General features: G+C 38.3%; 3 protein-coding genes across 3 annotated transcripts in view; 2 read left to right on the top strand and 1 right to left on the bottom strand.

Moving 5' to 3' along the window:
- Positions 1-14354, top strand: part of LOC104572038 (small ribosomal subunit protein mS35) — an 18914-nt gene extending 4560 nt beyond the window's left edge. Inside the window, exons 5-8 of the mRNA XM_010219176.2 lie at positions 401-540; positions 1974-2083; positions 3662-3731; positions 14040-14354. Of these exons, the coding sequence (XP_010217478.2) occupies positions 401-540; positions 1974-2083; positions 3662-3731; positions 14040-14312 (593 nt within the window). The 3' untranslated portion in view covers positions 14313-14354. The remainder of the gene's footprint in view (positions 1-400; positions 541-1973; positions 2084-3661; positions 3732-14039) is intronic.
- A 10165-nt stretch (positions 14355-24519) lies between these two features.
- LOC104572032 (MANSC domain-containing protein 4) lies at positions 24520-29348 on the bottom strand. The gene is made up of 3 exons (XM_010219169.2): positions 29083-29348; positions 25504-25638; positions 24520-25199 (listed from the first exon to the last, which is right to left on the bottom strand). The coding sequence occupies exons 1-3, from the start codon at positions 29309-29311 to the stop codon at positions 24520-24522; spliced, it is 1044 nt and encodes a 347-aa protein (XP_010217471.2). The 5' UTR covers positions 29312-29348.
- Positions 29349-40426: 11078 nt separating this feature from the next.
- Positions 40427-52922, top strand: LOC148594546 (kelch-like protein 42). Its single transcript, XM_088525667.1, has 3 exons — positions 40427-41313; positions 48301-48494; positions 52451-52922. The coding sequence occupies exons 1-3, from the start codon at positions 40427-40429 to the stop codon at positions 52891-52893; spliced, it is 1524 nt and encodes a 507-aa protein (XP_088381793.1). The 3' UTR covers positions 52894-52922.
- Positions 52923-72089: the final 19167 nt, after the last annotated feature.

The following is a 72089-nucleotide window of genomic DNA, read 5'->3' as shown; positions in this document are numbered from 1 at the left end:
AGGTTATGAAGCAAGTCTTCCTGGAAGCCATTGTCAAGTACAGGAAAGCCTGCTTTATTCGCAAGATGGGTGATTGTACAGAGCACACACTCATCAGCTTCACAGAAAATACCATTAACAAGGGAGCAGCATCATGGAACAGGGCTGCCAGGAAGAGGGACCTCAGCAGGCTAGAGAAATGGGCTTATGAGATTAAACAAAGGCAACTGCAAGTCCTGTATCTAGGATGGAATAACCCATGCAGGGTTTATTCTGCCCCAGTATAGGCTGGGGACCAGTAGTGGCACTGCCATTATCTAAATGAGTAAAGGTTTTATTAAAAAAAATGACTTTTAAAAGGATATATTGCAGTAGATTAGTGAAAACATGTTACTTGAATTGTTTTCTTTTTATTCTTCAGATTTCTGCACTGAGTGGCCAAGTGCTTTGGACAGTGACCAGAAATGTGAGCAGCATTTTCCTATTGAAATTGAAACAGTAGATTACATTAGTGCAGGGACATCTATTCGTAATCCCAAAGCAAGAGTTGTGACTTTAAAAGTAAGTAGTGTTTTTTTGTTTGTTTTTTCGTAAGCAACACACATTTGTTTTAAGACCACAAATGCTCGCTTGCTTGTTTGTTTAATTTTTGGAATATTTACAAGTATACTAGGTTTTAAAGCGTGGTTCACCAAAAGCCCAAATGAAAAATTAGACTTCCTAAAATATATAGCAGTGTCTCAGAACTTATAAATGAAGACCAATCTCTATTGGAAACAAAATAGTGTGTTTTCTGACAAATCAAATTGTTTGTAAAGCTGGCACAGGTACACCTCTAGGTTATCAACTGTGCAGTATGAGCCTGTGTTCTTCCTTTTACTAGAAATATCACAGATTTTAGTTTTCTTAATTACTGGTTGATTATAAATAGAGTTTTTTTCCTTGTTCTGATGTATTTCTAACTGTCACATTCCTAGATGCAGATCTTTATTAACTCGTAATGTTGTTCGTAGCATGTAAAAAATATATCAAAACCTAGGTTTTGTTAAGGTATGGCTAAAAAAGCTTTAAAAAATCTGAGAAACGGTGTTAAAAGAATTCTTAACTGTGACCATACATGGTGGTTTTCTTCTCTTTTTCATGACCCAGACTTGCATTAAGAAATAGTGCTTTATTATCTTAATTTCAATAGTAATTTCTTTTTCTTTGCAGCTACTACTTTTTTTTTTTTAATTAGGGCTTTATATTTCTTCTAGATTTTCACCTTTTTGTAGTTTTCCTGAAACTTAACAGCTAAAACTAGCTTTCGTTACTTTTCACACTTGCTATATAGACAGAAATCTGCTTCAGACTTACTTTTTAGGGTTTCTTTCTACATAAGTGATAGTTGTTTGCTATATGTTTTATTGTTTAAAGTTTTTTTTAATATTAGAACAAAAGAGAAACCATCAATATTCACACTACTACGTCACCGGTTATGTGAGATTAGATGGATACATTCTTTTCATATCTGTATTCAGCTCTATTCTATCACAAATCTCTCAGTAATCGTGTTGAGAAGTTTTGAATACCTTGTGGTCCTTCCTGCTCTTTTCAATGCATGTAGAAAATATCTTGGAAACATCTTAATGGCAACATTACTGGTATGCATTTGAAAAAAAAAAAAATCACTATTTTTTTCAGCATGAGGTAGTTCAGATATGAAATACATCTGCAAACTACAATGATAGCTACTTTTTTCTCCTCTGAAGAAAGATTGAGTAAAAATGTCTCCTTCTCAAACCTCTTTGATACTTTTATGAAATTTACTCTTTGAAGGCTCGAATTATACTTGCTGTGTCTTAAAACTCTTGACAATTAAAAGAAAGCCTATAAATGCATACTTTGTAGGTATCCTGCTAAAAGATTTTCCTAACCATACATTAAAATATTTTTCAGGGTACAGAAATTGGGTTTTCCAAATAATTTTCAGATTTATTTGTTTTCTCTTGAAGGTTAAACTTTCTAACCTGAATTTGGATGACCATGCAAAGAAGAAGATCATTAAACTTGTAGGAGAACGGTACTGCAAGGATACAGATATGCTCACAATTACCACAGACAGGTATAGTCACAGGAGGAAAGACTTAACTGTAGCAATTGTCAAAATAGAAAGCTTGTGTTTGTTTTCCTGCTGACATTGTCTTAGTTATTATCTTAGTAAAGTAGTATTATTTTGTGGGATAAACCTGACTTAGGGCAAACATACCAGTACTTCTGTTTGTGTTAGTTTTATGGACAAATCACATAAGTTCCTACATAGTAATTGTTAAATATTGCCAGATATTGATGCTCTGTATTTAGAAGTTTCAGCCATTATTTTAAAGCATTTATTATGTTTGACGAATGGGTTATGTTGGTTTTAACAATGATCAGAAGAGTTCCAGGCAAGAGAAAACAAGGCATTAGTGAGCAGACATTTCTCAATGCTTTTATATTCTGGATTTAAATGAAGCACTGTATTTACAATTTCATTCAATAGGCTGCATTGGAAAAGCATATTTGCTGCGTTAACTTCTGAAGAATTAGGAGGCCAATGTACATATGAATGAATTTAGAAATTCACAGCTAAATGCAGTTCAAGGAAAAAACTCAAAGTTTTTAGATTTCTCTGCCTTATTTATATTGTGTTAGAATCTATTTTCCTTATCCTTAATTTTCCATCTTCTTATTGGAGACACAGTTTAATTTCAAAGTAAAATAAATGCAAAATGTTTGTTTTTCTCTTTTGCCACCAGCCTTGGAAATGTGGTTGGTTCTTTGGGACCTATTTTGGTACCAACAGTGATTTTTTTTTTTTTCTTCTCTCCTCTCTCTCTCTAACAAAACTCTCTTTGCAGCCGAAGTATTTGGATGACTGAAAAGAATGTACTCTCTAGGGCATCTATGTATGGTTTTATCCTTCATTCTGGAAGGAAATCTTAATATGCCAATCAATGTTTTGCTTTATTTTTAGTAAATTTTCAAGAATCCAGCTCTGAGCATTGTCTTTATTTAATGTAGTTTCTTCCAGACTGTTGCTTAAATTATTTGTAAATTGAAATTCTTTCAAATGGAAAACATATGAGGAAAACAAACTTTTAGGGTTTATTTGCTAGATTTGTCATATTCCGTAGCTAGTCAGATAAATGTTTAATTTCATGCAATTTCGACATGATATTTTTCTTTTTTCTGTATTGGTTTCCAGCTTAAATTATAGATCAAAAACATACAGTGGCAGCTTATAGGGTAGATCTTCCATAGCAAGTTTTGTAGCAGGCAACCAGTATTACAAATTTCAGAAAATAACTTTCAGAAATTTACGTTATAGTAATTGTTAACTGAAAAAAAGTTGCGGACAATTCCTCTTGACTATCTGGAAATGATGTGCCTTTGGAAAAATAACAGCTTCATTTTGTCAGTTTTAAATCTCAGAACTGGTTTAATGTCTCTTTCAAGTGACAGGTCATTTTGCATAAATTCTAAAGACAAACTGTGGTCACAGAAAAGTACATAGTACAAGTTTTTAATCTCTGCTTAGTTTGTGAGTAACTTAGTAATGTTTCTTAATATCCTGCTGCCTTATCCTGCTTAATATTTTGTTCAAAAGTCAATGATAGTAACTTGAATTCAGAAAGACTGGCTTTGTTTTTGAATTCTTTAGGTGTCCGTTAAGGAGACAGAACTATGATTATGGAATACACCTCCTCACAGTTTTGTACCATGAATCTTGGGTAAGAATATGCATTTCTCTCTGTATGTACATGTAGATACATTTACATCCATCTGCATAAACTAAACGTCACTTGTAATTTATAAAAGGTTCCATTAATGCACAGTTAAATTACCTTAGTTTTTGTTTCCCTCATCCTGCGGAGTTTTCTTCAAATTCAACAAAGGTTAAATGGCTTATGTTTAAATCTTATTTCCATAGCAAATTTGCATTTAATTTCTTTAGCTTTCTAAGAGCTCTTCTCTTGTTTGTATATGTTGTAACTGTGTGTAATGTATTACATCAGAAGGTTAGTAATTTTTAGAAGTAAACTTATCTTTACAGTCACTAATTTTGTGTTTATTTGAATTAATGAAGTAGAGAATGAGGAAAAAAATGGCACTTCAGAGAAGTCTCAATAGAAGAAGAATTTAGATTTATATAACTACTGGGGGAAAAAAGTATGTAGTAGAGACAGAGTTGGGTAGAGAAGGGTGACAATTATCAGGTTTGTATATGTATATGATACTTCCTTATAGGGAATATTATAGGATGATAAGAAGATAGTGAAATATCTAGAATTTACTGGATATATTCTAATCGTGAAAGGTAGAAAAATGATGTGGTTGAGAAGGAAAGCAAAGCCTTGCAAGCCAAATACAATACCTGATCTTATGTCTGCATATTTAAATCATTATGGCCTAGAAGAGGTTGATTTCCAGGAAGAAAACAAGATTGAAGTTGTATTGTGTGTGATCTATCCTGATTACCACCTTGTGTTTCTACATTTTTAATAATAACCAAGTGTAAAGATGAGAACAGTTCCATTCCAACAGAGCAAAGAGGCATGTTATCAGCTCAAAAGTTGTGAAAACGAACATACAGTACAGTTTCCTGCTTTTTGCCTGTTTCCAAAACTCTTTCTACCTGTTACTTACAGTCTGAAGGTTTCCTTTGGCTGTGGTAACTATGGCTATAGTTTAGGAACATTCCAATCCTTAAATGCTATCTGACAAAGCTGACCTCAAGTTGGAAGAGAATGAGGATTTAGGTTGCTTTTCTGAACTCCCTATCACTCAAAAGGTCTTATTCCAATGACTGATGTTTTATTACATTGCTTAAGTAATCCATTCAAAGATATAAGACATTTTTCAAACACAAGCTCAATCTTCTACCATGAATCCGTCACACTTCTCTGTTTGATTTTGTGCTTAGTGATGTTGGTTAAACTATTATCTTTGACTCTTTAACAAACAACTTTTAGCAGAAACAAAGCTAGAAGTCCAAAATGAAATTATTGTTGAAAACCTGTAGTTGTATTCTGGACAGCTTAGCTGTCTTTTTTTTTCAAAATTATGTGTGTTAGTCATTTTGAATATGAAGGCTTTTACTGTCTCTCAAATGTTTTCATAGATGCATTTTTAAATTATGTAGTAGAATAGCTACCAAAATTCACACTTCCTGTGTCCATTGTACTTTGCTATTGAGATGAAGTCCCTATATTTAGCATTTTTAGGAATTTCAGTGTTCTTGATGTCATTGCAATGATCACCTAAAACCATAACGAGGTACAGTTTTATCTGCCTTTCACTAGAAGTTGGCTTGAGGGATGGGGTTTATAACTGTAGAGTGCATTCAGTTAAACTCTCCTTATATATCTATATTTTAACATATTTGTACTTTAGATTAAAGGTACTTTATAGAACACATGGATATTTTCCTCCTGAACAGCATTGCTTTGCATTACAAATTTGAAATTGATGACAGATCAATTTACGGTATTAAGCAATGACAAGAGAGCTAGACAGTAGTTGCTTTATTAATTCCAGACAGACACCACATCTCTCCTTGGCTCTAGCATTACTTAGTGATGGAAGACAGGGCCATACGATACTGCTTTGTGAGTATTCAGTGTGTGTTGAATACGCACAAGTCTCTTGCCCTTTTATTACCTTTCAGCTTCCATGTTAATATTTGATGAGTTCATCAATCAGTTGTAATTGTCTTTGATTTCCTTGAAAAATTGATGGTCTGCTGTGACTTTTTTTTTCCCCCTCCATAATCAGTGATAATCCCTTTTAATAATCCTTTTTAATAGACTTGCTGAAAGGTAGTTTGGATATGTTTTGTAAACCATAAGCAAAGCAAGTTTTATTTTAATCTGCGTGAACTTTAAATATTGGGGTAGTGGTAGAAATTAGTCCTCCATGCAGATAGTAACATTAAACCACTTTGTAGAACTAGTCTTGGTTTGGTGACTTTCTGAGCAGAGTAGTGCCACACAGCATTTGCATTAGTGGAGTTTCTGGAATTCAGTAAAAAGATGAGGGCAACATTTTCCCCTCTTAATAAAAGCAAAGCTGGCTGCATATAATTTTTGCCTTGACTACTAAGAACTTTACACGCTATCATTTTGGAACGTGGTGTAACTTCCTAATCTATGTAAGTAATGGAATCACTGAATTTATGAACGAATAAGTGTGTGAATTCATAGAAGGAAAAACTCTGCTGTGTCTGTCTACGTCTGGAAGTATAATTTCAAGTATAATGATGCATCACTTGCAATTAAAAATAATATTTTTATTACAGTTGTGAAATAGAACATGAAAGAAATTAGGAATCTGAAACTTTAAGGGTATGATAGCTCCTTGCGGTTTTGTTGGTTATGTAGTCCAGGATGTGCTGGGCAACTGCATCACATTTCTAACATTTATTCTGCAGTAGTGAGTATGATGAGTTGAATTCTGGCTTATTTTATGTATGCTTAGAAGACGAAAGCAGTTTATCTCAACAGCAGCTTCTCTAGCACAAATTTTCTTATTTATCTTCTTAATCATGGCTTCAAACCAAAACCCAGAGTATCCACAGCTCCTCAATACTGTTACTTTATATATTAGATGACTCGGAATTAGCCTTGGTAGCATAGGCTACTGGGTTTTTTTTTTTCCCTCCTGTAGCCTGCTAGCAATCAACAGATGAAAGAAGACAACAGGCTAGTCAAATTCTGAAAGATTTCAAAAACACGCAAGGGGATCAAGCCTGGTTTCATGAACCTTGCAGAGCAATTTAGGAATATTGTTTTGTTATATATAAGACTTAGTTCACTTTTTTTGCATGCATGGGGAATTAAGAAAAAGGGAAGGAACCAGAAGGAAGAAGCAATTTTTTTTTTTTTTTACTGGAAGTAAGTGAATGTCTTACGTTGCATTTGTGAGTACTAGAAGAGGCAGAGTTTGGATGCTGGGGGAGAGAAGGACGGAAGGAGAAAAGAGTGGTCAGACTGCGGATGGATAGTCGGAATGCAGTGTTAAGATGAAGAAGCTGACAAAGGTGGCAGGAATAAAAAGATACATTCTGGAGCTAGGAATAAAGAGCATAGATGAAACTTTCGGATTACCTGTAGGAAAAGCAGGATGCTACTGTATAGACCTGAAGTCCCTACAGATTGGTAGCTAGTAGTAGTATTGCATTTTAAACTGCCCTCTCTTCTGTCATCTTGCCAGCAATGGACTTCACCATGCAAAATCCTGTGAAACTGGATTCATGGGATTGCTTTAACTGGACAAGTGACTATTCTCCGATGCTTGATCCATCCTCTGATGGATCTACCTTTTGACTCCTTGCAGATTACTCCCAAGGCTTGTGCCATGAGTGATTGCACCACATGAAAGCTATTTTAGATCAAGTAGCTCTGAGCGGAATGCTCAAGTTTCTGTATTCGTCAATAAGGGGGTTTCTCCACAGTTTGGCTGAAGAGCAGGAAAAAGGGAGGGGAGACTGAGTGGAGCCATGAGCCAAGTGGGACAAAAAGAGCCATCTGCAAGGAGATGGGGGCCTTTACAAAGGAGGGAAATAGGGGAATTCCCCCACATTCTTCAGCAAGGGGGACAAAGGAGTTGGTGAGCTCAGGTGAGAACAGATGGCGGGAGGCCGGAGTTTGGTGTAGGCGGGCCAGGAAGGCTGTAACTTCTGAGTACCTTGGCCAATGGGGAAAAGGAGAGGGTGTCCCTCGGTCGGGAAATTAGGATAAAAGGGGGGCTGCGTCCCCCAGCAATTTGAGAGACCCCACAGGGATATGCCCGGTGGACTCTCCCTTTATTCGAATAAAGTTTTAAGACTCCTTTGTCTCCTTGTTGGACATTCAGTTCTTGACAGCGAGATTTTCTGCACAGCTCAATCAGTTGTGTTTCTGCTGCTTATATAATGGTACTGCATGAATACTGTTACAGCTGCTGCAAAAACACTTTTTTTTTTTTTTAGTGTAGTAGTTTGCTGCCCTCAAGTGGTTAGAAACATCATAACGTGATCTCCCTCAGCCACTCTCACTCACTAGGAACTAAAGTTCCCTTTTGAGTTAAAAGCAGGAAGAGAAATAAGTGAAAGAAAAAGGTTACTATCAAGGAAAGACATTAGTGGTTGTAAAGTGAGGGATCTGGAAAAAATGGAGAGGGAAAAGAAAATAGTTTTGTTTTGGGGTTTTTTTTGCAGTCAGTGTTTTTAATAGTCACTTACAGAAGTACAGACATTTTCCCTAGGTTCTGTTGCACATGAGTTTCAACATACACAAATGCAAGGTAATGCAGAATAGAGGAAATTATTCCATGTTACACAGCTGATATTTTGAAAGATGATTAATGAAAAGTTGCTCTGTGATTCTGTGTTTGGAATGCAATCAAAAGACCAAAGCCTTAAAAGGAGTCCTAAAGAAAAATGAGTAGAAGCGTGGGAAATCGGAAGTAGCTGCTGATTAGAATATGTATGATAATAACCAAAGGGTCCTTTGGTACCCTTTTCTTTGCCTTGTGCTTGTGTTGCAGAAGATAGCAGTATTTGATGAAATGAAAGGCAGTGAAGTTGAAGGAGAGAGGTGAGCCAAGGAGAAAAATGCAGTGTGGACCTGCAGCATGGCATCAGAAGCCTTACTAAAATTTACTTGAGAACCAAAATCTATGTCCAATTTGAAATGAATCTGAGGAAAATGTTTCATCTTGCTTTCATCTTCTGTTTTTTGTAAGGCATTTAATAGCAGGGTACTTACGGGGTGGGGTGCGTTCGTGTATGTATATGTGTTTTTTATATATATATATATATATATATATATATGTGCCTGTGTGTGTATGCACAAATATATACAAACACACCTGAAAGAATGCTTTTATGCAACCACTATTGATAATCTTTAGTCTCATTGTACCATTTTTTTCTAAAGACTTCAGTTAGCACTTATTCTTTTTTTCTATTTTTTTCCAATTATGATGATTTAAAATTCCTACAAGTAACTATTTTTGCCACTTTGTTGTGTCAATTGCAGTTTTTCCATAGTAGAAATTTGCCCTATCATTTATCTTAAATTATGTGAAAGCATCCGAGTCCGCTTTAGGAACGTAAAAACTGTTGATCTTTCTCTCTGCCTGTTTGTGTACTTCATGTCCTGAACAGTCACTCAGGAAGTACAACATGTGGGCTGTAGTGTTAGAATGGGACTTGGTGGGAGAGATGATCTTTTTAGTCTTGCTGAAGCTGCTTTTCCTGGAAGAAAAAATTCATTAAACAGAAAAGAGAGACCATAGTCCAGTAATAAGAACATATGGGCAGGGGGGCCTTGGGCTCTCATCTCTGCTTAGCATATTTGGAAAGGGTTTAATATAAGTCTTTTCTGACTTCGAGATCTTAAAACGTGATATAAAAGTGTGATATATAAAGTGTGATATAATTGTGCCCTTCCTACAATAATATTATTGCTCAGTAGGTCTTTGGATATTATATAAACGACAAAAATTAGAGCTGAAATAAGAGCGGTCTCCAAATATACTACTTTGAAGTGTGTATTGCATTTCATTGTGGGCATGCTAATGCTCAAAATCGAGCAACTTGCATAATCTATATCGTTAATGTAAGTCAGAAAAGATACTGCTGAGTGGCATGAGTGGATATCAAGTCTAATAAACTTTCTCTAACTCTCTGAGTTCAAACATACAAAATACAGAATTTTGCTGACAGGAAATTTCGTGTTTCTTGCTTGGAAGCACTGGGGAGGAATATTTATTTATTTATTTATTTATGAAGCTGAAATGAAGTTAAGTGGCTTAAGTGATTGAATTAAAAATTCTGTACACATTTTTGAATTATAGTAGTTTTTGGCAATACCTTGTGCTTAAGTTTTATGTTCTTAGGTATTGGAGAAAGAAGGCTTCTGCTGAATGTATACATACAGTTTTTACAACTGTTTTACAGCTGTTTGATCTTCAGTCTACAAGTTAGAAGTGAAGTCTTGTAGGGCATAGGTATTGACAAAATCAACAGAAAATCATGCTTTCATAACCCTTAGAAACACTACTCTTCTTGATGAGATCAGTATCTTATGTACTGTGCATTCAGAAAACAACTTTATTTAGATAAAATCCTTTCAAATTGTTTTCAATAACATAGTTTCTGGAAAAGACATGCAATTAGTTCAGCCTGGAGAGGTTAGTTTTTGAAAGATATGAGTTAGATGGTGATGGTGACTCTGAAGGCCTCAAAGCAAGTCCGTACCAGAAACGGACATCAAACCTAGAAGTATTAACATGTGCACGACCATCTCTCACATTACTTTCATATTATTTTTTGAGGCAAAGTACTCGTCTATTCTACTCTTCTCTGCCTGCTTGTATTTCCACACCCCTTTTGGTTTTGTGTTTGCCCCTTACCAGAATGTTTGGTTCTCACAGTCTGAAAAGAAATTATTTTGTCTGCTCTATAAGTCTGTTAAGTTAAACTTACCCCCTATAAAGAGTCAGAAAAAGAATGCTCAGTGGAACTGGTGCACAATCAGTATGATATTTTTAAATTCTCATATTGATTATTTTAAACTTTTCTGTCTAACTCAGATATTGTAATTTTCTCTAACCAATCACATCAAGTATGTTTTGCCTATTTAGGAATCTTAACATTCATACTGCTTTTTAAGCTGCTCGTGAAGTAGTACATTTCAAAGCTATTTTATTACCTGAAAATCTATAGTAATTGTACTACACAATATATTTTACTTTGCTACAGTACTACGAAGTGAGTGAACTATTCTAGGCTATACCAGGGTCGAAATTTCACTTGTAAGTTTGTGCTGAAGAATTCCTCTTTCTCCCTCTACAATAAATAAATAAATAAACAAAATCCACCCAAAACACTGAACAGCATTAATTCCTAATTGTTCAGACATTTGACAAGAAAATTGGCTGACTTGAGTTCCTAAGTATTTTTAATCCCCTTGAAGATTTCTGTGGCACTTGCAGTTTTTAATTAAAACTTGTTGCCAAAAGGAAGCACTGGAAAACAGAAAATTCGAATCCTCTATATGTCTGCAATGGATACATATAAAGGTTAAACTGGCAGAAAAGCCAAAAAAATTGTAAGTGAAATTTCTGCTTAAGTGAGTTCAGTTTTTTTCCTTTATTTCTGTACATAAATCTTAAGTATATATTAATATTTTGGTATATATTAATATTTTTGTTAATATTTTGTATGTTAAAAAGCAATTTTATTGGCCAGAAGACTATTTCAGCATTTATGCTGCTTCAGCAGTTCAGTTGAAGCCCACATTTAGAGAGGTTTGCAAGTCTGTACAGTGCTTAAACTAGTTGTATCTAACTTTTGCTTAGAAACATATTAATGCTTCTTATGGCATTAAAAAAAATCTGTAAATATTTGCATTAGAAGCTGTAAGAAAAATCTCACTCCTCTGTGCCTCTTGTTCAGTTTTAGGCTCTTTTGAGTGTATACTTTTTTGTGGTTCTTATTGGAAGTATTGAGAAAAGAAACAGTTTAAATTCAGCTGAGTACATATTTGGCCAGTCTAGATATTGAAACTGCCTTATGACCATGTGAAGCAATTCTAATTGATCCTCTGCAGAAATATAAATGTATGATTTTTAATCTACTTCTTTAGCTAGGGATTCTAGAAAAATGTTGCACCACATTTTGTTTGTTGCTCCAAACGCCAGATTGGAATATTCCAGTTTTCATTTTTGTTCCCTTGTTGCCAAGCTCTTACTGCAGCTTCTACTAATCTATTTTAAATTTGCAAGGGACAAAAATTAGCCACTAATGAAACTGTGAGTGATGTTTTCATGTTTTAAATTTCATTGTCTCCTCCTTAGGAAAGTTTACACTTCAAGACAGTGCTCATAATGTTTCTTGACTACCTAGTATGCTTTTTCAGAAGAAAATGTAATTCTGTATGTACTTATATTCTTGCAATAAATCTGGTTGGAAAGGTCTTTTAAGTTTCACTTAACTCTGTCAGTTTGCAAAAATTGGCTTCTTTTGAGTTTCCTGTTTGTGATGCATTTCTGGGGCTGCATACACGAGGAGAACTTTTCATATGGAAGCAAGGCCACCAACATTGCAGCAATGGATATTGGCTGCTTGTTAGTGGGGCTGAGGAATGGATTTTGAAATCTCCCCTATCATCAAATCCTTTACTGCCTCTCCCACCCCCAGGAAGTCAGATCTTATTTTAAAATCCATTTTGACATGCTGTCCTGCTGGGAAGGTTTCCAAGAAAGAAACACTTAACAGTTTTTCTGGCCTCCTTTAAAATCTTCTTGCTCTGTATAGCTCAAAAGAGATGGGGAAACTCTTAATCCGTTTATCAGCATTCATCTCTGAAATCCCATAGGTTAATGTGTGCGAAGAAGGATTTTCTTGGAGATAAATGTAATGACTGTAATTAGTTCTTGTTGTCTCTGCTGTAACTTGAAGGCATTCAAAAGCCTCACAGTGATCTTTTGTTTGAACTTTGAACATGACTCTGGCAAAGACTTTGGTCCAGAAACTGTCCAGAGGCAATACCCATATTCCATTACTCCCGAGAAACCCTATCCCTGTGAGAGAAGTTTTTTACATTAAAATGCTTTTGAAGGTTGGGAAAAAACTGTCTTGGACAGCCATTATGCAGATAAACAAGGCATATGTAAAACAGGTTGAAATTGTTAATTTTAAGAATGTGTAAATCCCCGCATTGTATTTTGATGTTTTTAGGCATAGCACAGGAGCACTTTATTATAGGTACTTGTTTTACTGCTACTCTGCTAGTACAGGTAGGAAAAGCTCCTTCTCCCTGCTCTTCCTCGTCCTCCCTGCTCCCCCTTCTCTCCCCAACACAGCTGAATGAGGTTCTTTTATTTCTGTGCTGTATTGTGTCCAGGTTTTTAATGTCAGTCATGTGAGCCCTTTAGCAATGTTAATCACTGTTTCTGACTAAACATTTGGACTCAGAGATTTAAAAGATGAGAGCTTTCATTTACCAGATGCATGATATAACATTTGTTAAAGCTTGTTTAAAGTTGAATGGACAGGCCCAAGCACACAGGGTTAGCTTAGACATGCATGCTACAAAAATAATTTTTGTCTCAGTTTAAAAAAAACACTCCTTTGATTACTAGATTTGAATTGTATGTTTGTTCATCAGTAATGAAGCTTAATTATGATTAGCATAACTGAAAAATTGCTATAGATCTCTTTTTGCCAAGGAATTTTTTTTTAATCTGCATGATATAAAGACTTTAGGAGAATGCTTCTTTCAACTGATTCCTGGTTTCTAGAAGTAGGATTTTTTCAGTGTGATTTTTACAGCAATTTTTAAAACAAAATCATGAACACCAACATCAAAACAAAAATACCTCAATTTGTGATGCTTATATAGGTGAAAGAAAGATTTATCTACTACCAGCTTTAAGTATACATTTCAATAATTAAATGCACAAAAATAGCCAGTTATTACTTTTGAAATATCACTTAAATGGACTGTGAAGCTAGATGAGGGGTCACTGGAAAGGAGAAACAGCCAGATAAAAGGTTTGCTCTAGGGAGAACAACTGTACAAGCCAAATACTTGGGTATTTCACTGGGATGAAACAGAGATTCTGCCAACACTCTCCTTTTGATCGTGTCTGATCTTGCGACTCCAATTAAGTGGAAATTTATCACTGTGGACAGAGATCCATTTAAGGAGCAATTTGTATTGCAGGAAGAGGAAATGAATTAATTGATGGTGTTTTTCCTTATGAATCACAATTAGACCATTTTGCAGATGCTGAAGAGTTGCTGTCTCTCATCATAGGTTACTTGGTATGAGCTTTCTCACTTGATGTTTTATAGGCAAGGAAAACAGACCAAACTGATACGCTAGGGATGTGACAGCTAGGCGGCATCTTCCAAAGCTGAGTGTGTAGGTTTCCTTAATTATTACTTTAAAAAGGTGGTGGTGGTGTTGGAGAGAGAAGTTTCTTCAAATTTTTTTTCTTCATTTCAAGGTTGAATGGTTTTTAAGGTAACGTACATTTTCTTTCAGAAAACTGAGATGTGGGAAAGTGAGAAGACTGAGGAAGACATGGAAGAGTATATCTGGGAAAACAGCCGCTCACAGAAGAATGCTTTGGATACACTGCTTCAAATAAAAGCCTCAGAGAATATTACCAATGTAACTAAGGAGGAACTTCTTGCATCTGAGATAGTTAAGAATTACAAAAAGTCTGTAGTTGCACTTAAAAATGAAGGTGAAACAGAAAATAACATGTCTCAGTATAAGGAATCTGTGAAGAAATTATTGAATATACAAGCATGAAAGCAGACTATTGCAGGTATCTCTTTTGGGAAATATTATACTAATATGTGAATATTTCTATGTATTATAATTATTCAGAACCTTAAGTAAAACTGGTAATGAGGGAATTATTAATCATTTTTTTCTTTACTGCTCAATTTTCTTGCAAACATCGGTTTTGCTGTTTGTGAATCTTTTTCTTTGAATAAAGCGTCTTTTAAGTCATACTGGTGACTTGAACATGCCATTCTGTTCATGCTTAGCTTGGGAGATCCTCATTCAGTTCCTTTTAATGCTTTCTGAGGACAATCTAATCAAGTGATTTAGGCTTCCACATGACATTAACACATAATAAGAGTTAGTCTCCCTTACTGCCATGGAGTTCCCCTCACTTTGAAGTCTTAAATAAGAGCTCTAAACTTTCTAATATAGAAAGCTAATATAAATTTAATGGTTTGAATGGTGAAATGAATTGTTGGAGTACACTGCATGCAAGATTCTTGTTTACCATGAGGGCTACACAAGTACTCTAATTAAAAAGTACCTGTCCTGTAAAAAGAATGGAATGAAGCAAGGCATAAAATGGAATGCCTATGGAACTAAGCATTATTTACAGGATGCCAAGGTATGTTGAGAAAGAAAAATGGTGGCAGTTACTGAAATACTCAAATCACTTTGTGAGCTCTGTTGACAAGGCAGGTTACTTTAAATAAGAGTGGTCTGAGTTGTGGTACTAACAAGTTCTCTCTCTAATGAAGTTACGCTTTACAATGAAAAGATGTCTGTAGTTTCAAACCTAGTGCTGTGTAGCCCCGAGAAGAAATCATTTTTCTTCTGGTAATTTACATGTGAAATGAATTGATTTGAAACTTTTTTATTACAGTTAACATTTGTTTTGTTTCATTAGTAAATAATCATAAAATATCATCATAAAAGGACATAACTCTACTGTCTCTTATTGTACCTTCCTAGCTTACTAAGTTTCCAACTTAGAGAGGAAAAACCTTCATTTTCTGGAAGGAGAAGAGGGAGTTTTTGCTCATCAGACTCGAGAATTCTGCACTCCTAAGAAGAAGCCTCATATGTGGCCCAGCCAACAGGTGATTGAGGGGAAACAGCATAAGAAAAAAGATACTGAAAACTGAAGAGAGGTGAATTGACTTTTGAAAAGTCATCCTAAATGGCTTGGTTCCTTCACTACTAGGGGCTCTTAGTGCTGCAGCTTGTGTAATGTTTACATGCAGTCAAAGAGTGTATGTATTAATACTTCTAAAAACATATAGTTTTTGAAGAGTTCAGGTAGAAACCCTTTTCATATGACAAGAGATCTAATTTAACTCTGTATGAATGAAAATCGTATGAATGAAATTGAATGAAAATACCTGAAGTTGCTCATGACCTTTATACCATTTTTAATTTTGCATTTACTTATTTGGTGCTGAGTGGCCTTTCTTTTTTAAATTTGTATTGATTGAAAATGTGTGTTTTATTAAAATTTCCAAGGGAATAAAATTCCGACTATTATTAGTTTGTTAGCAGATAATAATTGTTAGCAGATAATGTCCAAAATTTTCATTTGGAAAAAATAATCTCTGTAGCTCCTAATCTTTTGAACAGTCATGAAACAAAAAACGCTGAAGAAGTAACTGCAGTTTAACTTAGAGAAAGATGTGAATGGTGGAGGAGTGTCTGACTCTGTTCTGGAGGAGATGGATTTTAGTCTCTACATAAAATATGGGTGACGGGAGAGGGTTGTTTGTTTGCTTTGTTGGTGGTTTTTTGTTTAATTAGCTTTGTCAGTGCTTCCATAAGGACTGAATTGCTAGCGAACATATAGCTTATTTCCATTTTGCAATGGAAATGTCCATAGAATCATAAAGATTGGACGGGACCTCTAGAGATCATCTAGTCCAACCCCTCTGCACATGCAGGGTCACCTAGAGCACGTGGCACAGGACTGCATCCCAGCGGGTTTTGAAGATCTCCAGAGAAGGAGACTCCACAACCTCTCTGGGCAACCTGTTCCAGTGCTCCGCCACCCTCACTGTTAAAAAATTTTTTCCTTAAGTTCCTGTGGAACTTTTGGTGTTTCAGTTTGTGGCCATTACCTTTAGTTCTGTCGGTGGCCACCACTGAAAAGAGGTCAGCCCCATCCTCCTCACTGCCTCCCTTGAGGTATTTATGGACACTGATGAGGTCCCTTCTCAGCCTTCTCTTCTCGAGGCTGAACAGGCCCAGCTCCCTCAGTCTCTCCTCATAGGGCAGATGTTCCAGGCCCCTGATCATCCTTGTGGCCCTGCGCTGGATTCTCTCCAGCAGCTCCACATCCCTCTTGTACTGTGGAGCCCAAAACTGGACACAATACTCCAGATGTGGCCTCACGAGGGCTGAGGAGAGGGGCAGGATCACCTCCCTCAACCTGCTGCAGACGCTCTTCTTAATGCACCCCAGGATCCCATTGGCCTTCTTGGCTACGAGGGCACACTGCTGCCTCATGGTCAACTTGTCGTCCCCCATGACGCTCAGGTCCCTCTCTGCAGAGCTGCTCTCCACAAGGTCGGTCCCCAGCCTGTACTGGTGTCTGGGGTTATTCCTCCCCAGGTGCAGGACCTTGCACTTGGCCTGGTTGAATTTCATGAGGTTTCTCACCACCCAGTTGTCCAGGTCCCTCTGGATGGCAGCGCAACCCTCTGGGGTATCGGCTACTCCTCCCAGTTTCGTGTCATCAGCAAACTTGCTGAGGGAGCACTCTGTGCCTTCATCCAGATCACTGATGAATAAATTGAACAGGACTGGACCGAGGACTGACCCCTGGGGGACCCCGCTAGCTGCAGGCCTCCAGCTAGGCTCTGCACTGCCGATCATCACCCATGTCTTGTACTAACTGCTCTGGAGCAGTGCCCTTTCATGTTTAAGAAATCAAAGACACGATAAGCCTGCTTTCCTCTATAAGATTGTGCTTGCATACTCAGAGCACCAGATTTGCAAAGAGACTGAGTTATTTTTATGAGGGTCTCTTTTTCCTCTGTAAATGGACCTAAGCAAGGTTCTATGTGGAAGCTCTAGCTGAGTAAGAACTGGCCTTTTAATAATAAAAGCTGTCAGGAACAGCATAGTGATTTTGTCATTTGTTTAAATCAGCATTTTATAGCTTCAGAGTTAATTCATGAAAAACCTAAAAACCGTGGGCTTCTAGAGATCGTAGTGTACTGCTCAATCCCAACTTACATGTGTTCTACAAATATTTCAAGAAATGCAGACAGGATAAATTGTGGTTGTCTTTTGAGTGCCAGGACACCTGAGTGTCTCTAACAAGTGAATATTTTTTTTCCTCATTGTAAGGATTTACTAGCCAAGAACAATGTTGGGACTGATTCATTATGTTCCTTAACCACATCCAGCATTGATAATCAGAAATTGAATCACTGTCAAAGGTACTGGTTTTCCAATAGTAAATAGCTTAATGACCTGATGTGTGTGGAGCCAGCTGGCTTTAGAAATCTACAGGTTAGACCTTCAATCTTGGTTTTCTTTGTCTTACTCCCTTCCTGTCCTTTCTGAGAAACATTCAAGCAAATTAAAAATGTTTCCAGTCCTTTAAGTGGCCAATAAAACTGCTAGAACCAAGAGCAATATTAAACTCAGAGTTGCATGTGTTTGAATGAATATAAACTATACATGTTTATATATATTCCTATATACTCTTCCAGACAATCTTGGAAACTCTCACTGCAGTTTATAAACTGGTGTTAAAGAATAATAGATTTGCAAGTTAAGCTACCGTACTACACATTAAATTCATCCTTATTAATCATCAGTCATTAATATGTCATAATATAAATTACAATTCTAAAATGTGTATCCCTCTGTGTATACTTGTGCATCTGTACAATCTTCTGTTGCAGGGAAACGCTCAGATAGAAATGAATACCTTTAGGTAGAAATGGAGCTAGGTAGCATTTAAATCAAGAAGTAGCTGTGTCCTTTGTGCATAAATTGAGAAGGAAAGGGGAACAAAAAGACACGTATAGCATCTAGAGGCATTGGCTGTCTCTGTGGGCAATTATTTTACTGGTGTTTACTGTCTAGGAGGAACATAGAGCTAGTTCATGACAACCTTGACCTCGGGCAACCCTGTCCATCATAGATCAAAACCTGAGCAGGAAGGCTACTATATGTACTTCTTTGAGGTCATTATTTTAAACTCCAAGTAGCAGATATCTCATTTCAAATCCAAACACTAGCCTCCACAAACTGGAAAAGTAAGTTTCTTAAAGCAAATTAAAAACAAGTTGTCTCCAATGGAAAAAACACAAATTAAGTTCCTGGCTATCTGGAACAGTCCTGATGCATAATTTTGCTGGTGCTGTTGAAGAGGCTAACTTCTCTTTTATCTCCCGTATAAACATTACAGAAGAGGTTGAGGTCTAGCACTTGGGTCAAACTGGAAAAAACTTGCGTTGTCAGTGGTCTGGCTAATTTCTTGTATCTGTAAACACTGTATGAAGAGTTGTGGAGTAAAAGTGTTCATAGTTCCACTGTATAGTTTCCTGAGGTTGCTTGTCTGTGTTCTATGGCATTTTTGCCCTGTTAAGCAGTAGGTCACTAAGAACCCTCTTTTGCTCTCCTTAGACAAGAAAGCCTATATAGAGACACGATTCAATCTTGGACAAGGAGGGTAGATGTAACATTTGCTTCCTCAAGCACCAAGATCTGCATGTGGCTAGCTCTCTGTGAAGAAGTGGTAAACACAGGCAAGTGATCTCATGATTACCTCTAGAGAGGTAATTTACACTCCTCATTACACTTTTGCCCTGTTTTAATGTATTGCGTCAATACAAGCAGACCTAAGGGATAAAGGGACAGTTGTCGGGAGAGGCATGTGCTGTCTGTGCAGGACATGTTTTCTCCTTGGAAACTTGCAGTTTTCATTCAGAACGTTATTGCTAAGCCACTTTACATCATCTTTGAAAGGTCCTGGGGAATGGAGGAGTTGCCTGAGGACTGGAAGAAAACCAGTATCACGCCAGTCTTCAAAAATGGCAAGAAGGAGGACGCAGGTAACTACAGGCCAGTGAGCCTCACCTCCATCCCTGGAAAAGTGATGAAACAGCTCATCCTGGCTGTTGCCTCCAAACATGTGGAGGACAAGAAGGTGCCCAGGAGTACTCAACATGGATTCACCAAGGGGAAGTCATGCTTAACTAACCTGAGAGCCTTCTATGATGGAATGACTAGCTGGATAGATAAGGGGAGAGCGGTGGATGTCATCTACCTCAACTTCAGCAAGCTTTTGACACAGTCCCTCACAGTGTCCCCCTGGGCAAGCTCCGGAAGTGTGGGTTAGATGAGTGGACAGTGAGGTGGATTAACAACTGACTGGATGACAGAGCCCAGAGGGTGGTGATCAGCGATGCAAAATCTAGTTGTAGGCCTCTAGTTAGCGGTGTCCCCAGGGGTCAGTCCTCGGTCCAGTCCTGTTCAATTTATTCATCAGTGACCTGGATGAAGGCACAGAGTGCTCCCTCAGCAAGTTTGCTGATGATACGAAGCTGGGAGGAGTAGCTGATTCCCCAGAGGGCTGCGCTGCCATCCAGAGGGACCTGGACAGACTGGACAACTGGGCAGTGAAAAACCTCATGAAATTCAACCAGGCCAAGTGCAAGGTTCTGCACCTGGGGAGGAATAACCCCAGACACCAGTACAGGCTGGGGACTGACCTTCTGGAGAGCAGCTCTGCAGAGAGGGACCTGGGTGTCATGGGCGACGACAAGTTGACCATGAGGCAGCAGTGTGCCCTCGTAGCCAAGAAGGCCAATGGGATCCTGGGGTGCTTTAAGAAGAGCGTCTGCAGCAGGTTGAGGGAGGTGATCCTGCCCCTCTACTCAGCCCTCGTGAGGCCACATCTGGAGTATTGTGTCCAGTTCTGGGCTCCACAGTACAAGAGGGATGTGGAGCTGCTGGAGAGAGTCCAGCGCAGGGCCACAAGGATGATCAGGGGCCTGGAACATCTGCCCTATGAGGAGAGACTGAGGGAGCTGGGCCTGTTCAGCCTCGAGAAGAGAAGGCTGAGAAGGGACCTCATCAGTGTCCATAAATACCTCAAGGGAGGCAGTGAGGAGGATGGGGCTGACCTCTTTTCAGTGGTGGCCACCGACAGAACTAAAGGTAATGGCCACAAACTGAAACACCAAAAGTTCCACAGGAACTTAAGGAAAAAATTTTTTAACAGTGAGGGTGGCGGAGCACTGGAACAGGTTGCCCAGAGAGGTTGTGGAGTCTCCTTCTCTGGAGATCTTCCAGCCTTACTGATTCAATGATTCTTCTAACCACCCTAGATGTTTTCTGTCTTGAGTGTTAGGCATCCAGTATTATCGTGCTATATTGCCTTGACACAGAAAGATCTTGCTCATTTGACTCCAGTTGAGCAATGCTATATTATGAATTTAAGAGACATCCCCTATGTCTTCCCCATAATCCCCTATACAATTAAATAATGAGATGAATAAGAAATATATTTTTTCAGTGTAATGAATGTTTAAAGGGCACTGTGTTACAGTACTGTCACCTCACACTGTTACACTGTTCTGCAATTCTTGCTTATTTCTTAAGTGGAGCAGGTAGAAAGAGAAGTTATTCAGCCCCTTTTCTTTAAAACCTGGAAGAGGAAACAAAAATTGACATTCACATAAAAAAATTCCAAAGTGTGAAAAACTAATTATAATACTAAATTCAAGGTATAATTGGAGGTAATTGTTTTTCAGGAATGCTTGGCAAAACTGTAGGCTAAGAAAAATGACAAAACTATAGGCTAAGAAAAATGAAAAAAGCCTCAGTTAAAATGGGGCTAGGGGGGATTTTTAGGTAAACAAAAAGTGATGTTCACTCTCTGAATTTGACTCTGCTATCTGTATGTGAATTCTCCATCCTAAAAATAACATGGAATTATGCAGCCTGATAATCTTGTAGCACAGTAATTTTCATTCCTAGGCAAGAGCAATTAAAAAATTATATTCCCTAAGTTTCAAGATAAATTATATTTGGAGTTCTGTGCTCCAAGTTCCTGAAAATAATGTTTGTGTAGTTCGAGATGTCTTAATTGTCAAGTAACGTGCCTTCTCTTTGGCTGGCAGCTATGATGTGAGCAAAAGCAGACCTTCAGAATGGCTCTGTTAAGCTTGAAAAAGACATTCGAGAGTGCAGATCTAATTCTCTTACAAAGATTCTGATTTTAGGCCTCTTAATTGTCAATCCTATAAAATACACTGTTCTTCAAAGTCATTTTTTTGTTGAGCCATCCTTTGGCAGCAAATATTAACTTTGTTGTTGAGATTTATCTTTACCACATTTAAGACAACTTTATGAAACTTTTTTTTATTACTACATTATCTTGGATGTTTATTGGTGTGTGATAGCAAATAGACAAACAGAAAAATAGCTGAATTTTAGACCTACGTTTCATATATCTTTACATTTGAGATGGAGGTTGGTTTAAAATATTTTTTCCGTAGTTACATAATTTAAAAAGTTATAGGAAGTAAGATCTATTTTTTAAATTCTTCATTACAAAATGACATGAGAATGCTGGCTGAAGGGTTCTCTGAGAATCCCAGGACAGAATGTGTTTATTATCAGTACTGAGTGGAGAGTAACACAACCTGACATGGAGTATGTGATAAATCAATCTGCTTGTTTGCAGATCAAGGTTGCATCAGGTTGCCATGCTATGAGAAGGATCTAGAAATCAGCTTTGGAAAAGATCAAAACATCAGCTTTGCTGACCTTTAATTTGCTTGTTAAAACTTGGGGATGAACTACCTCTGGGAGGTACCAGGTACTACCTTGGGGAGCCTACCTCTGTCTTAAATGCAGAGATGCATCACTGAACAATGAACACTTCCTTCTGCATACAATTTGGACAGAGAATTGATGGAAGAGCACCGTGTAGTCAGAGTCCTGAACTAACTGGTCTGCAGCTCCTAGCTAAAAATCATATTGAAGGTCTTGGTGCATCTCCATTGGTGGTGAAAGTTGTGGTGACAGGATATAAAGCACATGGTTCTCCACAGGTTGAGGGATCGAGTTCTTCCTCTGATGTGTGTGTGTGTGTTTCCTAATGAAGTGAATCACATATGAGAGTTGTCACTGTTCAGTGACAGTTTGATTAAAATTATGTTAAAATGAAAAACATATAAGAAGTATGTTTTTATTTAAGACATTCAGTTTTTTGATACAATATAGAATGCCCTGCTTCCTCTCCTGGAAAAGAAGTTCCCATTCCTGGAAAAGAACGTACGTCAGCTGAAGAGCCGCCAGGGTCTCATCATTCTTAACAGACGTTTTCATTATGAGTATCATTAGTGGTGGTTTAACAAGGACCATGTCCTAGATCCAGCCACATGATGAATTAAAAAAGCGTAATTTGATGATAAACACCAGGTTGCTCATATGAGGTATGCATAGATCCCTAGAAAGTCATCATTTTACAAAGAAGCATAGAGCTACCTTTAAAAACAAATAATACTTATTTCTAACTTTTTTTAAGCTAAATTAATAGAAACTGCTTTTGTGTTATTTCTAATAAAGAAATACAAAAACACCCTATTTTAGAAAAGTTTAAAATGTCTTTTTATTCCAGTATCTGTCTTTTGTCAATTACATATAAATTAGCAAAGAAATTCAATTGAAAACTGTTAACAAGTTCTGTAAACTTCAGTTTCTTAAGCAACAGTGCTAGTCAATGTATACTAAAACATAACTTTAGGGAGGTCTTTTTCTCAAAGAATGACCTACTCAAATCTAATTAAGTATTCATGTAGCCTTATAACCTCATCACTCTAGTTTTTGAACATTCCATGAGTCTTACTAGCTTTGAAACAATTTTCTGCATGGACATTATTTTTCTTTCTGCATCATTTAGACTTCTTTGGAAAATGAAAAAACTTCTTACTGTAAGTGAAGAAGTCATCTAGAAAAGCAAGAAAATTCTTAGTATAAATGAAGAAGTGCTGTGAACCATTAGCAAGTTTAAAAAACAAAGAACAATTTCAGTTACTGCTGAAAATGTTCGCATTGCTAAACCAACTTCCTAAGTATGGTAGGGCAGGGAGTTAGCTTGCTACCCTGTTCATCTAGTCACTTGATTTGTATTTGGGATGAGCACTTAGGAATGCAGTACACAAGATTAGAAAAAAATAATAATAATTTTAATGCTATCTTCTGCTGCTTCATGGTACTTTATTTTAATGCTACCTTCAAGAACTTCCAAAGCCTTTTGCACTGTATTACTATGTAACATATGTTAAATAAACACCCTGTTTAATTTTAAAGAGCTAATGAAATAAGCAATAAATACAAATAGGCAAGAAAACACAAGTCAAGGTGAACAACCTATATTGGCACTAGTAGCAAGATATGAATGGCCCTTAGTCAGTCACAGTTATCCCTTTCTTAGCCAATGACCAAGTGGGTTTTTAAATGTGTAACATAGCAAGTAAGTTTACAGAAGCAATAAAAGTCTGAAGGTGTTTCTGGGAGGACTTATAAAACATTTGAAGTGATACTATCAGAGCAAAGTGAGAGGTGGGCTAAAAATAAAGCTTGAAGTTTGAATGGCCAGATATACTTGGGTAAAAGTTAATTTGGTAGTTTTGAGGATTTAGGTTTTTTGTTGTTTGTTTAGTGCTGGTTGAATTGTTCCAGAGATAAAGGAGGGGAAAAGAACCCTGTATGTAGATTTTAATTGGGGAATATCAACATTTTTTTTTTTAGAAACAGCTAGATCTGAGGCAATTACAGGCTGTTTAGAACTAAATGCCTCTTGTGATACTTTAATTAGTTTTGCTGTTTGCAATTATACTTACTTTCCTCAGGTTGGTCAGCGTGAGGGGAAGGATATATAAAACTGCAATAAACCTGACCTTTAAGATATAGTAAGTATATATTGTTTGTTAGGCGTTAGTCTGGGTCAGATTACAAACCCAAATGTGTTCAAACACCTCCAAACATGCAGTGAGAGCTATGGAGTGTGCACCTCTTCCCTGAAGAGACAAGGAAATTGTGTTTTCTCTCATGAGAATGAAATTGCAACCAAAGGATGCTGAGACTATCAGTAAAAATCATCTTCTGTCTTGTAAAAGAAATATATAAGAAATAACAATTCTTACTGTATATTGTATATACACTTCATTTTTAAAAAACTGTTCCAAAACAAGAATGTGACAGTATTTTACAAACTACTTTTGACAGCAGGATATTTTATGAACTGTCTAGAGACTGTTCTTCCTTTCCGTATGGGCTTATACTGACCTCGCCTCTTTCTGCAACACCCTGATGCAAGAACAACAGTGCAACAGCAAAGGAAGATGAGAGAAGAGCAAAGAACAACAGCAATCAACCACACACCCAAAGCTACAGCCTCCCAAGCAGGTGCCTCATTTTCCGAGGTGTAGTTCCTACCGCTGTAGCCTTTGGTATCATTGAAGTGCTGCTTACTGCTGTTCAGACGAGGAGAAGTGGGTACGTGTGATAACGTCTCGGGAGATCTAGTTATCAAAGTCGAAGGTACAGTCCTTTGGTCTGAGCTGGTGAGAGACCTAGTGCTTACTGAAGTTGTGCTTGTCATCTTAGCAAAAGGATCATCCAGTAGAAAAGTTTCTTGCCTGGGCAAAGTGGTAACTTCAGTTTTTTGGACCACTAGGCTTGTGCTGAATGGGTCTATTAAGCCATGACTAGTGGTAGAAGATGGATTTTGGGGTAGGAGATAACTTGACGTGACATTATTTTGCTGGCATCTTTCCAGCTCAGGTATCTTTGTGCTGCTTTGCTTTTCATTTTTGTTCAGTAAGGAGCGAGTATTTGGCTCTTTTGGTGTCAGCTTCTCAAAAATAAGAAGATCTGGATCAATCCCTATTAAATCATAAACAAATATTCTTTAGATAATCATCTTAGTATCAGCATGAATCAACATAAATCTTTAAAGCAAGAGTGTACCTTCTAGGTCCTTTCTCAAATGTCAAATGGGAGAAAGGGGGGAAGTATTCTCTGAAATGTGTACATTAATGTAAGAGTAATACTGGTGCATTCTTAACACTATGTGTGTTACCTAAAAGTATATTACCTGTACTTTTAGCATAACAATAGATCTAGTAAAATTTTAGCATTTCTTACAGTGGCTGTGTTCTCAGCCTTTATGCACATAGTATTTGATTACCTGCTGTAATGTTGTACAAAATGGTGTTGATTCTAGCCTTTAGTATGCAGCTTTCCAAGGCGGGGCAAGACATGTGCAGGCAGTTCATGTTCTCCTGAGGAGCTCCATGGTAGAACACTGCTAGATTGCAGGAAACTATAAGAAAAGAATAAAGCTGAGGATCAGCCTCCTGATTCTTGCATTTTGCACATTACATTACTTAATAATACAAGAGCAGTAATACCAGGGAGCTACATAGCACTTAAAATCTGTGCTTCTCATTATCTTGCAAACTAATTAAATCCCTGGTCAGATAAGTGGAACTATTTAGAACTATTATTTTACATTTGGAGAGAAGGGCCGCTTGAATTCCAAATATGACAATTTACAGAACTGCTAAACTGAATTTACAGAACTGCTAAACTCCTGCTACCAGTTTCTTCACACAGTCCTTTCTCTCATGCTACAGCTGCAGGGAATGGATCATTTCTAAAAGAAAAACTACCAAGGAAGACAGCTTTGAGCTGTTTACTCTTGTGGTATGAATACCTGTTTGCTTGAAACTGTAATGCAACCATTACTTCAGCCAAACTATTAAATAATCATCTACTGAACTCCAGTAAGTAGGTAGCATGCTGGCCTCTGACAGTTCCCAGTCCTGCTCCTTTTTTGCCCTTCTGCTATTGGGCTTCTGTGAATGAAGTGTATAGACTCAGTTTAGACAATTTCTGATTTGCGTTTGGAAATTCAGATCTATCTTCCCACATCAGAAATCAGGACTAAAATAATGCCTCAACAATTTGTCACTGAAACAGAATTTCCAAAAGTATAAAGATTCCTGAATTCCAGTGATTTAAGATTTACATTGAAAATAGAACTTAGAAATTAGTTAGATGCTTTTAATAGTTTTATATTTACATCCTATTCTCATATTCTAAAATATGAATGGTTACAGTTAGTGTCTAGATCAAAACCTGTTCAGGATTCTTCTCAGAGTTTTAACTATCTAGTCAAAAGTTAATTTTATTTTACAGTTTTCTTTTATGATATCCTCCTTGGAGCAAGATAATAGTTTGGGGGTCAATTAGATTATTTTTATATTTAATTCTACCTAATCTCCTCCTTCCTGCCTTGAATGTAACTTCCATACCTGAACTAACATGGCTACTTGCAATTAAAAGGATTGTTAAAACTATGGGAAAAATAGACAGCAGGAAAAGCCAGAAAATTACTAAAAATGCTAAAGAGAACTTTTCTGATACTGATTTTGAGTCTCAAGTTTGCACTGGAGAATATTCTAGCATTTCTCCCGAGTCTAAGTTTAGCAATGTATTTATGAAATGAGCTTTAAGAGCTTATGTGTATTTTTTAGTGTAATTCTAATTAAAATATGTGAATTACTGAAAATGAAAAGTTGCTTCAGGCAAATTACCTTAGATAGTAACAGATAATTCTGTGATTTTTGTTAATACTGAAAAAGAAGCATTTCAGTTAGAATATATTGATTTAGCACCATTGAAACAAAAGCTTTATTTTACTTGAATTATTCAGAAGTTATTTAACTTTATAAATGTATTCCATTTCTTGTACTAACAAGTATCATCATACTAGCAGGTAATTTAAAGTAATTTGCAATACTTCCACAGTATATAATAGAAAAATCGTATAATTCTTTCCATTTTATGTAATTCTTAACAAAAAAAAAAAGAGGGAAAGAAAAAAGACTTAACTATCCACAAATGAAATACACTGAATCCATCTCTTCTAGCTTTTCTCTGATAGTGTTTGTTTGTTTGTTTCAGTTAGTAACCTGCATATGGCATCATCCAGTAAACATACAGCTTGGAAACATTTTTTTTTTCAGTTATTATGAACTTTTCTGCCATAAAAGTATTATTATAAAAAAAATTACAAATAATTTATGCCACACATCTTAAATTCTTGCAATGAAAATCCACAAAGAGAATGATAATTTTACAAGATTATACAAAGCTCTGAATTTATTACATGCCAAACACTTTACAACTTTATTCAAAAGATTACAAACACCCTGCTGGGCTCAGGGGGAATCTTTAGTCACTATATAAATATTTCAATCTATTTCTTGAGGACTACAAATATTTTTACAGGTGATACACAAACTACATTAGTTGCCATGGTTAAGGCAACTTAAAATCTAGTTTATATTTTTAAGAAAATGATTCTCAGTACAAAAATAATTTCTAGGCACTGCAAATGTTTTTGTATTATTTTTAGCATAAACTAACAGTTTAAAGGACAAAGCCTTTCAAATATTTGCTTGAAATATCCATATAGTACTTGATTTTCTGTGATACCTCTTATTCAAAGATTAATGCAAATACTAAGAATGTGATATTATGAAGTCATTATTTGAAAATAAAAATTTTCAGATTTTTGTTAACATTTATGATTTTTATTTTGGAGAGAAAAATAGTCCTTCAGTAATTTCATCACATATTGTAGCAATATGTACCTTTGCCTTCAGACCCAGGTACAGTATGTTCTGCATTTTGTTAAAGAATGGACATTTTCTGCTAATAACATATTTTATATTTGTTTTTACCATGATATATGAACGCTGTGCAGGTTTGCTAATATAAAGACTATCTTAAGAACATAAAAGATGTCTGAAAATAATATATCTGTTTGGACGGAGAAGTGAAATTTACTAAAATTTCCCTACTTTCCATATTTCTCTCAGGTTGTTATAGTTGCGCAGTTTTTAGAAACTCCTTCAATACAACATAATTCTAAAAATGTTTTTCATTTCCAGGATTGCTTTGTAACCTTTGTGAAAATACCATTAAATATTAGAAAAAGAAGTCTTATAAAATAGGGGAAGAAAAATAATTCACGAACTGTTTTAAGGAAGGACAGTTCTTTGGTCAGGATAAAAGCTCTAAGAGTTTGCAATAAAATATTTTTTATTATTTGAAGAGTAATAAGCAACAAGTTTTATGGTTTGCTTTTAAACTATTTCAAAAAGCTTTTGAGTTGTAAGATGAGCTTTTAGTAACTCTGTCTTTACTGTATGTATATGTATGTATATGGGCAGTTTTTAATAACTGGCAGGCCACTTTTATGCCCTGTATTCAAAAACCTTCCAAGTCTTTTGTTTTTTTCAATCAAATTTATGCACCACAGAAGCACTCTTAAAGAGCATTCCTGCATATACTACTAAAGTGCATTGATACAAAGAAAATGTTGTCTCCTAGCGTTAAGACAAGCAATTAAGTTTACAATTTTTTATTCTGAGACTAAATTTATAAGACGGAATAAAGGGGTTGCAAGCTGAATAATTGCTGTGTCTCTGTTATTGCTCATCTTGAGGTTGTATCTGGGTTGTATAAGTGGTGTAAACATTCAAAAAGAGTGCTTTATCCAAGAAACTGAGTATTCTTGTATCTCAAAGAAGGGCAATTTTTGTTTGTGTTTTCTCTTCATTCCACACCATATTCTAGCTTAGTACCAGAAGAAATATTGGCATAAGAGAAAAATCAGCATAAAAATAACTATTTTCCTCATACATGGTAATACATATTTCAGTCTCAGTCATAATTGTTAGAACAAAACACTCACCGTTCTTCAGCAGGCAGCAAGTTCTGCTGCACTGTTGGGATGAGACTTCTGAATAAATCTTTAGCACCTGGGCTCCCCTCCGCTGTGATTCCTGCAGGTCGATCAGAAGACCTGGAAACTGTCGGATCCAGCAGTTTTTGTAAAAAGCAGTGGGTGAGCAGAGAGAGCTCGATTCCATGGCCCAGCCCAGAACCAACAGCACTTCTGCTAATGCCACCAACAGAACCATTTCTTCAGTGTAACGGGCTTCGTCCCTGAGCTTTGTCCTCCACAGCTGCACTGAGGTTTAGACTAGCATTTTAACGGACAAGCTCTTGAGTGATGAGGATACTGCCAGGGAAATGAGCCGGAGGATGGTTTCTCCAAATTATTCCCATGGTGATGCTTGGGCAGTTGCTGAAAGGAAGCAGGCATATGAGCTACATATGACTATAACAGTTATTATTTGTTCTGCAAACAAATTATTTGGAAATAGATCTTGACAGCCAGTGGACATAGATTGCTTTCAGTCATTCAGAGAGATTATTTCTGTGATCCCAGGTTTGCATCTCCTTCTGAGCTCAAGCTACCCAGGCAGCCTTAATGTTTAGTGAATAGTGGTAAACATGGGAGATCATTGAGTTTCACCTCGGCTCTGAAAGCATGCAGGCCAGCCTCCTGAGAGCAGGTAAGTCTGCCATGTTGTTCAGGCTCACCTTTACATTCCACACACAGGAAGAGGCTCACTTTAATTTCTTGTTATTTTTCAATTATTTAGTGGCTGCAAATGTAATTTCTGCCTTTATTAACACACTAAATTATATAATTCTATCTGTCAGACGGAGATGGAAACTTGTTTCTCTATACTACTCTACTTTGGATATTGAAAAAACAACAAACAAAAATTTTATTGGTGATCTAACAATAGAGGCACATAGCAGGAGGAATCTAACCTGTACTTATTTCTGGACTAGATAGGTAGTTTAGAAACTCTAGATAGGTAAGTCCTGTCCAGAAGGCTCCCATTTCAGAAACGGTTTGACTCATACGTAATACTGTGCCTCATCCTTGGAAGGTAAAGGAGTTCTGCACAAGTTAGCTCCTGGTGATACAATAGCCAGTCAGGCCTTCATTTATTCAGTGGAAGTACTGGCTATAACTAGGATGTCAAATAAATGTCTGCTTTTATCCAGATCGCATGCCCCTGATGTGGTTATTGGTAAATGAAATAGCGAGAGCTTAAGTGAGTTATTGTTTAAGCCTCTGATCTGAGAAACAGCTTCTTGTAGCTGGCCGTGTTTTGGTTTTGGTGTTCTGAGGTGCTCTCTTTTATTTTCATCTCTGTGTGAAAGTTGCTATTTAAAACCTTAAATGTTTTTGAGTACGCCTGTGAGTTTGTGCTCAGAGGACTGCTTAGGGATGTTTTTAGGCATTTACCTATCATTGCCACAAGCATTATGGGCAATGTATTTTTCTAAAACAGCCATTGCTTCCACTTTCTGAATATTCACAAGGCATCAGTCAAAATGTTAAAATTTTTGCACACTAGACTTACAGAACAAAGTAGATCCAGAATTCATACTAAATGCCAGATTTCAATTCAGACAAAGAAAACTCAAATTTCAGCATTTTGAGTCCTGGTTGCTTTCCCTTATTCCTCTCTTCCCATTTCTCCAAGATGAGAAATCTAAAAGGTTCTGATAACTTGAGGAAACATTACTTGAGGAACAAAAGGATTAAACTGATACAAAACAGACCCACTTATAATGGGAAAAGCTGAATATGTCTTTGGTGCTTTGAAATAAATAGGATTATTTGCGTGGTGAAAAAAAAGAGGTAGTCTTGATAGTCATAGTATGTGAATTTGTCATTACATAAAATTATGCTATTATCTCACCTCCTCTATATTTTCATTTATGTTTGACACCTTGCAGGGCTTGTATATAGACAATAAATATGATTACTTCTTTCTTTCCAGGAAAAATAAAAAAAGGGCCAGTCCTGTGACATCTTTCAGTTAGATGGAGCTGATTTACCTTATGGTTCCTTCTAGTTCAGTGGGGGCTCTGACTAGAAAAAGTTGGAGTAGGGAGTGTAGAAATGCCTGAGTATCTAAGCATCTTGCAGATCTTTCAGTAAGCTTTCTCTGCCTCACAGTTTCAATAAGATATTGAGGTGAGTTTCAAGTACCTGTTACTTCTGGTGAGGCAGTGAGCAACAGCAGTCAGTGAGAATATTCTGTATGCATAATGTTTAAATATATATTTGCAGAACTGAGCTTAGGTAACCAGGCATCATTTGTACAGATCTGTGATTTCAATGTACATTTTAAATCTCTCTTCAGTTTCACACTGTTTGAGGACAGACACATCGCAAGTCTCTGATTCATTTTTTTTTTATGAAGAGATATTTTTCATGTTTTTATCATTCTGCATTTTCTGCAGTGTACTTCATCCAACATTTTCCTTTACATTAATTGTAATTCTGATTTTTCTGTTGCTGAATAAATTATAAGAGCATGGATAGCTGCAGAGGAACTTTTTCGTTAACGAAATATAGAGATTGTCCAATATATAAGGCTGCTTCGGGAAATATACTTTAAAAAAATGAGTTTGTCTACTAAGTGTCAGGAGTCTTCTGCCACCTGCCCCATAATTTGACTTTTTTTCCGTGGGAAATTCATAAATATAATTTAATGATGAAGATTTATATCACAAAAAAAAATGCAAGAAGGAAGTATCCGAGTCTTACCTGCAAAGCTGAGACTGGCTGTTCCATGTGCTCTGTAGGGAGGAACCAAGCGACATTTACTGTTAATAAGGCATCTCTGCTCCGTATCAGAGCAGCACTTCATGTTGCTTAGTAATTCTTTTCATCAGACTTCTCAGACTTTTTATGAATTGGCAGTTGCCAGTTTTCTGTGATGACATGAACATCTTTTTGGCTCTTTTATTGAAAGATTTGTAAATGTACCTGCCACAAAGGAGAATGATCTTTTTAACGATACTTGTTTTTTAAACAGAAAACAGTACCTGAAGGTTTCCACCTGGCCTGACCGTGATAATGGCACAATCCAGAGCTTCCTGGCACAAAAGAGTGGCCAGGCATTAACTCCTTTTTTGCCAGTTGTAAACAAATGCAGACATCTTTTCCACATAAAATGCCAAATATCAATGTATGTCTATCATTGTATTTAACTTATATAGAACAAATGGTTCTAGTGCTGTGAGTATGTAAATGCCAGAGAGATGACTGATTTATATAATACAGGAAAGCTTTTCTGAATTGGTCTAGCAGTGCAAAGGCTTTGATTCAGTTGTCAGGTCTGACTGTATAAAACTACCTTGCACTATCCCCTTGGCTTGGTTGGTACGTCATCTGTTGCCCATACTGTTCTTGTTCTCTGCTTCTCTCCTGGGTGTCTTTAAGTCCTCTGGCAGTCCTGAGGGATGAATGTGAGACCACAGTCCCCGTCCGGGGTCAAGTTGAAGCTTAGGCCTTAATGCTGCATGATGTGTTATGAAAGACAGTGTTGATAGTTGCTATTTCCCAACCAAGTCCAGTCCTGCCTTTTAAAGGTTCTCCTTTATTCTTCTTTGTAGATGGCAGTAAAGCCCATATGATTGGGTAGACACATGCCTTCCCTTTCCCGAGCAGATTATGGGAGGGATGTGAGATGCCTTCCCAGATGTGCAGATGTGGCAGGAGCAACGCTCTGTGATGCTGCCACGCTGATGCAGAGCTGTGTTGCTTCTAGCACAGACCTGGCCTGCTGGAGCAACAGCAGAGGCCAGCGCTGCATGAAGCGCTTCTTGTCTGCTACACCATCTAAACCATTTCCTTTAACCATCTAAATTATGTCCCTGCCTATGTTGAGCATCAGAGCAAATATGCAGTGTTATTCCATGCAGCTCAGAACCCCTCCTGAATTCAGTGTACTTCTCTGCCTGTGTTGTCTCGTATGTGAAAAAAAAAATGAATTGCAGGTCTCTGCTGAAATCTTGTGTAGCTCAGTCTTCGTAGGCACGTGCGTGTGGTTTCCCTTTATTATGATAGCATTAAGATCAAAAGTTCACCTAAGCTAAATATTTCGGTAAAGCCAGAATATGTCACTGTGACTTATTATAATAGAAAAGTTACAAAAATATTAATGTAATGAATCACCGTAAGTACATTAAACAAATATCAAAGAAAACCTTTCTGTTGTTATCGAAATACTGTTCATTGTCTCTCTCCTTTAAAATTTCCTTGAAATCAAAACATTCTTGCAAAATGTTTTGAGTCCAACAAAACAACATTTTTTTTGAGAGCACTGTTTTGCAAAAAAACAGCTATTAGTGGTCAGATTTTGGGTTGGAACAATCATCTAGTAAGCTTTTAATGAATATGAACTACTCCAAGGTTTGGGACAGTCAAATCCAAGATTCTGGTTTCAGACCCTTTCGAGCCATATAGCAGAGAGGTGAAACCTTAGTTTCTGCAACTTGGACTTTGTGCAAGCTACTTTTTAAACCATTGTTTCAAAGGGGCTGCCAGGCCCTCACTTTTTTTTCAGAGCGTGGATTCAAACTCGTCTGGTAAAGCTTTATATATCAAAGCTGGAATCTTTGTGTTAAAAAAGAATAACAGAAGAGCTAGCCCTGTTAGATTTATACAACTGTAATTCCCCTGACGTAAACACAAACATAAGCCCAGGTTTATGACAAAGGGGCACAATGTTTAGCAAACACTTTAATGAATGGTGATTTATGACAAAACATGAAACTAAGCAAAAGAAACAGAGTTTCAATTTTGTGATGAATTTTATACAGTTGGGTAATTGGTGAAAGTCTTCCATGTGGGACACCATTTATCTTACCTAGTTATTATGGACTAAAATTCCGTTCTGTCTGTCTGCACCAGGATTAAAAATACAGGCTGCTTTAAAAGCTCACAGTTAATTCTCATCCAAACAGAGCTACACAAGAAAATGCTGGTCCGGGTATGCACAGTGCATTCGTCCTGAACCGGAGATTCAACAGAAGGCAGGCATATATGTCGCTATGTCCAACATTCAGTATAAAACATGAACAGCTACCAAAGGAATTTCAAAGAGAGCAAAGAGGGCTTGAGCTGGCTTCAGCTTCCATGCTCCTTTTTGGTGACTGGGGATGCCCAGGGTCATGACGGTGAGCGTATACAGAGACCAGTAATGGGAAAGGTGTTTTTTTTTTTTTTTTGCCATTGAACTATATATTGATATTGCTATATTTTACAGTGTGTACATTTGTATTGTGATTTCAGCATATTGCTGTATCACTCTCCTAAATCAAAAATCTCATTTAAATGAAATGCCTTCAAAATAAACTTCTTTAATATTAAACATTACACTCTGTGTGTGTGGAGTATCTGAACAAGTCTGGTCAGAGTGTGCTGGGCTCTAACAGCCCACTAAGAGACAGACAAGTGGAATGGGCTTTTTGCTGCTGAGAGTGAGGGTTCAGTAACATGCACTCTAGTATTAATCAGTCATTAAATCTGACTAAAAAGCTAAGCATGGATAAATTAAGTATTTGATAATAAATAATCAATATTCACAAAATACAACTCCCAAGTATTTTATTAACACTGTTTTACACAGTGCTTTCGTTGCAAGAAAATAAGTACGAAATAGTACCTCAAAGACAGAAAAACTAGCCATAAAATTAGCCATAAAAAGTAGGGAATAAAATCTAAACAAGTGCTATTAAAAATATATATTTTAAATAACATTTGTAAGGGCATTGTCTAAGTAAGTGCTTTGTTTGGCTGGTTGGCGGGGAATCTGAAAAAAAAAAAAAAAAAAAAAAAAGACATTATCCTGGCTTAGCAGCTCATCCTTCACAAATGATGAAGATTTCAGTTGAAATAAAGTACGTTCCAGTCAGCTTCACTCAAAAATGCCAGGATCTTTTAGAAAACTGATGGTTTTTAATGTTAAAATACTGCAGGATATTTCCTACTTTCCAGATATGCTTATTTTGTATCCTGTGACAAGGAAAATACTAAACAATGGCAGCATTTGGTGAATCATTTCCAAAAGACTAATTCTTCTCTTGAGTAATTCCGCTATTACTCAATACACAGTTAGTTCCTTGGCAACACAGTACAATTCCCTGGCGGCCCTGAGGGAAGAATGTGGCACTTTATATTTTATGCTAGATAGCATGTATATTTTAAAGATCCCCGAGTTATGTTCTGGTTCACATTTTAGACTAGTAAGGTTGAAAGGCATTCAAATTTTCCTGTGGTTTTTGTTTTCTATGTAGTTCTATCCTTAAGTATCAGATAGGTGTTTCTTTCTTAGTCTTATGTATTATTTACAGTCTATGTATTCAGTTAAGTGGTTTGCCTAAAGCAAACCTAAAATCACTGCAGTGGTCCTACTAGTGCTTAAGAGTTTGGTTGTCCTCCACTGCAGATTTCCTGTGTGACTGTGGGCTAGACCAACAGATAAATTAAGCTATATTTCATGTATATTAGTCAAAAACATGGTTTTGAAGAAAAGTAGTTGTCAATCTTCTCATCCTCAGTGCCTTGTACTTCCTCTAGCCCCTGTGCTGTGCCTTGTGATCTTAGAGAGCACCAGATTGTGCACCTATGCGTAAAACCATTGGATCATTTGCTAGGGATACAAATGGTCAGATTTTCATACATTATATATATAAATCTAAGCAGACTTAAATACTCAGAGTGAATCTGAAAGTTAAGGAGGCTTCAGTTTTGCCATGCAAGACTGCCACCAACTTATTACATATATATAACTTGTCTACTTGCCTTGAAAGATCAGTCAGGAAGCATGAGCATAGTTCTGCACAGAATGGAGAGTACTACTTTTATCTAGCTATCTCCGTCTTTACTTTTCTTATCTTTGTAGCACTAACTCCTCCTGACTCAGTCTGTGCTTACTTTACCTATGCTAGGGAACTAAGGAGAGGTATAGAAGTATGCACCAGCAGTGAAAGGGTCATAAGCTTAAGTTTTCCTTATCATGGTTGAATGGTCCATTATAATACATCTGTTGTATAAAAGAGCTTCTTCTATTTCCAAGTATTTCTAAAAGGAAAGTATGGCCTCTCTTCAGACTTGGAAATAATTTAGGCATTAACTACATGAAAACAGTTTAGGTAGCAGCTACAGGGAAGCGTCTAGGCCATAGCCAAGTGGGTATGTTTTAAAGGGAGAGAGCCCTTAGTAACTCTCTCTTGTGCCTTGCTGCTCAACTTGTTGGTGCTTGAGGATCCTGTTCTGTGAGATTAATTTATGTCTCTTACACCCTGTCAAGCAAGACTTGAAGCATCTAAATCAGGTATGAAGACTTCACTACTAAGACAAATACTAAAAGTTAGGTACTGAAAGCTGAGCTTAGTTGCCTTTGTCATTTTCCGCGTTAATGCCTTGTTCTTCAGGGCGTGTTATCACAGAGTTGTTTAATGTCTACAAGGATGCAAGCTTGTTTTCATGTTGTTTCATGCCTCTGCTTGTACTTAATGAGCAACAGATCATCTTTACATTTGTTTCAAAAATTATCCCAGTCTTTTAGGGCTCTTGCCTACAGAGTTTGATTTTTTAGCTCTAGTACAAGTGATTTCTATTTTCAGCTCTAAAAATGCACAGCTTTCTCTCTACAAACAACCAATATGATTGCTGGTGAAACGGCAAGATCTACTGATGCCACTATAATACTATGTATAGATCATTTTATAAAGTATGGTGTAGATGGGGACCAGGGGCCAACTGCCTTGGTGCAGTTGCAGTATAAGTACCATATAAGCACAGCATACAGCCCAACTGATGAGCATAAAACAATGGAAGCACACTGTCAGCGTGCTCTGATTTAATACAATCGCTTAGTCCTAAGTCTGGATAAAGCACAGGCAGACGACAATTAGCCTAGTTAAAAAAATCCCAGGTTGCAGAAACAGATTTAAGCTTTTTGCAAAAATGGCCATGCAGCAAAGAGCACTGCTGACCCCTTGCACATACAGTAGCTTCCAGTGAGTGCCAGTTTGTAGAAGTCTTCTACAATGGGATGACTGCCTGGATGGATGAGGGGAAAGCAGTGGATGTTGTCTACCTCAACTTCAGCAAGGCTTTCAACACAGTCTCCCGTAACATCTTCATAGGAAAGCTCTGGAAGTGTGGACTGAACAAGTGGACTGTGAAGTGGATTGAGGACTGGCCGGATGGCAGAGCTCAGAGGGTCGTGATAAATGGGGCCAAGTCTAGTTGTAGGCCAGGGGGGTCAGTACAGGGCCTGGGACTGTTCAACTTGTTCATCAGTGACTTGGACTAGGACTCAGAGTGCACCCTTAGCAAGACTGAGGATGATACAAAACTGGGTAGAGTGGCCAATACTCTTGAGGGCTGTGCTGCCATTCAGAGGGACCTAGACAGGATGGAGAGCTGGGCAGAGAGGAACCTCTTGAGGTTCAAGAAGGACAAGTGCAGGCTCCTGCACCTGGGGAGGAATAACCCCAGGCACCAGGACAGATTAGGGGTTGACCTGCTGGAAAGCAGCTCCATGGAGAGGGATTTGGGAGTCCTGATTGACAACAAATTAACCATGAGGCAGCAGTGTGCCCTCATGGCCAAGAAAGCCAATGGGATCCTGGCCTGCATCAGGAGGAGCGTTGCCAGCAGGTTGAAGGAGCGGATTCTGCCTCTCTGTTCAGCTGTGGTGAGGCTGCACCTGGAGTATTGGGTGCAGTTCTGGGCTTCCCAGTGCAAGAGGGATGTGGAACTTCTAGAGAGGGTCCAGCATAGAGCAACAATGATGATTAAGGGACTGGAGCATCTGTCATGAGAAAAGACTAAGCGAGCTGGGCCTGTGTAGCCTAGAGAAGACTGAGAGGAGATCTGGTCAATTTGTATAAGTACCTGAGGGGAGAATGTAGGGAGGATAGGGCCAAACTCTTCTTGGAGGTGGCTAGTGATAGGACAAGGGGTAATGGGTACAAGTTGAAACACAGGAAGTTCCACCTCCATATGTGAGGAAGAACTTCTCTGCTGTGAGGGTGACAGCACCCTGGAACAGGCTGCCCAGAGAGATTGTGAGATTGAGAGATTCTTTGGAGATCTTCCAAACCTGCCTGGATGTGACCCTGTGCCACATGCTCTACATGTCCCTACTTAAGCAGGGGGGTTGGACTAGATGACTTCTAGAGGTCTCTTCCAACTTCTACCATTCTGTGATTCTGTGAAGTCAGTACTCTCAAAAGATGGCTTTTATGAAGAAAACAATTATTAGTACTTGACAGTCTATGTATGATCCAGCTATTAAATACTTATGGAATGTGTAGAAGATGAAATCCTTGGCAGAGTGACAGGTTTGGATGAAAGGCAACATCTGAAATATTTCACCTATCCAGCCTGTGGTGTCAACACTTTGAGGGAACAGAACTTATCATAACTGACTCCACGGAAAAAATCACTCATCAATTAGGAACACACTTACCAATACATCAAACATACAAGATTCCAAAGCAGATGCCTAAAGATGGCAATCATACCAGCATGTTGGCAATCACATGGTATGCCAGCAGGAATGACCATGACAAATATGAACTCTGTTTATCTCTGAGTGTGAGGTGTGAATGATTAGAATTACTTATGATGTCTGGCTATGGAAATTGAAGCATAACAAGGTAAGGACTCTTACCAGAATGGTAAGACACTTGTTTTGTATGGTATTTCTACAGGCTGACCCGAACTGAGTTTACAAAAGAAAAAAAAAAAAAAAAAAAAAAGCCAGTTCTCAGATACAAGCTCCAGCTAGATAAAGAAACTTGAAAAGGCACATGATGTTGTGCTTCACCAGGAATGGCAGATAGGAAAATGGAAGATGAAAATTAATGAAGCATTGAGGAAACATAGAGGAGGAATACAAGACAAGCAGATAATAGTGAATCTGATTAATAGGAAAAAGTGATGATTATCACCAAGCTAGGATTGAAGCTGCTGCTCTTTACCAACTGGTTAAAATCCTATATGAAAGGATTTCAAAAATTGGTAATAGTATCATCTGTATAGTCTAGAATTAAGAAACTGAATATCAAAACACAAAGAACAAAATAATGAGAGATCCTTACACAGAGGGAATGTTAAGAAGCAAACAACCCTGTTTTCTTAAAAAAAACCACACACACACACACACACAAAACAGCCACTCTGAAGAAGTTGAGTTCCCTCCTGAGTAGTGGAAAAAAGTTGTTGTCAGAAACTAAGCAATCTGCAATAACTGGAAATGAGTCACATAACTGCTAAAGGGAAAGATTTTCTCTGGACTACTACTCACCCTATGCAGGTTGAAATAAGTATCTTTATAAAGTCAAAGAAAAATCTATTTTTAAAAACTAAGAAAAATTAGAACAAAGTTTATACATGGAGTGGTGACTTCCTCATCTATTGTATTAGTTAAAAAAATAGTATTTCAAAAATATGAGGGAGGCAGCAAAAATGTCATTACATCCCTGCAGCAAGCTGCTCAGTTATTAATTTCTTGTTTTCTTGTTTCCTTGTTCATGTCAAGCAAATCGAGGCTCAGCTGTGTTTAATGCTCTGATGAATAATGATATACATTTCCTACTCAGGAACTTAATTTAAATATGAGAGGGAGAGTAGGAGGAAAGGAATATAGCATATTTTTGTGCCGAATGAGAAACTGAGACATTGAGAGACTTGTCCAGAAGGGACCCAGAATATCATGGCAGAATTATGCATCTTATTTAGACTTTCTAAATTCTAGTGCTGTGGTAGCCTTGCGAGGGGATCCATTCCTGCCGCTCTGCATTCGAGAATATTCCTCTCTGGCTGTACTCAGAAGTACATTTATGGCAAGAGGCTACCGCCAGCATGTATGGCAATCCCAGTCCATTTTGGGGCAGTATGAGCAGGGAGGCAGGGGCAATCGATGTACATCTGCCTTCCTTTTGCCCAGCAAAACCTAGCGCTTGGCTTTTCTGCTGGTGGCCCTGCTGGCACCCACGGCAGCTTTCAAACCCCTCCCCAGCAGAGGAGGTGGCAGAGGGTGGCTGAGCTCCGCAGCATAGTTGAGAGCTGACTGGAGAGGCCCGGGCACCGTCGGCTTCAACATTCCCTTTTTAGGGCCTTTTTCCTTTTTCTTTTCTTTTTTTTTTCTCCTTCCTCTCCTTCTCGGGGACGGCGCTGGGACGAGGCGCCTCCCCGCCCGCGCGCTCGCCCCGGGGCCGGGAGCGCCGCGGGCCCGGCCGCCGCCTCCCCCCGGCGCTGCGCGGCTCCGCCCGCGCCCGCGGGCCCGGCCAGAGGAGGAGCCTGCGGCCGGCAGCGGCGGCCCGCGCTGCGGGCAGGGCAGGGGAGGGGGAGAGCCATGTCCCTGGCGGAGCGGCGGCGGCAGGAGGAAGAAGAGGAGGGGGAAGGGGACGGGGCCGGCGCGGGGGAGGAGGTGGTGCAGATCCGGCTGGGGGACAAGTGCTACCCGGTGTGCAAGAGGAAACTCATCGAGCAGAGCGACTACTTCCGTGCCCTGTACCGCTCGGGCATGCGGGAGGCAGAGCAAGGCCAGGAGGAGCAGCTGCTGCGCGGGGGGCTCAGTGCCCTGGGCCTGGAGCTGGTGCTGGACTTCATCAACACCTCCTGCCTGGCCAGGCTGGAGCAGGAGGAGGAGAGCGATGAGGAGCCTCCCTTGCTGGAGGAACTGGTGGAGGCCGCTTCCTACCTGCAGGTCACCCCCTTGCTCCGCCTGCTTCTCTCTCAGGTGAAGCTGGGCAATTGCTTGGAGCTGCACCGCCTGGCTCAGGTCTACGGTCTCCAGGACTTGCACGATGCCTGTCTAGACTTCATGGCTGCCCATTACCATCAGGTGCTGAGGAGGCCTGATGCTCGGCCACATCTCCTTCTGCCCCATGCTCTTCAGCAACACTTGAAGGAGAGGCGGATGAAGGGCACTGCCACCCTTGTGGCCATCGGGGACTTCATGGGTGCCTCCTCCCTCGGCCAGCCTCCTGGCTGTCACCCACAGGTGGAAGCTCCCTGGTCAATGCTGAGGTATGATGAGGAGGCCCAGAGGTGGCTGCCCCTGGCCAACAACATGCCCCCTGATCTGGTGAACGTCCGAGGCTATGGGTCCGCGATGCTGGACAACTACCTGTTCATTGTCGGGGGTTACCGGATCACCAGCCAGGAGATCTCCGCTGCCCACTGTTACAACCCTTGCCGAAATGAGTGGAGTCAACTGGCTTCAATGAACCAGAAGAGGTAACCTGTGCTCCCTGAAACGCATGTGTCCATGCATATTGTCAAAAAACAACTTCTTGAGTCACGTGGTGTTGACTGGATGCAGTGTTGCAAGATGTGATTCAGGCCTCTGGCTGGACCATGAGTCACCAGAGTGTGTTGCATCATGCGATGGGAAGGACTAGCAGGGCTTGGCTATATATTTTGGCAGCGTGCCACTGGGTAGGCCTGGCAGACGTAGACCTTGCCGATAACAGTCATCCAGCAGTGCAAAACTGCAACCACCCTCCTTCTTAGTGACCTGTGCCTGGCACAGGTACTTGCTGTGGCAGCTTGGCAAGGCACAGCAAGTAAGGAGGATGGGCTTCTGGTGTGTGACGCTGGTGAGTAAGGCCTCGGCTGTGAAGAGTGCAAGCAAGGCGCCAGCTGAGTAGGACTTGACCTCATTGCCCTCCATTATCTATAACTGTTCACCTTAGCGTGGTGGTGGGCTCCCACTTTCAAAGCTGTAGCATACAAGCTAGGAGGTGTGTGAAGCCGATTTCCAAAAAACTGCCTGAGCTAGAAATATAAGCGCATATTAAGATAACAAAGACAGAAAGTAAGGATAAAATCCGCCTTTTAGTTTTTTTGTTGTTTGTTTGTTTGTTCGGTGCGTTTTGATTCTTGTACTGTAGATGACAAAGTTTACTGTTCTTGGTAGAAATGTAACATTTATCAAGGCTAGAGAAAGGTGGAGAAACTTTAATTGGAGCATTCTTCATTGGCTTATAACTTTAAAACTTCACAAAAACCTGAATATCCTGTAGGCCTGTGTTTCAATGCAATAGTCACCAAAAAAAGTCAGAAAAAGATTGTGAGAAATTTCTTCCTATATATTTTTAAATTGTTCGACATTTGTATTCTAAATAATATTCACAATCGTTTGTTGTAGTTTATATTTGAAAGAATGACAGAGAGCAAGGAACACCAAGAACAGATTCCGATACACCTGTCCAAGGTGTTCTGGATTTGCACTACCTAAATCAACTTATTATGGGATTATCAAAATGAAACCTTTTACTTCATTGAAACAAAATGTTTCTATTCATCCAGGATGGGTTTCTTCATTGGTTCAATTTTACTCAAAACAGTGTTTAAACTTTTATCATCTCAATCTGACTCGGAACAGAAAAGGATGCCGGAATTGACTATTAAATGGAAAGTCTCTTTTCCATCCAGTAAATTTAATGTTTACCAAGCAGCAGAGACCCTAGTCACAGTGTAAAGCATGTGCACTTTTTATCTGTGCGGTAAAACTGCAGTCTCTTTTCCAGTGAGCTTGCAACCTAAAATCAGGGAGTTGACCTTTTTTTTTTTTCCATTTCATGTACTGTTTTGAGAATTTAACTAGAATTACTGCATCTGTAATCAGTCATTGGAATTGATGAGAAACAGTGTCTCTCTGGATTGTTAGAAGAGTTTTAAAGAAAGTCTGTTGCGAAATGAGTATTTAGATTTTTTTTTAAGTACTTTCTTATACAGTGTAAATGCCTTTTGCCAGACCCACCAGACCCAGACTGAGGTGGCTTTGAGAACTGAGCCATTTTATTAGGCCTTGAGCTTGCAGTCTTGATTGCATGAGCATGACTGAGAGCACATTAGCTGTAGTGAAAGTGACTGAAGGGGTCAGTCCACACAGTGACTCCTATGTAAACAAATACTGGAATGTGGGTCAAATTGCAAGATGTAGGCATTGGTTTGCATAATGTGCATAGCAAGTAAGATATTATATGTGATGATTCTTTTTCTATTTGAAATAGCTTTTCTGTGTTCTTGATGCAAGATTGACCTTTTTAACATTTTGCAGGTATGGCGTTTGCTTTAGGAGCCAACAGCAAGTAGATTTTAAGAATCATGGGGTTTATCTTCAACAGGAGCAGCACTTACACCAGCCAGTTGTGGATGTGCTGCAGTTGGAGCAGCAGTTTGCTTAGCATTATATTTTTAATTTGTTGCGGCTTTCAGATAAGTAGGACAGTGCTGCTTGGGAAACAGTTATGCAACACTGTCGAAAGAATTTCTGTCATCCCACATGTGATCCCATGGATCAATTTTTATGTACATTGAGGCAGAGTTCTAGCCCCCAAATGAAGCTTTTTATGTGACGTTTGATTTTTAGGTGACTTTTTAACAGTATGTACGTTCTGTGAACAGATGCATTTGCCAGGAGAGAAGGTTGATGAATTATGGAAATATTGTTGCATTTAATATAAGATATTATTTGCCCTTAAGAAAACCCTTTAATATTTGTTTCTTTAATTATTTGCATTATTATCATGTAGATCACCAGATTTTTGGGATTCTCTGCACATGCAAAGATGAAGATCATACTTTTAGATGGGAGACAAGAGCCGTCAGATGGATACTCAATACTTTGCAGTCATTCTAATTCATGTTATAGTTAGTATTTTCTTTCTAAGTATAGAGTTCTTACGACAATACTTTCAAATTTGTCCACAATAAGTAACTCCCATATATTACTGCTGTGATAAGCAGCAGTAATAAACTGCTGAAATTCTTAAGCTCCTGTAAGCTTAAGAAAACTTATTACTTACTACCTCTAATTATTATTAGTAATATATTATTACCCTGTTTATGCATGCACAAGGTTGATAAAACAGTTTGCTTAAGGTTGTATAGGATGTTTGCAATGGTCTTGAAACTTGTCATCTTCCAAAGCTAAATCTGGTGCTGGTTACAAATAGTTTCTAGATCCGTGATCTTTTCATTTAAAAGGTGCTGTTGTACTTGCCATGCTGCTGTACTTCGTAGAACTACTTGGTCTTTTTTTGAGGAAGAAACTTCATGTAAAAGTTGACCCACACCAGTCTTTGGGGACAGGAAGAATACAGGGAGCTTTGAGGACTGTTCCAGTAATATACTTGAATGCCTTTCCACAGTTTTATTTATATTGATGCTGTCACTAGAAATTTACCATTCAAAAATAATGTACTTGCAGGATTTTTACTGCCTGTGCCCATTTCGGCTGTATGTTCCATTTTTATTTTCCCTCAGAATATTCATGATAGGTAAATATTCCGTGCTTGTAAGCCCCTGGCTGGGATTCTACACATGCACATGGAACAAGATTTTTGTGAGCAATCTGTGCCTGAACTGCTGCCACTCTGAGGATTTCTGCAGGAGCATAAGAGGAGATATTCCTAGAGAATGGTACTGGTTTAGGAAAACAACTCTTTCCCCACTTTTTTTTTTTTTTTTTTTTTTTTAATTTTGTCCCCATTCGGAATTATTCTGTGTTGGGAGAGGGAAAAAGACTTTACAAGGATTTTCAGATTAGAAATATTTGTCACATTTCTCACAAATGCATCACACACTCTGCCCAAACTTGTTTGCAGTGTGTCTTGCAGACTCAGATAAGGGCAGTAAAAAATACCTCCATACAAGAAATGTGAAATGCTTTTGAATTGCCTTCATAACTGTATTTCCATGGTTTTCACATTTTCTGTAAATGCTTTGACTCTAGAAGAAAGAAATCATAAGATATGTGGGGAAATTTTAGGTTAAAATATGAATTAGTGGGCAGGAAGGACCCACAGGATCTTGCTCTTCTTGCTAAACCTTCCTGCTCTCTGGCAGGGTCAAGCCCACCTTGCAAATATATGTCAGACTTGTTCTTGAAACCCTCCAGTGCTGCAGGTTCCAGCCTCTTTCCTTCCACATAAAAATGTTTCCATGCTTAGCTCTCATTTTGGTCAGAAAATCCTCTTTAATATCTAATCTTAACTTTTTTTGTAATCTTACCTTTTTTTCTTTTTAACTTTCTTTTCTTAACTTTTTCTCTTTTTTTGATATCTGTCAGTGGACTAGCAGAATGCTTGCTGTCCTCTTTATAATCACTTTTATTATCATCTCTTACATATATATCATATCTGTTAATGCAGCCCAGAACAGCATGCGTTTTCTTTGAGAGATACGGCATGCTATCTTGTTTTCAGTTATGTGCTCTGACCCCCAGTCCTTTTTTACTTGTCTATTAGATTTTTCCTCCCTCCTATGTGTAATACTTTGCATTTGCCTTTATTGATTTTCACTGTGGTAATTCTGGGCAGTTTTCACAATTTGTTGAGCTTACGCAGATTTAGTGATCATATCAGACTGTAAACTCATGCCACTCACTCTTTTCCTAAGGAAACGTTTCAGTACCCTTCTTCCCCAGCTATAGGGCAGGTTATCCTGGCAGTCTTGGTCTTCTGTTTGTCCAGCCCGTTTGAACTATTTGCATTTTTTTTTTTCATATCTTTTTGCTTGTGTTCCTTGGCTTCCTTTCAGAGGAAGTGAGGGACCTCAGAGGACAAATTTCAGGTAAGCTTCTTGCCCCAGCAAGAAGGATACACACTAGGCCTGGCATTTTGGAAAACAATTATCTTCCGCCAGGTTTAGGTAACTCACTGGTGTGAGTGGAGTTGTATCACAGTTGAACTCGACTACGTCCAGTTATTTCCAAGCTGCGATCCATGGAACACTTGCTAGTTGTGGAGAGCTGGCTCATTGCTCCATGTTTGCTTTCCTTGTTTCCAGCTGCTATAACACATTAAAAGAGTGTACTAATACACTAAGTATTTCCTAATGTCTGTTTTCCATATAAATACCTACTGTTACGTGCATGGAAGTGACAGTGGGAGAGGGTTTTCATGATAGCTTTGAGCGGTTGTCCCGTCTGCTCATATAAAGTGCACTAATGGCAACTTATAGCTACCTTTAAGTAAACTGAACCTAGTAGTTAATACATTCCAGAAGTCAGAGATGTGTGCACCAAGTATCATCTATTTTAACCAGTGTTGAAAGTGGTTAGATTACTCAACTGAATGATACAAATGCATCTGGCCTTCCAGAATAGTTGGAAGTTTTGCCAAAAGTTGAAAGTTGTGTCTTTCAACACATTGTTTTCCCTGTGCTTGCAAGAAGTTACTCTGTGATATGAGTGCTGCCAGGCAAAAATGGTATTAATGACTTCCATGATGATAACAGTATGAGACTAAGATTAACTGGGGACTAGAGAAGCAAGTGTGAGTTAGTAGACCAGATTTCTTCTGTGTTTGTCTTGTGAAATTGTGTCCTCTGTGGCAGAGCTTTTGTCTTGAAGATCTTGGGAATAATGAACATTTACCTGTTTGCAAGTGAGCTAATCTTATAAGCCCCAGATTCTGTATCATCTCCATCATAGCACAGACATGGAGTTACAGGCTTTCTAACATATTTTTGATTTTAAAAGATTAGTTAGAAAATGCATATATTTATATTTTGCATTTTTTCTCCATCTGTTTTTTTTATAGATTTTTTTTTCCTTCATTATAGTTTGTAGGAAAAGTACATTGCTTTGAAAATCATAATGCTTTTGCAGGTAATTATTCTCACTTCGTACCCACTATTGATTGCCATGTTATTCTGGATTCTCTAAGATGGAAAACATAATTGCTGTAGAGAGGAGAGTGACCTAATCATAAATGTCAGCAAAAAAATGAATGAAAAGCAATTAATTCCTTCAAAGGAGCATTTTAGTTTCCAAAGCTACATCAAGATGACAAGAACAAAATGATTCCATCTGGAAACAAATTCTTTTTCCAAATATATTTAATAGAAAGAAATTGCAGGGCAGTCTGCTGCTAGGCAAGGTTCATTTTGTCCAGACAAAGCCCTGCAAAAGTAGTTAAACGGTAATTTTTGAACCTTGGATCTATGCAGAGTGAAATTCACTTTACTGCTTAGATGTCTATAGCATCACTTCAGTTTTACAGGCATAATGCAGTGCCTCAGTTGGCTTCGTTCTTATCTGTTGCAATGACTTTCATACGTTCAGTCAATTGAATGCTTGGTAAAATTTCAAGGATTTGGCTTGAAATGAACAGTAGGAGAGGAACGGTCCTACTAGGCAATGAGCTACCCTTACTTGTAACTAAGATTCTTTCTGAAGAAAGGAAAGGCAGATCTTCTGTAGCTGGAAAGATAGATGTATGCAAGCCTACCAATTTCAGTCCCTTCAGTTTGATCCTACAAATCCTATAAGTTAATCCTCATGTTCATGGATCTCATTTTCCCCTCACTTCCCAGATCTCTTTTGAGACATTTCTGTGTTTGCCCTGGAATTTTCTTTTCCTCTTTTATCTTAAAAGTACAAGATGTTAGATTTCTTATGCTTCAGTAATTAGAAAGCTGCCTTTTGTTACATGTGAACTACCTTTTTGTTATGTGTGAAGTACTACAGAGTAATGGAACAGACTAAAAAAAAAAAAAACTCTAGACATTGCCAATGAAACTGAATGTATTTTGTTCAGCTATGGAGGTGGGAGGGGGGCGTTCATTTACAAATATATCTTGCTTCAGTGGGCTGGAAGCTGTATTTAGTAGTTTAAGTTAATGCAGGATAAGGCACAAGAGTTTCTTTTTTTCTCGTCTTTGCAGAATATGATTCAACATGCACTGCATTAAATTTCTGTTTGTTAAGGTTATTAAAGAGACTAATCCTGACAATTAAGACTGGTGCACATTCATAGACAGTCACCAAGTCTTGTTTGAAATTCCCCAAATTTTAACTAAAACAATATTCTTGACTCTATGTGTGTATATATAAATACATTTCTATCTACTGTCCTCAAAGCACTTTACTAAAAGGAACTTTACTAAAAATTAGATATCCATTGAACACATCAGTTAACAGTTGCAGATGAGATTCTGATAGATAGAAATCCAAAATAAAATATTACTCAATTTCAACATTGTTAACTTTCAGAATGTCGCCAGTACATTCTGTGGACACAGACATCATTACATTGAGTTGCAGTGTATCTTGGACATGCCCTGAACAGTTCAGGTGCTGACATACACAAAGCGATAGAATAAGTTGAATGTGATGATGAAAATGCTGAAGCCTGTTTCAAAAGAACCTTTTCCTGTGTTTTTCTGTAATTCTATTTAATCTATTTCAATGCTATAATCTGTATGTTTCAGGTCCAATTTTAAGCTTTTAGCTGTAAACGGAAAGCTCTATGCCATTGGTGGTCAATCCCTTTCCAATGTGGAGTGTTACAACCCAGAAAACGACTGGTGGAATTTCGTGGCATCCATGCCAAACCCTCTTGCAGAATTCTCGGCTTGCGAGTGCAAGGGCAAGATCTATGTTATTGGAGGATACACGACACGAGGTACAAAGCTTCCCCGTTCTTTTCAGCTTGATTGCTTCTACGATGCAGATTGTTTTCCTTTTTAGGAAACCTTTTAAATTGATGTAGAAAGCTGTGTAAGTACTCCTTGCAATAAGTAAAAATAAATCACTCTCTTAAAATAATTGGCAAACTAAATAAAAAGGTTGCCCTGCAATACAGGCATCAGGTTGTTATTTTCCAAACCTAATGCTAGGGTTTCCAGTCACGGATGACAAGTATATGTATTTTAAAGCTAAATATTTGGGCTGTTGTTTACCATACGACCGATGTAGATCTGGGATGCTGTTCCTCTGAGGGAAATAAGCCTTCTAGAGTATTTTGGCATGCAGTTTTGCCTTCCTCTTTTTAAATTTTGGTAATAAAATAGAAACAGAGGTCTCAACAAAATTGTGGTAGTTTTGTTTACCTTTTTAAATACCTGTTTTAGAATGGCAGAAGAAAATAAATTAAGAAAATATCTGCCTGCATTAGTATTTCTCAAATATGAATGTATATTATAACCCTATTGATACAGCATTTCAGTGCTTCACCGGGAAGTGAAGTATTGGTAAGTTACTATAGGTAAGTTTTTTTCAGTATTGTAATAACTTAGTAGAATACGAACTTAATCAGGAACCAACATTTTTAAGTTCTTTTTTCTGAACAGTTTTCTTAAAGGACCACAAAGCACAAAGTAGGAATGACTTGAAGATGCACTCCCTCCTGAAGGTGTTTTTTTTTTTATTACTAATATTTTAATCCAGCGGAAAAACAAGCCAATTAAAGAGCATACATTTGTTTATCTCTTAACTAATGCCTTCTTTGGATGGAATATCCTTTTTTTTTATCTGAGAACTACAAGTCTTTTTTTTTTCTGAGTCAAATGTGTAGCACTTGCCTGGTTTTCCTAAACTAAAGTTCCTTCTTTACCCACTTCATTTGACCACAATCATTTGAAAACTTTGGTGTTTCCAAGTGGAAAGATTTATGGTTTGACTTTTGCAGTGACTACTGCAAACAAAGCTAAACTGACTTTAGAGCAAGCCATCCTTTGAAGTGTCAGAGTTTGTAGATACATTTCGACCACTTGGGGTCGTTGTGGTAATGATGACCTTCAGAAGCGTCCTGTTCTGCCCCAGAACCTGATGACCTCCCCAAAGTAAGCAAAAGATACCAGAGTGCCTGTCTCCACACAGAGGACAACACTGCAATGTGCTCTTGAGTCCTGATCTTCTTATCATCCCCACTAAAGGACCTATCGCGTGAATTGTGCTCCCTGGCGTCCTACGTGTTCAGCTAGACTAGGACTGAAGGGTGTCCAGCACAGACACTTGCTGTGAAGTCTGAAGGGAAACATCTTTAAAAACAAGGGAAGAGGGGAGACTGAAACACAGAATGCCAGGAAGACTCATTGCTTCTAGACACTGGAATTATTTTTTGTCGCTTTTTTTCTACAGAGAGAGAATAGATAAGAAGGAAAAACTGATTTGTTTAAGGGTACTGCAGGAGTATGAGAGTGTCAGCTGTTCTTTTCACTTTCCCTCAACTTTGCAAGTCGTCTTGCTGGTGCTTGTCCTGTTCTTTCTTCAGCTTGCCTCCTCCTGCTGTTATGGATAGGAAGATGAGCATGCTGCTGAAGCTGGTGCTAATCCCTTAAATTAAAGTTCAGTAACAAAGTATGTGCTGTCAGGACTTCTGTGTGTCAAGCTCCTTATCTAGTACTTTTTACATGTACTTTCAGTTGAAGGAGAGTCAACAAGTTATCTTGGCTTTACCACATCTTACAGGATTGACATTGACTTTTGGGGTCCTTTCACAAGAGATCTTTTTCTAAAAGCTTGTGTTTAATGGAAATGGAATAGTAAAACAGTATAAAAGCATAAACAGCAGATTAAAAACAAGCACATTTAGGCTTATATTTAAGTTCAAGTCAACTAACAACAGCATTCAGGCCTGTTAGTTTTATAAATAAAGATCTTTACCTGAATCAAGGCCTAGAATCCGTTTTTCTGTGACACTTTGGCTTCAGGACAACAATCAGACTTGGAAACAAGAATTACTGAAGTTACATTCGTGATTCAGATTCCAGGTCACATAGACATTGGAAAGTGTTAAATCACGTCTAACTAGCTGGGACACAATGAGCCTCATATGCTGTTTTGTTCTATTCACTAAATAAAACAAATGCAGCAGTTTATATGTATTTTTACGTAGTGTTTCTATGTGTGCCTCAGCAAATCATTCATCAAGCAAGACTTCATTCGGCTTTATGGATTTATTTTTCTTTTAATGTAGGTACATCTTTCTTCTGAGACTGCACTTTTTGAAAGATAATAGGATCTGAAATTTTCCACTGTAAATTATAATGATCATTCTTGAATAAAGACTAGGATTTTAGTTGTGAACCAACAACATCTATCCTGAGCAATAAAAGCTCAATTTTTGTTTTTTATTAGCTTTTCTTTATTTTATGGAAATAAAAGACCCAGGCTCTGGAGTCAGAAAACTAGGGCCATGTCACAATAAACTTCCATTTCATATTAAACATCTCAAACCATAGCACCATTTTTTTTTTCCTGGGAAGATAGACAAGTCTGTCTGTTATAGACAAACATAGAAAATTAGCTGGAGGAAATATAGTGTTTTCCCCCCATAATGGGTCAGAGAATACATTGTTTAAATAAAGAGGTTCTCCATATGTAAAGTTTTGATCAGCAGTCTTGTAGAGCATTACCATGCCTTTTTTTCTTCTTCTATTTCCTCTGTTTAATGAGAATTACGTACTAAGGCAGACAGTACAAAATAATAAGCAATGACTAATAGTCATCAGTGTCTGTGCAAATGTTATAGCAGCAGCATCCCAACCATGCTGCTAGTGCACTACATTCATGACAAACCTGATACATGTATGAGACTATTTGTGCCTGTGCCCTTACATAACTTTGCCAGTATATCACCATCTGCTGTTCCACTTGTGGTCTCATCTGGAGTTAGTCATAGAGAGAAAACTTGTAATAAGAAACAGGTTTTATTATAACACCAAGCTGGAGTCTGCAATCACATTATCGCTTGTCATTTGAGCTTGGATTTAAATTTGAGTCTCCAGAGATTAAAGCTGAATTTACTAGCTAACTTGGGCCCTGTTCAATCTGTGCTAATTTAGTGAAGCCTTAATACAGGACATAGCTAGGGCCTCCTCTACACCATAATCAGGGAGGTATTGTAAAAGTTTCATAGAATAGCAGTATGATAAAAAGATGGATCAACTGAGCTGTGACTAGATTATTGATAGGGACTCAGCCTTTTTCTATCCTCTCTCTGATGCTGGAGTATGGTGTTCTGGGTTTTTAAAGGATTTTAACAACGTGTGTATTTCTGTCTTTACGAGGTACTGAAAATGTGCCCTGAGGTCATCCACACCACTTGCTGATATGTAACAAGCTTTATGAATTTTAATACATAAAACTTTGATTTGTGGAGTGAAATGCAATGTATTTAGTTAAAGATGGAATGATAAATCATCACCTGGCAACCATTAATGAAACATACGGTGTTTGTGATAATTTAATTCATCTGTGATCACTGGTGGAGCGCTCTCCCTTTCCTTTTTCATAAGAAGTTCTTAAGTATCAATCAAAGACAAGAGTAAGCTAGCAGATTTTTCAGCTAAAATCCACACTCCTAGACCATTTGCATCTTGTAATAAAAGCGCCAGAAGCAGCGTAATGTTTCCCTCTACAGTGAAAAACAATTTTCAGTCTTTACTGTCAAGGGGAAACACTTACAGTTCTCAATAATCCAAATTTCTTCCGTGTTCTGCTACACAGTTGTGCTGTGGAGTGACATGTTGGCAGTCTGTAATACCTGCTCATATGATATTCAAGGAGGAAGAATCCTCCCCCATGAGTACATTCTAATATTTGTATTTATTTATAAATATTTCTCCTTTGTTTCAGACAGGAATATGAACATTTTGCAGTACTGTCCCACTTCTGATTCCTGGACCAACTTTGAACTGTGTGATGTCCATGTTCGAAAGCAACAGATGCTCTCTGTTGAAGAAACTATATACCTAGTAGGGGGCTGTATTCATGAACTTGGACCAAACCAAAAATCCAGCCAAAGTGAGGATGTGTTAACTGTGCAGTCTTACAACATTGCTACCAAAGAATGGCTCTACCTCAAAGAGAACACATCAAAATCAGGTCTTAACTTGACTTGCACTCTCCATAATGATGGAATTTATATAATGAGTAGGGATATTACATTATCTACAAGCTTGGAGCACCGTGTGTTTCTTAAGTACAATATATTTACAGACAGTTGGGAGTCACTAAGACGCTTTCCCACCTTTGGACAAAACATGCTGATCTGTTCTATATATTTGCCTGATGTGTGAGAAGTGTAACTGTGTCAGGTTTTTCTTCTCAGGTCATTAATCATTCTTGTAAAAAATATTGTTCCCCCTAAATAGTTCCAGTTTCAGAGTGTAATGTGGTTGTATAATGTGGGCATAAAATATTGATTCTATTATTAAAAAATGTTGCAAACTCAGGTATTATGAAAAATGCTCCCAGCACCATTTTTAAAATTATAATTTTTAACTGTTTTTTTTTTTTGATTTAAATGCCACCACCAGAATTGTTTGCAATTTAAGTATATTGATACTGTGTTGGTAATTGATAATGGACTTCCAAAACCAAAACCGATCAGTCCAGTTTTATTCTCCATCTTAGTAGACATTTTAGAGGATAAATAGGAAGTATGCGTTGTAAAAGTGAAGATAATTTAATAAAATAATTATATATCTTAGAGAAACCACAAAAGGCATGAATTATTTTAAGACACAGTTTTCACTCAAACTGCGTCCTGTTAAATTCACAATATTTAAGATTGTTTATACTCGAACAGTATTGTCTCTTTTACAGAAACAGGTGAGGTTTTCAGAGATGTCAGCATCTGGGATACCACTGAGAAACATGAAATTCCCTCAAGTTATTTGTGATGAAATACTTTAGAAGGATTTTGGAGGATTTGCCTGGAGGTTGAAGATTGGATATTAGCTTATCCTTTAATGGAAGCTGGTAGCATTTAATCCTGCCATTAAGGTAGAGCTAAATGGCTGTAAATTCAGATGGGAAAGTTTGCTCATCTTCAGAAAGGTTTTGTGGTTTAGTCCTGTTATATTTTGAAGACCTGAGCATTAAAGATAAAATTAGCTAAACAAGGAAGCAGATGTTGGCAACAAGATACATGTTAGGAAATCATGTGAGTCACCACTGGAGTTGCATAGGCAAGCTCTGTACCAGGGATATCCAGCTTGATAATAGTCATCTGGGGGCAAAAGAGGAGACAGAACCATTTGGTATGGAAGGAACACAGCAGGGATGCAGGTTTTACACCAGCCATTTTTCCACATGAGAAAACAGAGATGTAATTCCACCAAACAAGCTCCTAATACAGAGATGTCTCTATTATGACAGCAGAAAAGATCAAGCCACAACATTTGTGCAGTGAAGAACGAGATTACTTTCTTAAGATTCTTAAGTGACATATTTTCAAATGTTTAATTTCAGAAGTGTTTTAGAGTAAATGTTAACTGTGTGACTCTGTCTGATGATAAATTAATCCCAGTCACATTATGTTACTTGCTTTCCTTCATTTCTTTTCAGTACCAGATTCTCTGCAGTCATCTATAACTCACTACAGATCAATATTGTTATTCACATCTGAGTTGCAGCTTTCCCTTGTGTAGGGAGTTAACTGTGAAAAGGTGTCACTCCCAGATTTGCAGAGTGCTGTATCGAATCCGGGCAGGGTGGCTGGCACACCAGGGGGCTGTGCTGCCATTCAGGGGGACCTAGACAGGATGGAGAGCTGGGCAGAGAGGAACCTCATGAGGTTCAACAGGGACAAGTGCAGGGTCCTGTATATGTGAAAGAATAACCCCAGGCACCAGGACAGATTGACCTGCCGCTCCATGGAGAGGGATTTGGGAGTCCTGGTTGACAACAAGTGAACCATGAGGCAGCAGTGTGGAAGACCAATTCCCACTGGGATCCTGGCCTGCATGAGGAGGAGTGTTGCCAGCAGGTCGAGGGAGGGGATCCTGCCCCTCTGCTCAGCTCTGGTGAGGCCGCACCTGGAGTACTGTGTGCAGTCCTGGGCTCCCCAGTACAAGAGGGTTGTGGAGCTTCTAGAGAGGGTCCAGCGGAGAGCCACAAAGATGATTAAGGGACTTGAACATCTGTCTTATGAGGAAAGACTAAGTGAGCTGGGCCTGTTTAGTCTGGAGAAGAGAGGACTGAGAGGGGATCTTATCACCATGTACAAATACCTGAGGGGAGAATGTAATGAGGATGGGGCTAAACTCTTCTTAATGATACTCCTCTTGGTGGTGACTAGTGACAGGACAAGGGGTAATGGGTACAAGCTGAAACACAAAGTTTCATCCGCATTTGACGAAGAGCTTCTTTACTGTGAAGCTGACAGAGCCCTGGGACAGGCTGCCCAGATTGGTTGTGGAGTGTCCTTCTTTGGACATCTTCAAAACTCGCCCATATGTGACCCTGTGCCACATGCTCTAGGTGTCCCTGTTTGAGTGGAAGGGTTGGACTAGATGATCCTCTGGAGGTCCCTTCCAACCTCAACTATTCTGTGATTCTATGAAAGTGATTTCTTAGTGGTGTCAAAACAATGACATTTTGGACATCAACATTCTTTTCACAAGACCTGTTTTCATACTGGGATAATGTAAGTGTTGTTTTCAGCTTCCTGTGATCATATGACTGCTCTGAAAATCTGGAGAGTGTATGAAAATGTAGAAGGGAAAGGCAGCTCACACTGTAAATATCAGGTGTGGTTTTAAGACCCTTACATCAATCCATGGTGCAGATTTATCTATACTGACACCTTCTGCAGTCACAGATCAAAACAGTTGTTGAATTCAGTAGTATTATCAGGCTGTAATAATGCTAAGTGTACTGTATAACAAAAAGTTGAAATAAATATTAAATTAAAAAAACAAAACATGAAGTATGCAGTATGGGTGGCCCTCCAATCCTCAGGAAAAGAAATGTTATGACTGTCCCATACCCTTCGCACTTTCTTACCATTACTTTAATATTTCATGTAAGGCCCTCTTGAGTGCTCCTGGGCAAGGAAGACTGGTTGGAGCTCCCTAATAGTAAGTAATTAAAAAGTTGCCTCTTAGCTAATGGAAATGTTATTCAGTGATCTAGTGTGTTCTGTGTTCTCTGTTGTTGGAAAAGAAGTCCTAAATTAAAGACAAATAACCTTCTTTTGAATGACAACAATATAAATCTCAAGTTTAATTGACTGGAAATTCTTGAATGTTAATCCTTGTCCTACATTTCCTTACTGTGTGGCCTTGGAGCAATTATTCAACTTTCTTGCATCTGCATCCCCAAATGTAGTATGTGGGTAGGAATTTTGATCCTGTGGGACACAAATTGCTTATTTGGTAGAGATTTTATATATACGTGTGTATATATAAATATGGATATGCATATATATGCATATATATATATGCTCGTTATTGTAATTTCTCTACTTAGTTATTAAAACTGCTTCTTGATAGGATAGAAGATAGCAAGTAATCACATTTTGGTCTATGTTCATTGCCTTAACTGCTAACTGATGTTTACTTCCAGTCTCTGTCTCCTCTCTCTCCTTTTCTTGATCTTGATATGGTTTGTGTTCTCAAGTAGGTATCCAAATTCAGAACTGTTGCTTTCCTGATATGTCTGGGATATCCAGTGTTTACATATCCCCTTTCTATCTTCTGCCTTATGGCCTGATTCCACTAGATAATGACCAGTAAAAGCTGAACAAGGCAGTAGATGATTCGAAGTTGAGAACAGAAAGAACAACAGCTTCTAAAGTCTTGAGGGAGGAGGAAATGCAGAATCTCTGGGAACTTAGTCCCTTCCCATAAAATAGAGAAGCTTTTAAAAAGCTTGCTCAGATCAAGGCTAAGAGAGAACATAATAGTTTCTTCCGTTTTGGGAACGGCTTGTGGTTTTCAGTGTGAAATAAGAGTTGTGTGGGGCTTAAGTTTAAACTCTCTGGACAGTTTCCATAGGTTTCCCTTTTTGCCCTGTCAGTTGACCTTACCTGCGCTTAATGTCTGTTTTCCATTCTTTGAGGTTTTAATCTTGTTACATCATTATTCAGCCCCTTTTGTCAAAATTGCATGGTACCAGTTTGTTGGTCTTTTCTATTTGTTAATCTGCTTTTCACAGTGGTCTATTTATCAATCACAGTAATGAAAGAATGAAGTAAGTTCTAATTCATGTATAACCTTTTTGTTTATTTAATTCTGGGCTCTTGGAAGAGGGGTTTACAAGACAACGAATGTATTTTTTTAATCCTTATTTTAGTGAGTGAAAAGATGCTACAAATATTCTGAATATGTGGGAATTGATCTGCATCAATAACATAAGCGAGAACAGAAGGCACAGAGTTTACAACAACGTTTAGCACGTAACATGCTGACAGCCCTTGCACAGATTAATCATCCCTGTTGTCATTATAAGGTAAGATACACGCTGTAAATGGTGTTAAACCAGAGATGATTCCTGAGGTACCTCTCAGTATTACCAATAAGTTTTTAAGCACCTTGTACTAAGCTAGTTTAAGTTAGTAAGAATCCTTGTGAAAGGGTGGAAACCTGCAGCATCCGTGGTAGGTTTTATTGATTTTGCATTTACAGTGATGACCAAAGGGTGGCTCCCCATACCCACAGTAAGGCTTACGAACCTGAATGAAAGCTGTAAGGTACAGAGACTTTCAGCATCTTTCTCCACTATGTATGTTTTCTATCTAGTCATCTTGGAACTCCTTTCAGGATCATTTATGTCTTTATTTCTTTTTCCCCTGCAAATGAGACTGATGGTTAGAAAGGCAGTCTGGATTTCATGAACTTTTAAAACTGGTATGCCAGCTATATGTGGCATATGGGTTTGTTTTATTTGTCTGTTTTTAAATCTAAGAATAATGACTTTATGAGTAAACAAGTGTTATGTGTGTCCTATGAATATCAATATTTTCTAAAGTGTGTTTCAGTTGCTTCGCAGCAATCAGACTGGTGAAGTACATTCTGAAATATAAACTCTGCCTTTTACAAAAGACGAGAAATCACTGCAATTGCTGTATTCTTCTGGCAGAAGGCAGAGTAGTTATTGTTCAGTTTTAGGGTATCCAGTTACACAGATTGCTATGTATCTTTAATTCATTGATGTTTTATTATGGAAGATACTCAGCACCCAACCTAAAATACTTCTAGGTTGTCGACACTTCTACAACTCTTAAAGAACTCTTCTGTTCTAATTCAGTTTTTTGATTTTTCATTGTATGATATTTTCTAGTCTTTTTTAAGAATGTTCCCTTTGATAAGACACCTAGTGTAAATAATATTCAGAAAATAAAATGTTTTTCTCTGTTCACCAATTACTGCCTACAAAGATTTTACCCAGTTGTTGTGGGCCCCAGATCTTTCTGTCAACGTGATTCTCTGATCTCTCTTCAAGATTACCCTGCTCACCAGACTATGCTCTCAGAACACCCAAACTGATAACACTTTTGGATGAAACTGAACTGATAGCATAGTAGTTCCTGATGTGTTGCAAGTCCTAATTCCCTTACTCCAGGCAAACTTCAAATGCTCTGCTTCTGCTGTACAGTAATACTCCCCCTGAGTTACAAGCTGCTGTCAGTTCACAAATCATTGTTGATGTTGTGTTTCTGATACAAGTGTCAGTCTCCTGTGCACTGGAAGCTGCTGGGATCTCTGAATAATACATGATAAAGATTTAGCAGAATCACCTGTGAAAGGTGAGCTCTGTGCTCTACCCTTCTTGTTCAGGATTTCTGTAAACATGTGCAAGTTGTGATAAAGATGTATAGAGCACAACGGAATTCTATCCTTTTAAACTGAAGTTAACCTCAACCACTATGTACATTTTGATGTTCTCGTTTCTGTCCTTTGTGATACCTCATCAATTTTTCAAAGAGACACAGGTTCATCCTGTGTTCTGCATGTTTTTTTTTCCTCAGATAGTGTTTCTTTTTCCTTCATTCACCTTCTGTAGTTAGAAAGACTTTCTTCTAAGAAGCTTCCTAGGTTTAAATTATTGAATCTTCAAAATGACTAAGCCTGTAAACTTTCTTGTTTGGTTTTATTGACCATGTTTTGAAAAATGATTGTGTAGAATTTCAAGTACTTTATCATATGTAGTGAGCATTTGCCAATGTAATGAGATTTACACAGTGTAAGTGTAACAGACTTTTGTCTTTAGTTCTTTAAGAAGAAGACTATTAAGGACTTAAAATGTAAAAAGTGACATTACTTAGTCTCTTGTTAGTAATTAGGCTAATTTCAAGGATTACACTTCTCACTGAGGTAAAAAACTTGTAAATGAACAGTGATTTGGGGGAAATGTAGGGAATCAGTTTTCATTTTTGTGTATTTTTAATAAAATATTCCTTTCCTGCTGAGGATTTTACATATATATGGCATTGCATTTGGTAATTGGTATTACAATTTGATATTACATCTGCTATTGTCTTTCTGGTTAGGTGTGAGGGAAATTTTGCCCTTTTGCAGATCGGGCCTTGATTTACTGTGAAGACCAGAGCTATGTCATCTGAGAACATGTATTTTGTAGTTGTGAATTATCAATTGATGATAACAACTCTGAGGCCCATAAAAGCATGGTTTTGGGTGGCGGGTGTGGAGATGAAGTCAGAAAACAGATGCTGAGGAGCAGCCATTCTCTAACCTCCAGGCATAAGCAATTTTCAAGTGCAGAAGCAGGCTTACAAGTTTTAAATGGTTTTAAAGAAACAACTCCCTTTCTCTCTTCCCTCTTCCCCTCCCTATCCTGAAATTCAAACCCTTTCAGCCACAATAATTCATGGCAAGGCATCTGTACATTTGGAAGAAAATGTTAGTAGGAACGCACTGTTCTTGGACAGGTGATCTCCCGTATCAGATCTGCTACTTGGCAGTCCCAAAGACCTTCCTTCAACTTTTTGTATGACTCTTTGACTGACATTTATGTCTGTTTAATGACATGTTATCTCCTAGTGTAAGTATAATGATAGGTGAGGCAGGGAGAGAAATCACAGAAGCCCTATTGTATACCTGATAGCAAATACACAATAGACTTGTAGAGAGACTTTTTTTAACAGGACGTGATCCAAAGCCTTTTGATGTTAATAAAAAGAACCAGCATTGAGTTAGGCACATATTTCAGTGAATTAGTTAATTCTCAAAGAATCTGAAGAGATGTTAACTGAGGGTTTGGCTGATGATAGAAGAGGCACGGATCCTGAAGACTGAAAGAATCTTGTTAGAGTAAGATCTCTGATATTCCCCTTCTGTGACTTTTGTGCTGAATTTCAAAGAAAGGTTGTGTACCCCTCCTAACACAAGTCTTTCAAACATGCTGGCTCTCAAGTAGTGAGGAGAATGTTGTAAATATCTCTGCAGTAATACAGGTGGAGAGAGCCTGAGAAAACAGTGTCAATCACAAAGTCCCCCAGACTTTGAACAGCAAAGCACAGTCGTATCTGCTGGTCTCCATCTTCTTGTATCATGAAAAGAATGAGTTTCTGGTACGTGGTACTCAGGTCAAGTCCTTATGTACCACCAGGGGAAAGAGCATCCCAGTTGAGGTGGAGCAAGTTAGCAGGTTTCAACTGGAATAACTGGCATGCAGCAAGCTTAACCAGTGACTATAGGCTATAGCATTTACTTATTTACTTATGCCATACAGGAGACGGTGCTACATTTAGAGTTTCCATGTTGTGGCTCCTGAATTAAAGCATTGGAAATCCAGCATAGGAGATTGAAAATCTTTGTTTTTAGCTCACAGATCTACCAGATATTTTTGTTTGTGTAATTCTGTCCTCCCTGTCTCCTCCAAAAAAAAAAAAAACCTTGCATATAGGTATTTGGATCCTTTGCATCCTACAATAATGCCATAATCAATAATATCAACAATATGCAAAGTGTGATAGGGTGGAATAGAGATCCATCAGTCCTATTTTACATTGTTAATATACAAATGCAGAAGATATATTTGCACATGGGCTGGAACTTTGACAGAATTCATTTTTAAATATTTCATGGAATGTGAAACAGCTCCAGGAACATAAATTGAGAGCTCCCCATGTTAGGGTTATATCTTTATAGGAAAAGTAAGAGCATATTACAAGTAGTGAATTCAAATCCTTGGAGAAAAGGATGGGCTTGAACCCCTCTCTTACATCTTGGCAAATTCTAGAACAAACAAAGCCCTACTTCCCCTTATGCATGTCTAGCTATCTTATTTTTTTTTTATTTTCTTTGTTATTTATTTACTGTTTTCTTAAGCTATTTTTTTTGACAGATTTTATTTGGAGTAACCAAACTCTTTTCCAGAAAGCAAACTATTTACCCCAACCTATCTATGTATAACAATCCCAAATCAGCATTTTCAATCCTATATTTCCTATTTATTAATTCCCTTAAATTGTTTTTTCCATAAATCTGTTTTGACTGTTAGAATATTCAAATGAATCCAGTCAATGCTATGTCCCCCAAGCATTTGCAAAATAGCTTATGTAACAAGTGTGTCTCTCTTCCTCAACCTGGTATATTTGCTGTTCCTTTGGGAAACAGTCCCCAGATTTACTGGTGCTGTGACTTCATTAGGCCAGTGCATCAGAGTATGTTGAACTTGCTGTTCAAGATTAGTTGTAAAGACTTTCTGCAATATTGAGGAGCAATTCTTGTTGACCACCGTAACTTCCACACAACATTCTCTTTTCATCTGGCATTATGCAGAAGTAAATCTGACTGTGTTCCCCTCTTGGATTTTCAGCTGATCTGTCCACCCTCCAATAGCATCAAGTCAGAGTGATCTTCTTCTGCCAGCTGTGCTGCATAAAAAGTTCCACTCTCTATATGGTCCCTGAAGTCCAAAATAAACATACGGGAACATAAACTCTTTCACCTCTTCTGGGTCCAGCGCTCAGCAGGCTCTTCACCCCTCTGGTGCTCAGTAGAATTCAAAAAAAAGCAAATGCTTCCAGCCCACCTGGGATCAGGGACCCCTAGATCGCTGGCAGACAGAAAAATCACTTCTTTTTTTGACAGACCTTTCTCTCCAAAGGGAGGCTTTAATAGGGAACAGTCTCCCTTGGCTTCAGGCCTCTAAGTTGCTATTAAGGTTGGATACTCACCCTGTCAGTTCTTCCCGGCACTCGAACACCTCCTTCTTCAGGGTGGGAAATACTGGGGGCTGAGAGGAGCCCATTAATTCTCTCCTTATTTCTGTGGAACATCCTCATAGAAGTTGTAGGATTTTCTTCAGCAGCAGCAAGTCTCGGATCTGAGTTCAACCCTCTGTACTGAGCAGAGGGGCATAATAACATTAACATTTAACTGGATTTTTAGCAGAATCAACATGAACTTATAGTTTAATAAATGAAGGCACATGTGCAAAAACTTTTTTGATGGAAGTAATGTAAATTGGGGTGTATGGTCTAGCATTAACTGCAGTGTTCACAAATATGAAAGGCAGGACAGGCCAGTAGACATAGACATAGGCTTAGAAAAAAAAACTCGGGTTTTTCAGCATGATCTGCATTGCCTTAACATGGGAACATTAAATTTCAGTCACTTCAGAACTGGCTGATGGTTTGTGGGTTCAGCACTTAGTACTTTTTACAAGTGTTTTTAATTAGGCATCTGGAAGTTTAGTCAATCACTCTGAGCCATTTCTGAAAATTTTACTAAGCACCTCACTGCATCTTGCTCTTTTGAACGCTATGCAACTTAGAAAACACCAGAGGTAAAACATCTGTTTGTTCAACGGGACCTATTAAAAACTGGGGAAGATGTCATTCAAGCTCTGTGATCTGAAGAAAAATAGTGAGACAACTTACGCTGTAGAAGTGCAGTTCTTCCACTTCAGTCTTTATGCAGTGTATTATAGGTAAGAGATTACAAAATATTTTGTGTGTACACTATCCATAGAGGGCTAATGAACAGAGATCAGTAAAGGAGCATAGTCTGACACACCAAAACAACCCAATGTTGGCTTAATTAAGCATTAAGTTAAGTGACAGCGATGGGAGTGCATGGGCAAAGGAAAAAAATGACAAAGAAACAGTAGTTGGAAATGAAGGGTCTTTTTTTTTTGTACAACAAAGTGATAAACAGCCTTTTGCTTTCAGATGCTTGCTGTTTTTATGCAAGTGTCTACCCATCTTTGTACTTCCTTTGAACTAGAGTATTTCATCAAATTCTGAGAAATGCTTTTTCTTTTTTTTTTCATTTTTTTTTTCACCATTCCTTTTCCTCTCCCTTTTCTGGTGCTTTCTGAGACAGGGAAACTCCTTGTTCCTTGAAAGTTGTATATGATTTGGGGAAAAGCACATTATTCCCTGACAGCAGCAGCCATTAGGGAATATTTGGGACCTGAAGTTCTCTATACTACTTCCTACCAGCATTGATTTAAAATCTGCCCCTTTCATTGGAAGGAGTGATCCTTCCACTTGTGATTTAGTTTTGCAGAAGAGAGTATCAATTTTGATGTGCTACCCAAGGTTGCTGATGAAATCCAAGAATTGCCAATCGCTGTGACAAGTATTTAGCTGATGATTTGCTACCACGAGTTGACGGAGCTGTAAAGTAGAACACTTTTTTGGTTACCTCAGAAAGGCAGTTTTCCTGGCTTTGCCATCACAAGTCACCATAGTTTACAGGTGAGCAGGATGAATAGGGAGGCAGTAAGGAGTGCCCCAGGAGAAGTCTTAAGCCAGATCATAATGATTTGCACCATATGGTGTTTTAAAGCATTAAGAGGTGGCTGGCTGGGGGAGGTAGGGATGTGTTTCCTCTCCTCTGACCTTTTAAGTGTGTCATAGTGGACTTGTTCCAGGTATTTGACAGTTTAATGAATATGTGCTTGGTCAGATGGGTTGCATAGTGTTCAGTTTGTTTGGTATGAAGAAATGTTACTCTGCAGGCTCAGATAGGAATTCATCTGCCTCACTGGAAGCAGCACAGTGAAAACAGGAGGAAGAGCTTTTCCTGCATGAATTTCAGAGAGCCTTGCTTGGCCATGACACCAAGGTCCATTTTGTACCGCAATCTGTAAGATCTTCAGTTGTCTACTTGAAGATGATGGTCCATAGGAACGCAGTAGTTTTATTATTAGTTAACTTGATCTGTATGTAATGTGTATGGATGGGTCTATGTACATGATGATTCAGCTCCTTTCTCCTAAAATGTTGCACTTCGAACTTTGCAAAGTAACTTTTAGTCTAAAAGAGATCTGGAACTCCTTGTGCAGAGCCACTCTCATTCAAGCTGACTTGGAGTGCCTAATTACACCCTTAATTCTAACAGCTTCCAGTACACAAATACATACAGAAGCTAAAATAATCTTATCATTTGAAACATAAGAAGTTAGAAATTTTCAAACTTTATATGTCTTTAGGCACAATGGTTTTAATGACTTCTTAATGATGCACAAACTTACAAATCCAAATGCAGTCTTGCCTTTGCCATGCAAACTCCTACTTGCCATATATTAAAAAACATACTTCAAGCTGTTTAATAGCTTTTCAAACAATAAAACTCATATACCTATGATAAAACCTGTACAAATATTTCACAATTTTATTACACTGCTTTTACAAAGCGTACCACGCATTCTATAAACATTTATCATGTAATACATTTCCTTTAGTAAATATTTAAATAGCTATCTAACTTACTCCAACACAGATGTAGATTTCCTCATGAGTGGGGGAAAAGATGATGTTAGGTATTGCAGTTAGTTACTAACTGTACATCCTGCTTTTGCAATAGAGGTACATCATAACTGAAAGAACCTGTTATCTAGAATAAATATGAAGTTTGGGCTCTGTTTAAAGATTATTTGTTTGAAATGTAAAGCTTTGGTGAGTGAAGGCATAAGCTATCTTGTTTTAATTGAATGTTTATGTAGCTCTGAATCATCATGGGAGATTTCTATTTTTAGGCTTTTTAGTAAGAGCAAAAGTTTCTTGTTCAAGAAGAGAGAGACAAACTCTACTGGAACACACCAGTAGAGTCACAAAGTACAGATTTGCGGAATAGAATTTAATCTATCCTCTTGAATCGCACCTCCTCGTGGCAGTATGTTCCACTTTTGTTAACAATATTGTGACTGTATCCTGGATTAACCAGAGGAGTGTTCTTCATTCCCTGCACTTCCATTTCACCTCTTATATTTAAAGTTAAGGCACTGATTTTTTTTTCTCAACTCTTCATTTGATATAACTGTTGCATGAAACATATTGCTGGACAATACATTCCTCAAAGGAAAGTCAGAGGAGGTCACTTCTTGTCAGCTGTGAAAGGTGGGAGATCGACTTTGCTTTCCCCTCCAGTCAAAATATTCCACAGACTAGAGATCACTGACAAAAATATGACGTGTTTGCCTGTGGCTTTATCATGATGACATTACGGACTTGTGATAACCCCACCCTAGTAAGACACAATAATAACACACATATGCATGGTCACACTCTGTTTAACTTTTAACTTGATTCTCATTTCTGCTTTTGCCTCCAGGACTTCTCCGACCTGGTGCTGTATGATTTTGAAAGCATTCTCAAGAGGCCAAGAGCAAAGAAATGGGCTTTGGCATTCTTGGCTCTCTGCATTCTCTTACTGCCTTGTTGGTGGACTTAATTGAATTCTTTGAGATGTTTATGCCAAAAACTTAGATGGGAAAAAAATTACCACTTTTTATTTATTTATTTATTTATTTATTTTTAAAATGATAAAGCTATCCCAAAAGTGACACTGAGACTTATTGGTTGCTGGAAGAAAGGACTTTAGTATACCCTTTTAAAACAATTTCTCTCTGAGTGAGCACATTAAGATGCAGCCTCTTCTGGTATTTTCAAGCTGTGTTACAGGTTGTGAAGTCTTGTTTTTTCTAGTTGGTAAGAAAACACATACTAAAAATAAGTGTCTTTTGGAAATGTAGTAAAGATTTTTCAAGAATGTTGGAAATGACCAATTTTGGACTAATTACTTGAGGCACAGTAACAGTGTGTGATTAACTGAGGCAGTGCAGGAAAAATTTCTTCATTTGTTTGCTTTAGTTTTGGAAGAGATTATATCTTTCCAACTCTTTCCCGGATTTTTACAGAAATTTACACTTAATTCAACCACTGACAAAAACACTCAGATACAGAATGAACATTATTATCAGTGCCTAACAAATATATAGCAAAGTTAATATTAATTTTCCAGCAGGAATCTGGGGTTTAAAACCACTGAAAAGGCTTGTCTGCCCTAAAAAGCTGAATAGTGTCTAAATTGCAGCTAATATCCTGCAGAATGTGGTAAGCTTATGCCTTATTTTTTCTCTTTTCCTCTAACTCATATTTTCACTTTTGTTTTCATGAAGACAATGCTTAATATAAGTTGGTATGAACAACACCCTCTGATACCACTGTAGTGCAGTAGTGGTGGTGTTAGGCAGAATTTAACTTTCACTGTACAAGCAAATGTTTTAAAGCAGGCAAATTTGGTCTCATTGGGAGATGCAAGTTGGCTGAAGATTACATTAACTGTCAATTTGGAAACATGCCCAAAGTAGTGTTCTTCTTGCTGCTTAGGGGATTTTCTTTCGCTCTGACATTTTTAACACATTTCAAATTACTCCTCAATCCAGATAATACGAGACAATTTATGATAATTGCACAGAAAATACACAGCACAATGACCTGTCATCTAAGGTGTGTCCCAGAAGCCAGGTGTATTGGGCAGCAGAAACAAGAATGAAGAGCGAGAAGAAAAGGGTAAGTAGGTATAACATAGCTATGCTCAGAAGAACCATCCTGCTTATTTTCTCAATAGTGAGATGTATGGACCCAAGAATGATGACAACACACAGGAATATGTCATAACAGAATTTATGAACATTAAATATAGTATTTTGAGAAAGCTAATTTTAAGTCTGCAATGTCTGTATATATTCAAAAACCAAGCTCATTAATGCCTTTTTATTTCCTAAAATTAGTGTTTTGATAATTTCTACTGCTCTCCATGTCATTAATAAGCAGTGTAAATTCCATAATGTTCTTTGAAAAATCCAGTTCTTATTTAAAGCAAGGTTGCAAGTTGGTTTGTTTGCTTGTAAAAAAACAAAAACAAAAACAAAAAAACCCTTGAAAAATTATTTCTTCAGAGACTGGAGAACCAGTATTTTAGTTCCTTTTGCCCACATGTATCCTACACAGTGCACTCCGTATGATGTTCAGTCCTGTTTAAAGAAGACAAACTAACCTTCTGCCAGAATTTTCCTACCTGAATAAGTTGAGAAAGCAATGGCCCAAACACCAGTTTCTCATAACAGGGAAATACTCTAAACCTTGGGCTATGTGTAATCATTGTGCACCTTATATATGAATCCTCCCCTCAATCAGCAGCCTTTTAAAGTGGATCTTTGCCACAAGAATGCCAGAAGAGTGGGCCAGATTGCTATGCCAATGACAAAGAGAACTAACTATTATGCTCTCAAAAGTCTGAAGGGTGAAGGGTGAACAGTCCACCAATATCAAAGTTAAGAATGGAAGAGGAAAGTCGAAATTAAATGTTTCCTGAGGATCCAGTAGAATTTGTCTAAATGCAGGAAAATCATAGGCAAAAGTGAAAGAAAAGGTTATATTTCTTAGCACAGGGCGAAAAGGAACTGCAAAAATTATGGAAGAAAAGTTTGTATTTGCAGATGTTGTCTTTTACTAGGCCAGTTGGTCTAGCTGGAAGAAGTATGCGAGGAGGCAAGAAAATCCAGATCTAAGAGCAGTAAGATACAATTTTTCCTCAATCACAATTTTATCGCAGTTTTTCCTCAATCATGGTTTTATGATTGTTTGCTGTATGTTCTGAGAAGTTTAAGTTCACTCAGCAGTACATATATAAACTTTTTTCAGATGCGAATATTGCAATTGTATTTATTTTAATTGCATGCTACCAAATTAGCAAAAATGCACAACAGTGATTATCCACCAAAGTACCCCAGGATAAGACCACCTATATCCAAAACTATATTACGTACAGCCCAGTGACTTATCATGTGGAATTACTTGACCTGTGCATTCTGAGATATAAGCTTTGTTACGTGGTGGGAGTATTTGGTCACCTCTTTTGTTGCTGCTACCTTTTGGTGAGCCAACAGCATCATAAGCACGTGAGGCATTTGCATCTGAACACTGCCAAAGTAGCACCTTCCCCGTTTACTTGTACAGATGAAGAAGTAGCAACAGCATTGTAGCTTCTTCTCCAGTCATAACTGCACAGATGTTGGTATACCTTTATCAAGGCTCCCTGCACCTATGAATAAGCTTTCTTGCTCAGCATGGGTCACACGTGGCGAGATGAACACAGAGACAGATTTTTCAGTTTCTCAGATTTCTGAAGATGCTCAGTAGTAACTGGGTTTGTGAGAAGAGTGAGAGACTTGTGATGCATGATCCTGCTATAGGACAATGTCACCAGGGAAGGAGAAGAGAAGAAGGTTCATAAAAATATATGCTGAGTTTACTTTTCATGTATCACGGAAAGTGATAGCTATAAATGTGGTGCTGAGGGGAGAACTGTCGTGGTTGCTCGGAAGCCAACCATGACTACCACAATACTGTGCTCACCAGTTAGTTCGGGCTGGGAAAGCACCAGGCAACCAGCACAAGAAAGGGTGTGAGGTTAGAGCATGACTGAGTGCTTGAGAGTGTGGGCTGTAGAAGCCCAGGTTGCTGCCAAAACCATGTGTATGGAGTCGTAGTCTGTGGTTTTACAGTGTCAAAACTTTGGTGGCAGTTCTGGCTTACAGCTTTCCTGCTCCTACCCTGCCCCTTACCACACGTTCCTGCTTCTGTGCCACTGCCCACTCCACTGTGCTGATAAATCACTTATTTGGCCATGATGTAAAGCAGATCAGAAAAGCTTAAATAATGAAGAAGAAAAAGAAACAGGGAGTTATGAAGGTCTGGAGGATTTTGAAAGATGCCTAGCCAATTTTATCTTAGATTGCAACTCTCTCAGATAAAGTTTGGCAGCAAATTGTCTTGAAGTGTTTCACCACTCCACTTTTCCCACTGTACAACTCTTCCATAGTCATTGTGTGGGGCCCTGTCCCCTCCATAATGTCAGTGCAGTTATTCTCTTTGCCAAGCCTGCCAGCTGGAGAATGGGCTTTATTAACACTGTGGATTTCCAAAAAACAACCCAAAACAATGAAATAAGAGAGCTGTAATTTTTAGTTGCTCACTGTTGAAGCAAAAGACTTTGGTCATTCCCATCAAGTCACAGCACAATTTGTGACCTGATGCCTCAGACTGTGCAGAGAGGCTATGCCTTGTACCTGTTCCTCACTACCTGAGTTTTTGTGTCCTGCCAGTCTACTGGAAAACCTTTTCTTCCCATTCCTCATCCCTGCAAAGAAGCAGCAGTGCCTTCCTGCTGTCACAATGCTTGAGGACTGGTTCTTAGGCTTCAGTGGGAGTTTCAGGGCTGGGCTACAGCAGGAATTACCTGTCCTGACTGCTGTATCTCTGTGCTTAATGCTCAGTGCCTTATTTGTGGGGATCACAGTAAAGTCAGTGCAGCCAGTGACCACTGTTGCTCATTCAGTAGGCCTAAATTTGTGAACCAAGTACTGAATCTAGCATTGTCTTATCTAGATAAAACAGTGGGCAAGTATTCTGCTTTGCTTCCACTGACATGAGCAATGCAGCTTCCATTAGGTACACTGGGATACCTTTGCCCCTTGGGCCACCCACGGCTTGATTTAATTGCCTAGCTCACAGTGTCTCATTTTTCTCACTCCAGTTTTCTGCCTCCGGTTTTATGCTTTCTCTTAAGGCAGTTCCGTAGTCTGCCCCACACATTTCCAGGTTTATTCCTGGTTGCAGTTGGTCTCACCAAGTAGGAAAGTATGAGTTTGCAACCTTGTGGTTATTTTTATATAAGAATGTCTTAATACATATTGGTTGTTTGAGTCTAGCTTTCGATGCTTTTCAAACAGTGTCTGTATTTTGATTTTTAATTTGCCTCTGAGCAAGACTGTCTACAAACACTGGCCAAATCTGGCTATCTGGGACCTGGAAGGGGTCCCTGGAGAAAGCACTTCAAGTCATTTATTCAGCACTGGCTGCTTTTACTTTTGGCTTGAAGTCTGACAACTTTCCGCCAGACCTGCAGCATAGTAAAGCACATCCTCTCTATGACAGCAGTAGAGCCAAGGAACTAGCAGGTTGCAGGAGTGAATGCTATAAAACAGATGTTATTAGTGGGCTTCACCAAGGGTGGGAGGCTGAGTACAGTAGCCCTATTACAGCCTCCAAGGTGGGCCACAAGACTGCTGTCTTATGAGTGAGCTGTGCCTGCAGTATTTGGCTCGGCATTGCATCCTGAAAATTCCAGGGCTGAGAAGCACTTTTGCGCTATGAGTAAACTGTAAGATAGATTTGAAAGGAAAGATTTTGATTAAAATCAGCATTTCAGAGCCTTCAGCTGGCAGCTGGTGTGGTGTTAAGGATGGACATCGCTGGAGACTCTTGCGGTAAAGAGGCCCAATGTCTGAGTATTTAAACCGGGTTTCATCCAGTTGTGATGGTGGTTTTTAACAGTCAGAGGAAAGAAAATATTGCTGCATATTTACACATAAGGACAGATTCTGCTCCCATTAAAACTAATGGCAAAGTTCCCATTGATTTCCATGGGTGCCTGCCTCAAAATGTTTGAACAGTAAATATATTCTTCTGGGTGGGAAAGCAGGATAGAAATCCCTCTCATAGCCTGCTCCCAGCACTGCAACTGTCAGGGCTTTTCAGTGCTAGGCTCAGAAATGCTACTTCTAATTTTAAAACCCTTTTAAATTGCAACCACCGTATGTGGCCATACTTCACAGCCGCCAATCACTATCAACAGCCAATGTATTTACCTTTATTTACCTTTATATATTAGCATGTATTTACCTTTATGCCCCCCTTTATATAGAATTTTTTCATTTTATAAATAAAAAGTATTTCAGAGTAGTTGAGAAAAATATGGTATTAGATTATGTAGCATCAGATTACATACACGGTGCTTTTAATGAAATGAATAAATTTCAATGTGCTTTAGTTTCATTGACACTAGATGAGCTGATCTGATAATGAAGTTCTAATGCTATTGCTTATGGTCTATATGCATTTTTTGTTATGATTTTTTAAGGGATATAACATACCAAATTTATTGAAAACAACATATAAAAATAAATATATCTCTGATTTCTCCCTAGAAATTTGAGACAAAAACCTTCCCTTAACAAAACTCTCTGAAAACTCCTTAATTCCCTCCTGAGAAAACTCTTGAGCAATCCCTCATGAATTGTTGGCTTTGTTTTAAATATGTAACATGTATATAGTTCTGTTTCCAGTAGGTTTAAGAGCTACAATCAACTCAATGTATACACAGCCAAAACTTCTGGCATGTTGCTGTCAACCTGCATCAACATTTAAATTAACATCTCTTCATGAATTGTCTATTCCAAGCTTTTGAGATGGGTATAAAATCCCTGCTGATAGTCCTGTTAACTCTGCTGGGCACTAGAAGCTACTCCTCTTGACAGTCGATGCTTCTTAAGGGTGTGATTACTTGATGGAAAATCTGCACCTCCCAGACTTCCTTTTCCCGATGAACCATAGATTTGCTTATTTTTTCTGTTCTGGACTATACACTGACAAGGCACAATAAGTCTCCAGAAGGAAGGAGAAAAGGAAAAGGAGCTGCGATCTCTGATTGCCAAGAAAGTCAGAGAAAGAAAGGGAGAGGGAGAATCACAGAAATAAAAGTAAAAACAAACAAACAAACAAAAAGTAATCTCTCCATTAACATAACAGACCTATGATTCTAATATAAGTAACTAATATCAAGTCTCTTCTTAAGCCACACACAGTTAATTGCACCACTGTTAACCTTGGAAATAGTTTTAGAAATGCTCTTTTTTGTGTGTGTGTGCTAAAGGAATATTAAAAAAGGTCTTGAACATGTTCAGGCACTCTGAAGTAGCCTATGCCCATTACTTGTGGAGTAAAAACAAACAACTACCTAATGCCCTAGCCTGTCCTGGCTCTCTGCGATGAATTTGGCTAGTTGCTCTTACCTCTGAAAAAAATTCTGTTAAAGTAACAGGACTTTTGAGAGCGTACCTCCACTTACATACTGTTCTTCCTTTCTGAGCAAGGAGGTGTGTTACTTGCATCTAAAGAGGCTACATCTTATGGACACTTCCCCCACCGCCAGAAAAGTGTGAAGAACAGAAAAAAAAATACCGTAGAGGAACAGAGGTTTTCATTGCTGCTTGTTCCTTCTAGGATTGCTCTTGCCTATGCTGGGATAGCTGAGCTGCTTGTGAGGGTGAAAACGATCAGTGTGGAGGCAGAGAAAGCCCTGGTTCTCTGAGCTGCATACCAGAGGGAGGAGGATTCCCTCCTGCGGGCCCTGGCACAGTCCTGCCTCGCTTACTCATGAGACAG

Source organism: Tinamus guttatus, unplaced genomic scaffold (assembly GCF_059628265.1).
Source record: "Tinamus guttatus ecotype Peru unplaced genomic scaffold, ASM5962826v1 Tinamus_guttatus_pri_ptg000234l, whole genome shotgun sequence".
NCBI lineage: Eukaryota > Metazoa > Chordata > Aves > Tinamiformes > Tinamidae > Tinamus > Tinamus guttatus.
This window is presented reverse-complemented; position numbering and strand designations above follow the sequence as displayed.

Coding starts and splice junctions, on each gene's coding strand:
- LOC104572032 (XM_010219169.2), bottom strand. CDS start 29,311: ATGGTTCTGTTGGTGGCATTAGCAGAAGTGCTGTTGGTTCTGGGCTGG. Junction 25,639..29,082: donor TTGCTGCCTGCTGAAGAACG/GTGAGTGTTTTG, acceptor CTTTTCTTATAG/TTTCCTGCAATCTAGCAGTG. Junction 25,200..25,503: donor TTTGTACAACATTACAGCAG/GTAATCAAATAC, acceptor ATGATTTAATAG/GGATTGATCCAGATCTTCTT.
- LOC148594546 (XM_088525667.1), top strand. CDS start 40,427: ATGTCCCTGGCGGAGCGGCGGCGGCAGGAGGAAGAAGAGGAGGGGGAA. Junction 41,314..48,300: donor GCTTCAATGAACCAGAAGAG/GTAACCTGTGCT, acceptor TGTATGTTTCAG/GTCCAATTTTAAGCTTTTAG. Junction 48,495..52,450: donor TGGAGGATACACGACACGAG/GTACAAAGCTTC, acceptor CCTTTGTTTCAG/ACAGGAATATGAACATTTTG.